This window comes from Dendropsophus ebraccatus, chromosome 8 (assembly GCF_027789765.1).
Source record: "Dendropsophus ebraccatus isolate aDenEbr1 chromosome 8, aDenEbr1.pat, whole genome shotgun sequence".
In the NCBI taxonomy this organism is placed as follows: Eukaryota; Metazoa; Chordata; class Amphibia; order Anura; family Hylidae; genus Dendropsophus; species Dendropsophus ebraccatus.
Window position 1 is genome coordinate 72806978 of NC_091461.1, and position 61406 is coordinate 72868383.

General features: G+C 43.2%; 1 protein-coding gene across 4 annotated transcripts; it reads right to left on the reverse strand.

Annotated features, from left to right (window-relative positions):
• Positions 1-4626: 4626 nt before the first annotated feature.
• WAPL (WAPL cohesin release factor) lies at positions 4627-60741 on the reverse strand. Of its 4 annotated transcripts, none has more exons than XM_069980641.1 (20): positions 60486-60741; positions 48600-49126; positions 44197-45243; positions 44041-44100; positions 42295-42404; positions 35071-35166; positions 26686-26835; positions 25977-26113; positions 24413-24524; positions 22343-22567; positions 20477-20588; positions 18997-19094; positions 18073-18149; positions 17785-17960; positions 17311-17426; positions 14144-14296; positions 9268-9475; positions 8162-8250; positions 7844-7939; positions 4627-6717 (listed from the first exon to the last, which is right to left on the reverse strand). In XM_069980641.1, exons 2-20 carry the CDS (start codon positions 49102-49104, stop codon positions 6652-6654), a joined length of 3633 nt encoding a protein of 1210 aa, XP_069836742.1. In that variant the 5' UTR covers positions 49105-49126; positions 60486-60741; the 3' UTR covers positions 4627-6651. The 4 variants fall into 4 exon arrangements, with proteins under 4 accessions (XP_069836742.1, XP_069836744.1, XP_069836743.1 ...); XM_069980643.1 differs by lacking the exon at positions 60486-60741 and adding an exon at positions 60238-60440; XM_069980642.1 differs by lacking the exon at positions 60486-60741 and adding an exon at positions 58936-59029.
• Between the last annotated feature and the right edge of the window lie 665 nt (positions 60742-61406).

The window sequence follows — 61406 nt, forward strand, 5'->3', positions numbered from 1 at the left end:
TGGTCGCCTAACAGAGGGTCAATACATAGATACAAGTAATGCAAAAATTATCTAAAATAAATCACAACAAAAAAAATTAAGTACTGAAAGTAGCAATTTTTATTTGAGTTAAAATTATTTACAAAAAACCCCAAAGACATACTTCATGAAACTGGTACAAACAATTTTATTTTCCTGCCGTTGGCTTTTGCTCCAAAGATCACAGCTGAGAAATACTGTATAAAATAAAAATAGGATTGGATTCAGAAAAGTACTCTACCATTCTAGTCTCCAATGGTTTGTATTTACAGAAATATATACATAGGAAGAAAAAAAAAAAAAAACAAAAACTTAAAATGTCTTTTGAAAATCGGTTTCCAGTACCCTTAAAGAAAAATCTTTGATGGGGAGTTTCAGCAAACCAATGTAATGTGATTAACAAAATGGCTCCCAGCTCAAACCTACTAGAAGACTACAGTAACGAGCCTCAGTTACCAACATGCCAGAGCACTTTCTAGGGATCACAGAACAACTGAGCAAATAATATGGTGACTTGCTTTGAGAAGGAAAGTTATGATATGCACAATAATTGCTTGCCCATAATTAAAACATAATATAGTGGGTTTCTACTAAAAACCCCACCTTTTAACAGGATGTGCCTGGTTTTGCAGCCTAGCACTGAAAAAGTTAACAAAAGTTGAGCTGCAATCCCACACACAACCTGACAAGTGCTGTATTGTTACTGTGAGACCCCTTTAATTTAAAGGGGGCTCTCTTCCCAATAAAAGTCCTGTCAAGTGAACACTAGAATGTGGAATAGAATTTGACTGGTCTGAATTAGGTGTTAATAAAGTCCTTACATATCACCTAAAAATAAATAAAAATCCTTTACCAACCATGCCCAGTGTTAAGACAATGCACCTCCAATGTGATGTTCAATAGCATAAACATTACATATAAATGAGATGAAAATGGTACAAAATGGTAATCTGTGTATTATGAATAAACTGACAGAAAAAAAGGATTACCTGGGAAAAAAGAAAAAAAAAAAAAAAAAGAAAAGAAAGGATTTTCATCTTAGGTGTCAGACATTGTGCCACATCTAATCAAATTAGATAAAGAAATGAACTTGGGGGGAAAAAAGGCTAATTTGGTGGTGAAAGAAATTCAGATGAGACACGCATTAAATTGCTCCCTCTGCTTAGTACAGCTGTAGGCATGGAAGTCAAGGAAGGTCGACTATGCAGGACACTAGTACAAATACAGGTAAGACTCCACAATTATCTGTAGAGCATGGTTCTTCACCCATATATTAGCATCCTACCAGATGAAAACACCCTTAGGCCAGAGTGAAGATGAACACGCAAGAAAATAGGCCACAAAATTCATGATATATAATGTGAACAGATGAACTACACACTTGTACACAGTCTTTTTAAAAGGAGCCGTCATTTTGCAAAGGTTGAAGGAGTTGTCCAAGTATCAGAAAGGGGGGGGGGGGGGGGGGGGAGAAGCTCCTTCTGGTAATGCAGCTTAGCCCAATTCACATGGTACCATGAAGACTATAGGAACGGCTCTTCTATGCGCACACAGAGGTACCAGTCAATATATAAGAGGTCCAGTATGTTTTCATTTACTTCACCCCAGGTGCCCACTTTACTTCATCCCAGGTGCCTTTTTATTGGTCAACTACTGACGTGAACCATACATCTTTACTTATGAGGCATAGAAGAACATCTCAGGCTAAAAAATAACAAGAGTTCTACTTCATAGCTGACCTACTGATAAAATTCTTGAGTAGAATCCATGCTTAAAGCCTGACAAAATCTACTGCCATTCAGCAGGTAATGCAAGTGAATGAGGATTTGTATTCCCAATTCACATACAAAAAAAAAGCACCCTGTGCTGGCCCATGGGCAATATGGTCAAGCACTAATGTCTGCTGGAGGTTTTGTGTGAACATAGCTTGAAGAAAACACTACAGGAAAACATTTGTGAAGTGTTGTGAGATGTTACCCCAATGAAATGATGCTAAAATAAAAAAACACCATACATTCCAGCCTTGTACTACGTTTAACAAAGTGTAAATGTTTTTTTTTTTCAAAGTGTTCCTTTAATCCAATACAGCCTTTTTTTCCTAAGGGTAAATGTACAACATATAACCGGTAACCCATGGCTCAATGCTTACAGTAAGAACATAACGTGAAGCAAGTCCTTGACCGTGTAAGAGCTGTAGCATCAAGCTTGATGACAAGTGACCTAGATCTAAGAAAAACAAAAAGCATCCCCATATACCAACTCACATGGGCATTGGGGACACCTAAGAACCATATATAAATGAAAGGTTTTTCCATGGAACTAATCCAGTTTTAGGCACACAAAGACATCCCGCACATAGTGAATTAAGCAAATGTTTTTTTTCATCATATTTAGGCTCTGTTTACACTTAAAGGGGTTGGCCACTTTATAGTAAAATTGATCAGTTTACAGTATTAGTAAGTGTACTCACTGTATATACTGACAGGAGCTCCCCGTGTACCTCATAGATCTAATATCAGACACCCCTCCTCCAGGTCGTGCTGCCCTGCTCTGTGGTGAGTCTGTCCATAGGATGACCGACACGGTGGAGAATGTGACCATGCCCCACCCCCCAGTGTCCACCACTGACCCTGTACAGTGGACACTGGGGGCAGGGCATGGTCACATACTCCTTCATGCCAGCCATCTTATAGACCGACTCACCACAGAGCAGGACATCACAGCCTGGAAGAGGAGTGTCTGATATTAGCTCTGAGGTACACAAGGAGCTGCTGTCAGTAAGGGCTGTGAGTACACTTACTAATACTCTACACTGTACAATTTTCCTATAATGTGGCCAACCCCTTTAAGTTCTGCAGTGATATTTTTGCTGTCAGTGGGAATTACTGACAATTTATAACCAAGCCAGGACAGCTATTCTAGCTCAGTTGTAAATAGAAGCCACTATGCTAATGTGAACTAAGTTTTATCTGCAGGCAAATTTAGGCAGGAAGGAACACACAAATAAATTGAAACTACTTCATTTATCATAATATTCTAAAGGTTAGAGGCTGTCTCCATGTTTTCCAGGCAGACCTCTGGGTGCATCCACCTTCTCCAGACAGCAGGATTGAAATAGTAAACATTCGGGTCTGTGGAAACGTGAAATTGACAAGTTTGCTCATCTCTAGCCGTAATACATGAAAGCTATTGTTTTACTGGTCTATATGTTACAGCTATATATAAATCGGTGGGGGATTTGGGCGCAGACACTTCCAATGGCCATTAAACGTGAGAAGTACTCACTGAACGCAGATTCTCCCTACTGCCTCCTCACTGCCGAACACAAGTTTTATACAAAGTCTTCAAGCACATCTCCTGCAGCAGGGAAAAACAGTGTTCAGCCGAGTGCTTCTCCCAGCTTGTTTCAGCACCAAGTCTTACCCAGACCTCTACAGATCAAATCCAATTCCATTTTTTTAAATGAGCATAAAAGGTGTTATCTGGGGTTTAAAAACAAACAAGAAAACAAGCTTAACGTGAAGCCATGGCTATAAGACTGCATTTCCCTAGATACACTCTGCTAAGTTTTGCACACGATCCTTATGTAAACAGGGCTCACAAGCGGAAATCGGCCAGCGCAGGATGTACCCAGGGAAATGCAACCTTCCAGCATCATCTGCAGCTGCATACCTTTTACACTGGGTTGGGTATGAGGACAGGTAGCCTTTAAAAGCCAGATATACTGAAATCTTGCTCATAGGTTCCAGTGATTAATGAGGGATGTTTTGGTTATCTCTACAATAGATTAGGCATTTTGCCTTTTTTAAGGAGATACGTAGTTACTTAGGTGTCTGGTATTCACTTCTGACGATTCTCTGAAAACTAACAAAATAGAAACATCATCCAAGTCAGGGATGGAAAACCTTCGGCCCTCCAGCTGTTGCAAAACTACAATTCCCATCATGCCTGGCCAGCCAAAGCTCCGACTGTCCAGCCATGATGGGAATTGTAGTTTTGCAACAGTTGCGAGGGCCGAAGGTTCCCCATCCCTGATCTAAGTGGTGAAAGTTGAGCTAATAAATGGCAACCATCTATGGCGAGCCTAATAAGCATGCAGATATTTTCTGCTTACTTCACTAGCAGAGACATAAACGTAACATTTTCTTATACGCTACACTAATGCCATCAGAAGTTAACTGTCCAGTTGGAAAACCTCAGTGAAGTTTGAGAATAGTTTTTGTCTACCACATTCAACCATAAAGAAATTGGTTCCCTTTAAAGGTTGTCAAAACCACCAATATCAAAACGTCCATAAACCTATACATGTAATTAAATAAATGTTTTCGAAACAGTGCTGAATGATTTAAGTGATTGTAACCCGCCTTCCTCATTTCACCCTTAGTAAATTTCCCACATTGTATGTAAATTAGACTTATCTAGGCATGTGGAGCAGTCCAGTACTTTCCCTCAGTGCCGGACATGAGCAGTACAGGAAACAACGTGCATAGATCGGAGGTAGATGTACTGCACATGTCCGATCCAGAGACATTAGGACTAAGGACTAAGGACTGGACAGCCCCTCTGTGATGCAGCATGAGAGGCATGATTACAGATAAATTTAACCAAGTTGATTTTCGGGACAGAGATGAGGAAGGCTGATACAATAACTTATATGTTTGAAAACATTACAGTATATGTATAGGTTTATGGATAGTTTGGGTGCTGCTTGGTTCCCTTTAAATTGTTCCAACTCTGCAAGCAAATTCATTAAGTAAGAGTCTGAAGATAAAGTCTTCCAAGTACTTTTACTTTAAGGAGAACCGACTACGCACCATCGGGACCTGCTCAGATTTCTAGTAAATAAAAATAAGGGAAACAATTCCAACACATATATAAAGCCACTCTTTGGAAAGTTAGACTTGCCTTCTTACATCCCTTAAAAGAATGAGAAACATACAACCTTCATTTACTCTTCTTCTTCTGTAAAGAGTACAATCATGGGCAAGAGTGCAATATTAGTTGATTCTAGAAATATTCTCAAAATCAATATATCTTATTAACATTTTCACATAAATATTGCTAAAAACTCAACTAATATGAATTTTATACACAAAACTCTAAAACTACCTACATTGCTCCTCTACCTTTACTGATTTTCTTTTTTTTTTCTTTTCTTCTTTTATAGAGAAAAGGCAGAGATGCAGTTTGGCTGTTAACTATATGGCTTAAGTAAGGTCTCTGTGTTACAGACAGTCCTTCTGTTAGGATCAGCTGTACACAGGCAGAGAAAGCAGAGTCTGGGATATATTCGCATTGTGTATACAGATCTATATCAGCAGAACATTTATCCAAGCTCAGAATGTCCAGCCTAACATATATGATCCTCACTCCTTAAGTAGGTTATCAAAGTGCTCCTCGCTTTGAGGTTGAAGGGACCTTTCCAAGCGGTGGCATGAAGTCCAACATTTAGGATTGAGTTTCATGTAAAGAGTGCCGCAGATTTCTCATGTGAAAAAAAAAAATAAATAAAAATAGACATGTAATTAAAAGGTGCAACAAAAAGTGTGCATTTCAGCGGAACGTTTAGGAGTCTGAAAATGCATCAAGGACCCATTAGCACAGCTGAAGGCATTTTTCCCTTGCCACGCAAAGCTTCGCGGGTTGTGGCCGATACAGAGAAACAAGGAAAAAACACTCCCTGAAAGTAAAGTAAGGGCACATGCCTTCTTATTTATATTAGTCCAAGATGACACCTGAGATGGACCACCTGAAAATAGAAAAATAGATCCCAGCTGAGTTCACTTTGTATAGTTGAGCTACTGGCTACCTAGCACTCTGGCACACTCCACTGAGCCAACCTTTGCTTTCTGTAACATTTGGTGCTGCACGGCTTCACAAATCTGATAATCCATAAATCTTAAATTAAGAATAAATGGGGTGAGTAGGAGGTCAAAGTGTATATACAGAAAATACATTTCTGGAACAAAGTGTTATGATCGGAAGCATCTAGTACAAAAGAGTAAGCAAAATAGCCAAAGAACAAAATCTGTTAACAGTATCCTAAAAAGTTTTACATAACTCTTAACATTTTGGAAGCATTGAAAAACTATTACAAAGCAAAAAAAAAAAAAAAAAACAGGAACAAAAGGAAAAGCAGCCATTTGTCCAGAAATAAAGAGCTCAAGCTTTGTTTGGACTCACACCAGTTGAGATGTCATTGTACCTGGCTGGCATGTAACGCAGTACTTCAACAGTAAAACAGCAGTTGCATGATCAGCAGCAAATCATTCTTTGCAAGTTTACACTTCTCTTAACTGGCCATAACCAAACTTATCCAGAGGAAATAAATAGAAAACCCCAATTTCATTCTGGACAGAACTAAAATACTGTGATGATTAAAACAGCCAGGTCTAATTCATCTAGAGAAACTCTGGTCCGTATGTTTCCAATCCAATGCGAGTCAGGCTGTAACCTGGTTGAAGTGGCAAAGTCAAGCTCAACTAGACGGCTAAAAGGGAGTCCTGTTTGCCTTTACAATTTTAAGTCGCACAGAAAATTGCGCTCAGTGCATCTTCATGGACTCTTATACATGACTTGTTCCTTTTGTATAAGAAGTTTATCCAGCATTAATAAGTCTGTCGATGTAGATACCTAGCAGTGTTCCAAATACTCAATGACTCTGGAAATTGACTTCTGCCCTGTTGTTCCCACTGCGCACTAGAAAACACAAAAAGGAAAAAAAAAAAAGTTCTTAAATTCATGGTCAGAAATTACCACCACCACTAGTCTAAGGTATATGCCAAACCTAAACTAGCTGTAAACCTCAGACTATCATTGAGCCGTGCAGACAGATAGCAGTCACATATGGGCCTTTACTATTCTTCAGATTTACAAAAGAGGAAAGAGGGTTTTTTCCCCCTCCATAAACTCTAAGAATCTGCACAGACACTCTGTGGGCCATTGTAAACAGCAATTTCTGGATAGGGATGGGGAAAAAGATAACAAACATCTGTGGGTCCATCAACAGGCTGTTCAGCACTGCCTGCTCTTATTATTTTCTACTTCCTATGACATTCTGCCCAAAGCTCAGCCATTCACAGGGCATATCAGGCTGCAAAAGGTATGTAAATACTTTGGACATTTCTGTATAAGACAATACCAAATGTTTTATTTCTGTATTTCTTTTACAGAAAGAGAGGTCATTTAAATTAGGTGAATTTAGTTATATTTGTTTTGTTTACTATACGATCCCTTGAGCACTTCTGCAATTCACTGGGTACAAACCCACACACCGTATACGCAGCAGATACGCAACAAATACGCAACAAATACGCAGCAGATTTGATGGTGAAGATTTGATGCTGTGTTCAGTTATTTAGATCTAATCTGCTGCGTATTTGCTGCGTATCGCAGCAGTAAATACGCTGCGTATACGGTGTGTGGGTTTATACCCTAACACAAGTATTAAAGTGAACTGTGCGAGCAGTGATTTACTAGTTCAGCCTGTCTATAAGCAGGCTGTAATAGTTAATCTGTTGTGGCAGCCACAGAGGTCTTTGGAAGACCTTGGGCTGTGATGAAACCTTATCAGCTCCCATGACTGCATAGCGAGGAAGCCAAGAGCTAAACCTCCAACAGCTGTGGCTTCTAACAGTAGCAAAGCATCTAGAGGGTTAAACTGGCAATTAAGCGAGCTCTGTACCGGTGTGTTTAATTTCAACAGATAAACAATCATCCCGTTGATCTGATCAATTGGAAGACTTATAATAATAATAATAATAATAATAATAATAATAAATTTATTTGTATAGCGCCAACAGATTCCGCAGCGCTTGTTACTTACTGTAAGATTCATGAAACTGAGAAACTTCTTTAGCATTTCAGTCATTATTGAAAAGTCTCCATCAGGTAAATGACTCCGTACAGTAGTCACGTTGATCTGAAAGACATTAAGTATGTGTCAAAATGCTGAGCTGAAAATATTTGGGAATAAACTTCCATTTATATTAATATGAAAGCTGTGTGAAGTAATAAAGCATGACCTAAGCCTCTGGTTGCCCTTGCTGGATGATATTCTTTAAAGGGCTAAGTGTATATACAGGCAACAGCAGTATAACATTTCTAATGAACATTATTATTAAATCAAGAATTACACACTAACCGGACTTTCCTGACAGAGGCAACCCAAAAGCAAAGCTGTGTATGAGGCAACAATGCAGTCTTCCATGTGCTTGCCAGCATGCTGGAGGGCTGAAAAGAAAACAAAAAAACATTAACCCCCAAGTGACCATGAAAATTTACATTTTTTTTTCTATTCCTTCTTTTCCACCATTTTTCTTCCTCGCATTCTGAGGTTTACAACGCCTATTTCTTCATCTATAGTCAAGTGAGGGCTTGTTTTTTGCAGGACAAATTGTACTTTGTAATGAAACTCTTATTTTTAATCAAAAAATATCCTAAAAAACCATAAGAAATAATTACTTTCCGTTTTGCATTGATCTGTGATCTTGGAGCTCTGCTATTACAGTCTGCCTGTGGATTCTACATAGAAGCACAGGGGAGTTCAAACGGTAGTAATTACTGCATTTAAACGGTTTTGGTGTGTTTACACAGACAGACTTTCCATTGCAATTTTTGAAGCCAAAGCCATAAAAAGGTCATAAAAAAGACAGATTGTTCCTCTTTTCAAATCTATTCCTGGCTTTGTTTTTGCCAATTATAACCAAAAATCTGTACACGTGAACACACCATTAGACTGCCCAGATGGGACTGAAGTATGATCCTGGCAGCTTCAGGCAAGGGTTGGCTCTAATTAATATACAGCCAATATCCAACTTATATGAAGTGGGCTCAGCTCCTCTGACCACCCAGCCATCAAAATATGAGTGGTTACTAAAGGGTTAAGCAAGCTCATATAAAGTGTTCGACTCATTCAAGACTTTCTCTTAATTCTCCAGTATTTAGTACTTAATCCACAAGACAAGAAACGGTTGTTTAATCCCTACACATCCCTGATCTGGCTTGTCTCATTCTTGCAACACTGACATATACCATACAAACTACTATTAATGTGCTTTATGAAACAGCTGCATGTATTTTAGCCGGATGGGCTGCTTCCGCCAGTGATATCAATAGGAAAACAGACTAAAAAAGGACAGACAAAATAAAAAGGATACGCTGTTTTTTATTAGATTCATTATTTAATATATTCTGATAATTTATGTCTTACATCACTTACATGTCCCTCATAACCATAGAAGAAATTACCTTTATTAAGGTCAAGTTCTTCATCCTCTTCTTCCTTCTTTGGAGGTTCCTCTGAGTTGGGGCTCTTTTCCGCTGAGACCCACTGTATCTCTCCTCCAGTTTCCTGCCACTCGCCACTCTTGTCATGCTGCGCTGTAGGGACTTCTTTGATCAGCTCATCCGTTTGACTTTCGGCTAACAGGGCAGCTTTCTCCCGCTCCAAGAAAAGCTTAAGGGAATAAATGTATTTACTTTAGTTCAGATTTTCAAAGTCTTGTCACACCTGCTGTAAAGCATTCAACGCTGACCCCTCTAGATCTCTATTTCAAGTATATATAAAAGAAATTATTGTTCACATACTTTAATAGTGTCATTGTGCTGAATATACTGAGTACTGGAACCGAAATGTCAGACTTTGTCTTGCTCTTAAAAAAAACCAACATGTTTTTGGATGCAAAACACTGGCTAATTAATATAAGTTTATAGCAGTGAGTGCTCCATGATACTAAGCTTAGAAATAAACAGCATGGGCCCTCTTAGACTCATACAATCCACATATGGGTATAGTTCCGGCCCATTTTGATGAACCATAGTGCAAGAAATGAGTTGCAGCTAATTGTAGACACCTAAACTTCTCCACAGTATAACCAACTCAATCCCCTGTACCTCATAGAGATACTTCAACAAAGCAGACACATATATACACCTCTGGTGGGATTGGGTGTGTGCGCAGATGAAGGGGGGGGGGGGGGCTGTTGCAACCTACCAGGATCATATTGACTCACTCCCAGCCTAACTACTGTTACTGTATAAAATTGTGACTACCATTTTTCATCATTTGTCACCATATACAGTAAGCTGCTCTAGAGGTAGCAGTAGGCTGCAAGCATGTAACAGCTATCCCAGTTATGGACACAGACTTAAAGGGGAAGTCAGGGAAAGTTTTTTTTGTCCCATAAATATGGCCATATGTGGCTGTGCAATGAAAAAATTAAAATAATAAACTTGCAGCGCCCAAAGCCTTTATTATCACGACAGGACACTGGAGTGAGGTTTCCCAGAAACTTCTTAAACATTTTTTTTTAACAAAACTACAAATATAATGGAACAAATCAGGAAACTTTTACTTTAACATGAATAGTGGAGAGTTACTTTAAAGGACACAATTTTAACAGAATTGGATAAGGGGAAAAAAAAAGAATCAGCAGTTTTTTTCCCTTATCGTGGTTTCTCCTAGTTTAATTGCAGACTTGGGACTAGAACAGTCCTTCCTCAAATCACGCATGCGCGAAACGCGTCGTCTAGCCACCGCACTGCCAGTAGTGCACTACAGCTTTTTAATCAGGATGAAATAAAGCATGAAGTTTTAGCAGCATTTAGTTTTCTTTTGGAAGTGCTGGATCCATTCACTTTTTTCCTTGGAAGCTCTGAGTCCACGGGCTGGCTAGCCAGGATCCGTGCACCCCCTCCTCATTCAATTAAAGGTCCGGGACTAGGACAGGTGAGCTGACATCCACTTTTATATCTCTGTATGCTCTATAAATGAGACATGGAATTCATCATTCATTCTGGCCAAATCCAGTCTCCAAAATCCAAATGGCACTCCTTCCCTTCGGAGGCTTGCCCTGCACCCACATGGTGCTTTATGTCCATATGTGGGGTATTTATGGACTCAGGGGAAATTGCTCTACACATTGCGTGTTTTTTTTCTCTTTTAACCCCTTGTGAAAATGAAAAATTTAAAGGCTAAACCAACATTATAGTGTCAAAAATGTAATATTTCATTTTCACGCCACATTGTACCACATTTGTGCCAGTCACCAGTAGGGTCCATATGCTCACTACAACCCTTGTTACATTCCCTGAGGGGTGTAGTTTCCATAATGGGGTCCCTTGTGGGGAGTTTCAACTGTCTTGGCAACACAGATGCATTTTAAATGCAACAAGGCCCTCAAAATGCATTCCAGCCAAATGCAGCCTATAAAAACCAAATGGTGCTCCTTCCCTTTGGAGGCTTACCCTGCACCCACATGGCGCTTTATGTCCACGTGTGGTATTTTTGTATACAGGGGAAATTGCTCTACACATTGTGTTTTTTTTTTTTATCTTTTAACCGTTTTTTTATCTGTGAAAATGTAAAAAAAATTTAAGACAAGATCAATGATTTAGTGTAAAAATTAAACATTTTTTACACTAAATTTTGGTCTAGCCTCGATTTTTTCTATTTCCACAAGGGGTTAAAAAAGAAAATGAGTGCAAAATATGTAGAGCAATTTGCCCTGAGTACGAAAATACCCCACATGTGGACAAAATGTGCTATATGGGCACAGGGCAAGCTACTAAAGGGACGGAGCGCCATTTAGAGGCTGGAATGGAGGATGGAGGCCATGTCGCAATTACAAAGCTCCTGTGCTGCCAGGATGGTAGAAACCCCCCACAAGTGACCCCATTCTGGAAACTACACGCCATAAGGAATCTAACAAGGGGTGCAGTGAGCATATGGACCCCACTGGTGACTGGCACATATGTAGAACATTTTTTTCATTTTCACGGCACAAATGTGCGCGTCACCAGGGGGCCATATCCCTGCTGCCCTCCTTGTTAGATTCCTTATGGGGTGTAGTTTCCAGAATGGGGTCACTTGTGGGGGTTTCTACTGTCCTGGCCGCACAGAGGCTTTGTAATTGCATCATGGCAAACCTCTAATGGGAATGGCGGCCATACATAATTAGCTGGAGAAAAGGGACAATTTTAATTTATTTGGGGGTATTAGGCCAATTATTAGTTTATAATGTTGAAAATGACAGGTGTCCATCAAATTCAACCAGTGTTCATCCAGAGGAAGGCAAAAAACCCTTGTGAGGCAGACGACAGTAGCCTCATCACAGGGAAAATATTCCTTCCCGACTCCAAAATCAAAATAATCCCTGAATCAACGTGACCCCTGAAATAGGAATAGGGGACAGAATTTAGAAAATGTAGAACCCCAATAACGTGTGGTGCGCCTTGAAGAGATCCTGTATGCAGAGGTCGGGGTGATCAGGACAGGTGGCAAACAGGAAAATGGTGTCCTTCATGATCCCCCTGTTACCCCACACTCTGCACTTCTTCTGGGGTCTCCAGAATTTCCAGTGTGTGGGACGTCACCTGGAAAATGTTGCCCTGGTACTTCATATCCAAAAGCGCTGGGTCCGCTCCATGGCTACTAAATATTAGGGATCTGTTACTGCTTCTGATATTTTCGGATTGTGCTGCAAGCTACAGTAGCTCGGGCAGCGAGGGACCGGAAGGGGGGTGCTGGTATAAAAGTTATCCCCGTACAGGTCGTAACCTTTATCCAGCAGTGGGAAGATCAGTTCCCAACCGACCTTCTCACTTTCTCCGAGGATGGGGGGCGGCATCTGGGGGCTGGATTCGGGTGTCCCTTTCTTCGTACACTCTAAGGGTACGTGCATACTGCGGAATGGTGAAGGATAACCCTTCACGCATACCGCAGCTGGCACCCACCGGCGGACTGATGCGGGCGTGCGCGTCTCCGATCGTGTCACACACCATTCTATGCACGGGTGGATTGTGCCCTCTGTCCAAAAAAGGAATGTGTTCATTCTTTGGATGGACGAGGGAATCCGCCCATGCATAGAATGGAGCCTATGACACAGGTGGAGACACGTGCGTCTGCATGTGGGTGCCAGCTGCAGAATGCACAAAGGGTTTTCCTTCGCCACTCCGCAGTGTGCACATACCCTGGGGTACTCTCATAGAGTTTGTAGAATTTCACACTATACCGTCATCTCTTATTGGGACGGTACTGGCGGAAAAGACGTGTCTGGGGGGCAGCACACGCTACGCTACCCCCAGACTCATCACTGGATGACGGTGAGGATGAATGGAGGAAAAAAGGATCCCCCATTCATCCTCACTGGCTGTTTCTGTGTCGGAGGCAATAATAACATATGCCTCCTACACCGAAAACACCCTGGGGGCCACCTTTATACGGGGATTAGTATATGGGGTATGTAAATGTGTAATGTAGTGTAAAACTTTATTTCGTGTATAGTAATGTAGTGTTTTTTACGTTTTTTTTTTTGACAGTAAGAAAAAGATATACCTACGCCAAGAAAGGAGTTGCTGATAAATGCCGCACTTATGTGTGGCACTTATCAGCAGACAGTGGCTGTAGGATATAGGGGGGAAAAAAAGCCCCTACGCCAAAAAGGAGGAGTTGCTGATCAGCGGCGCACTTATGTGCGATGCTGATCAGCACTCAGTGGCGTTAGGGCACATAAAAAGGAAAAAAAAAAAAGAATTTTGGGGAAAAAAACTTTTTTTTACCTAAAGCCACTGATCAGTGTATAATATACACTGATCAGCCGCTAGGGGGCAGTAGAGCGAAGCTGCCAAAGATTTCCGAAGTTAGACGACGCAGACTCGACGGAACTCGAAGTCAGACGATGCAGAGAAGAGGACGCCGTGGGACCGCCGATCTTCGCTCAGGATGCCGGGATCAGGTGAGTATAGTGCACCAATAGTGCAACCACCCCCTGTGCCGACGAGCAGAGATTTCCTGCTATACATTATAGCTGGTCATCTTCCCAGATCGCTGTGTGTGTACACAGAGCAATCGGGGAAACATCGGGCGTAAATGTATGCCCATTTGTGTTAAAGCCCACCCTGCGGTGGCGTACATTTACGCCCAATGTCTTTAAGGGGTTAAGTACCGGCCAGGATGATCCGGGCAGAGACTGGCCGTTCCGTGACGCGGCCACGTCACGGAACGGCCAGTCTGATAGAGTGTGTACATAGCCTTAAAACAAAAAAAGCCAACTTAGGGGACATAATAGCTGCTCTGTCCCTTACAAACGCCATTCAAAAGTGGAGTTTATAAAGATGATCTTACCTGCACCAATGCTTGGACTGCGCCAATTTGATTAGTTTCCACAATTGATTCTTCTCCTTCCCCACTATCATATGATTGTATCGTTTGCATGTTTACCAAGCAGTGTCGGTTTCTGGCGCTGTATTCAACTAAATTGATCAACAAACCCAGTCCCTGAAAGAAAGAAACAAAGTCAAAATTTTAATTAACTAAAATATAAGTTTAACTTGAGCTCCGGACATCAGAACACTACAAGATGAAAAGTAGTATCTGTCATTGAAATACTGTTTCTTTTATACATTTATATATTTTAGCATGAAATACAGTATATGGTTATCCTCCCACACAGTATTTTTACTTAGTATTTTGCAACCAAAACCAGGAGGGGACTGAAAAGCCAGAAAGGCTATGTTCACACACAATTGAAATTGAGTGAATGACTGCCATTTAATGACAAATAATTGCTGTTATTTTAAAACTGATGTTGTGTTTGAAATAATGGCTGTTATTTGTCATTAGTAGAGATGAGCGAACCTCGAGCAAGCTCGAGTCAGTCCGAACCCGATCATTCTGCATTTGATTAGCGGTGGCTGCTGGAGTTGGATAAAGCCCTAAGGCTATGTAGAAAACAAGGATATAGTCTGGGCTGTATCCATATTTTCCAGACAACCTTAGAGCTTTATTCAACTTCAGCAGCCACCGCTAATTAAATGGCGAACGATCGGGTTGGGATGGACTCGAGCATGCTCGAGGTTCGCTCATCTCTAGTCATTAGCTTTCTGGAATCAAGGGTGCTTTATAAATAAATATTGCTGATGCCAGTATCCTGTGGCTCCTGTCCCGGACACGGGTCTGGGTCTAAGCGGGGACATGGGCGTGACGTATGAGGCCTGCACAGCCAGTCATTGGCTGGGGCGGGATACCGCTACTGTTGCTGACTGGCTGAGCGGCCTAGAAAGTCACGTCCCAGGTTCCCTCTAACCAGGAAGTTGCTAGGAACTACCAAAAATCACCCCAGCATGGAATTCTGATTTAAACTTTAGGATTTTTATTTTTCTCTTACACACAATTTTTTATATAGTTTAATGCAGTTCTAAAGTTTAAACCCTTCAATTCTGCCCGCTCCGATATGTAATGTTTATTTAATATTTTTATTTGTATGATGGGAAAGGGGGCAGTATAAATCTTTATTTAGGAATTTTATTAGGGTTTTTTTTAACCCTTTGAGGACCAGGCCCAAAATGACCCAGTGGACCGCGCAAATTTTGATCTTAGTGTTTCCGTTTTTCCCTCCTCCCCTTCTAAGAGCTCCAGCACTTTCAGTTTTTTATCTACAGGCCATGTAAGGGCTTATTTGTTACAGGAATAGTTGTACTTTGTAATGGCGTCATTCATTTTACCATAACATGTATGATGGAATCCCAAATATATTATTTATGAAGATATAAATTGGTGAAATCGCAAAAAAGAATGCAATATGGTAACGTTTAGGGGTTTCCTGTGTCTACGTAATGCACTATATGGTAACAGCGACATGATACAATTATTCTATAGGTCAGTCTGAACACAACCATATGCAGGTTACACAGATTCTCTAATGTTATATATTTTTTTTAAATGAAATCCTTTTTTTTGGCAATTAATTATAAATAAAATGGGACTATTGTGACGCTTATAACGTTTTTATTTTTTCACCTACGGGGCTGTATGGGGTGTCATTTTTTCCGCCATGATCTCTAGTTTTTATTAATACCATATTTGTGAAGATCGGACGTTTTGATCACTTTTTATTGATTTTTTTATATATATATATATATATATATATATATATATATAATGTAACATAAAATCGGTAATCTGCGCACTTTTTTCCCTCTTTTCGTGTACGCCGTTTACCATTCGCAATGACGCTTGTTATATTTTAATAGATCGGACAATTACGCACGCTACAGTATATTATATGTTTATCTATTTATTTATTTTTATATGTTTTATTTATATAATGGGAAAGGGGGGTGATTTAGACTTTTATTGGGGGAGGGGTTTTGGGGTAGTGTGTTAGTGTTTTTAACTTTTTTTTTTTTTACACATTTGAAGTCCCTTTGGGGGACTTGTACATACATTAGTCTGATTTCTACACTGATGAATGCTATGCCATAGGCATAGCATTGATCAGTGTTATCGGCGATCTGCTCATTGAGCCTGCCTGTGCAGGCTTAGAGTAGCAGATCGCCGATCGGTACCGCACGGAGGCAGGTGAGAGACCTCCTGCAGTCTGTTTTACCGATCGGGACCCCCGCAGTCACACTGCGGGGGTCCCGATCGGTAAGTGACAGGGGACTCCCACTGTCACTAACACTTAAACGCCGCGGTCGTTTAAGGGGTTAATGACACGCGGCAGCGCGATCGCTGCAGCGTGTCATTACCGGTGAGGTCCCGGCTGCTCACTGCAGCCAGCCCCCACCTGCTATGAAGCGCGCTCCGCTCCGGAGCACGCTTCATAGCGGGAGAAACACCCAGGGCGTACAGTTACGCCCTAGGTCGTCTGGGGACAGACTTCCATGGCGTAACTATACGCCCTGGGTCGTCTAAGGGTTAAATATATTTTTTTAAGTTTTTAAAAAAAAACAAAAAAAACTTTTGTACCACATTTTGCATTGCATATATAAGTGCCTTAGGGTATGCTCTGATTGCATATACTGATGAATGCTATGCCATAGCATTTCATTCATCAGTATTATCTGCGGTCTGTACAGAGTCCACCTCAGAGCAGACTTTGAACAGACTGAGGAGCCGAAAGGATGGAGGTAAGTGGCTTACCTACACCCGTTGGTACAACTGATCAAGACTCCTGCAGCTCTGCTGCAGGGTTCCCAACCAGTCAATGACAGGTCCTTGTCCGTATCAGCCAACTTCTTTCTATGCAGACAGTAACCGGATAAATCTGTACAGACCTTATTTGTCAATTTTAGCAAAATTTGTTACTTTTTATTCCCTTTGGTAAAGCAACATCTAGTGCTGCATTCAGATCTACTCCCAGATGTTACTACGGAAAATGCAGAACCATGTAATCACATGTTGTACATAATGTTCCAGAGGATTCAAAATAGTAAACAGTCATCTATTTATCCATAATTTCACAGCAGCATTATTTTTGTTCAGATAACAATGTGCAAAAAATAACTTACCAAAACTCTAATATCAAATCTCTGTTCTTGAGGTAGGTACTTTGGAACTTGAAGAACACAGTTCATTGCAGTGCTTATCAGATTGTCCTGCTCACCAGTCTTTGTACTGCCCCATTCTGCAGAATACAAAATATATTAATTCTTTTAAAATGACATTTACACATTTTTCATGCTGCATATACAAGTCAACAGGCTTAAGTGTGGAGATTTACTGAGACTGGCATTCTCCAATGCCGATCTCTATGCTTGCTAGTGTGAATCTGAGCTGCTTGTGCACAAAGTAAATTGTAATAAATGCAGTGTGCGCAGAGGTAACCCCCCCCCCCCCCTCCATGCAAAGCTGTGCATCTTCCCATCAACTAGCCTGGATGGCTCAGACTTTTTTCACAAACAAGGATTTGCAACTTTTAGTAGTGTGTGACTGTAAATCGATGCCCTAACAAACATTAGATAGTTCATCAACTAAATATTTACCATTGTCATTTGTTAAATTGAGCAGAACACCAATGATGGCTCTCATACAGTCCTCTACAGCTTTGCCAACGTGGCTGCCTGCACTGTGGTGTACAAGTGGCTTATTATGAGGAATGCAGATGCTTTCTTCAGCTCTGTTATATCGCTGAATGAACTCCTCACAGTGTCTAAGAGCTCTGTTCAAAAACACAAAAAAAGTCTTAATGCACAAACTAAATTCCAACCACACAAGTCTCCACATACTTCAACAGCGCACATGTGAAATACCAACAGCATGGGTTCACTTACTTTGCTGAAGACACAATGAGCTGGGAATCTTTGTAGGCAATTAAGTAGCTCTGATTTTCGGGATTGTGTACGGTGACCTGAAAACATGTATAGTTACATTCCTCAGTATACTTCAAATGACTCAAGGGTGTGTACCATAAAGAAAATTCAAATTTAGCCCAGAAGGGCAAGAAAAGAAAAGTGTTAGTTAATACAATTTGTAACCATTTTGCCCCCCACCCCGGTGGAATTCTCTGCCTCCTTTTTTATTTAACAAAAAAAAAAAAAATTCCTTCACACCAACAAAGGTGCAGCCAGTGTACACAACGTCCCAAATAATTAAGCATAAGGATCAGGCTCTTAAAGTGATACTGTCAGCCCCTTAGTCTCACTTCATCTGTGCACAGTGTCACCTAGATGGGGCTTCATTGCAGTTGGCCCCTTCTCCCAGCTGGGTGCCCGCCTAGGTGCAACTGTCCACTGATGAAATAAAGCGACTTCAGAGTAGAAAGAAAACACAGACAAGTGTTATACAGATTATATATATATATATATATATATATATATATATATATATATATATATATATATATATATATATATATATATATATATATATATATATCAAATGTGCAGATTCTAAGCTTGTGGATGGTGCAGAGAACCGCACATAAAGTGTTACCATCACCTAAATTTTGGTTAGGTGATAAGGAATGGTGGGAAAAAAATGGAATTTTACAAATGTATTAGTAGTTTGACCCCTTTCTCCCACCGTACTGTTGATAGCTTGGTTGTTTGTGTCTCAGCACCTGCACCCTGACAGACCAAAACTTCTGACAGGTCAATAGGATATCTGATGTTTTATGAAACATTTTAAACTCAGAAATGTTCAAAGTTCGCAAAATATAAAAAAAAAAAAAAAGGCAGCAAGATCACATTACTTACACTCTCCAGGACCCTTAAACATCTTTCAGCCCCCCACAAAAATGCAACCAATTTTTCCTCATCTTCATCATTGTCAAGATGATTCGCACATTCTTTCACTGTATAAAAGAAAATTGCAGTGTTCTAGTCATATTTACTGTTACATACGTGATTCCATACACAACAGGGATATAGGAAATATCAAATTATATTATATATATTAGTTTCTTTATAACCACTTTATACTCTACTATAAAAAGATGCAGTGTTACAGAAAATAAACTGTTTTAAGAGCAGGACAAGCTGCGAAAAGTACACCGTGCAGCTCCCCTATGGCAACACATCAGTATGGTAATGCACTCCACCTATATTTCCAAGGTTATTCTAAATGCAGAGTGGAGCTGGCTCTGAGCGACCTTCACTTTACGGTTAAAGGGAATCTGTCAGGTCCCTACCAGGTAGAGCTGCAGACAGGTGTGGCACTTCAGCTTCTGAGGAAAAATGCAGTTTTATAACTTTGCAAATGGCCATCAGCAAAGACAAAATCACCACTTATTTTATCTCCCTACCATCTATCCCTTTAAGGCTTACGCCCCCTGAGAGGGCAGTGTATTTAGTGTAGAGCTACATGCTTCACTCCCCGGTGGTTGCTTGATCCAACTCATTTCAGGAGACAGACTCAAATCATCTCTCTATGGAGCCCGACTCCTGTAATTAGTTGGTTTGGGTGGGTGGTCAGCTGTGTAGTGAAGCTCACCCACCTGGATTTCACTTAACATTGAAGGGCTAAGATCTGGTGCAATCTAAATTTTGGAAATGTCTGAAAGAGCTGAACTCTCTCCGGTGGCTCCATAGAAATAAAAAGAGAAGTTTGTCATGTGCCATACCCGGGGGCTGTATTCATTACAAACGAGCCGGGGACCGACCTAGAGATCGGCAGAGAGTACGGAGGTCAGACACCCTGCGATCTGTTACTTGTCCCCTATCCTGTGGACAACCTTTTTAATTGCAAATCACATCTGAACTGTAGACAAGAGTCAAGTTGTCTGTGGAAGTGGCCCTGTTTTTCTTACACTGAATAACCCCTTTAATATAGGCTGCTGCATAGTCAGGGCTGTGTAAGGGACAGGACTGCAAGTAGCATTACAAGGTTTACCATGACAAAGCCAATCACTTGGAAATGGTGTGCAGAAACAGCTGAAGCTGGAAGATTTTATAGTCTTGGATCAATTCCATGCCATCTAAATTCCTTGTGCATGAGCCCTATTAATTAAAATAGAGCTTTTGCACAGAACTCCTCCAGGACTGACATTGGAAAATGATACCAAAAGACAAAACTACTTAAGAGCACCTTTTTTCCCCCCTTTTCTTTATTTTATATCTCTATCTATATCCAAATGCACCTATCAAAAATATAATCTGATTAGTAGGGCACATGCAATAAATACTGTGCATCTTTAGCAAATATGGATACAACTGTACTATTTTTTATTAAACATACCTTTATCTACAATATGGTCCAGTCCGCCCAAAAGTCTAAGCTCCTCTTTAAACCAGTCTCCTGCACGTTTGGAAGTCAGAGATAACAAAGTCTCCATAGCTAAATGGCCAGTCTGAAAAGCAAACATTATATTGACACAAATTAGTTGCTGGATCACAGCAAACAGATAAAAACGCTGAAAAACGTATAAAAAAGGCAGGAATGCTAAACAGACACTCATGGTGCACACAAAATTATGGTGCAATTACACTGAAGATATTTTGGTGCTCCTTCCAGACACAGTACCAAAGCCTTAAAAAGAGGATGTCCAGGAAAAAATGACTTTGCCCCTATCCACAGTATAGGGGAAAAGTAGCTGGTCACGGGGGTCCGATTTCTGTACTCCTCGCCGATCTCCGTATTGGGCGCGGCCGGCTCTCTTATGAATAGAGCTGCAGGTCCAGTAAGTAATCCGCATCATTATTCATTCCTATGAAGTGACGGAAAGAGCAAAGTACACCAGAAGAGCAATGTGCTCGGCTTTTTTCCGTCGTGTCCTGGACCTGCGGCTATATTCATAAGAGCCGTCGGGGCCCAATACGGAGTTCGGCGAGGGGTACCGAGGATGGAACCCTGCGACCTCCTACGGATAGGGGAAAAGTCCTTATTTCCTGGACAACCTCTTTAAGGCTATATACTCGATCAGCCATTAAATTAAAATGTCCTGAAGCTTATACCGTTCTCTTGTGACAAAGGAACCTATGTACAGACATATGAAAAGCATCTTTACCGGGTCCCACCCCTAAGGGCCTTATTACACGGAGTGATAAACTTCCAAATCAGACTGATTCGGCAGCTCCATGTAATAAAAACATTGATCAGCTGATGAAACTATCACGGCTGATCGCTGTAGTTTATTACAGCTTAAAAATCTGCCGACCAGCACACATCGCTGTGTGTAATAGCAATGCACGGCTGACGACTGAGAAAAAAATAAAATTTTATACATACCTCTGCATGCTCCCAGTGTTCTCCTAGCTTCTGCCTGCAGCCGCCACTGGAACTTTAGAGCCAGTCTCTGAAGCGACAAGTAGCTCAGCCAAACACTGGCCGAGACAGGACCGCTGCATTGGCTGTGAAGTTCCAGTGGCGGCTGAGGACTGCAGGCAAAAAGAATACCACCAGGGATCGTGAAGAGGTATGTATAACCTTTATTATTCATAACTTTTAAAGCAAGGGCTACAAGGACATTGCCGCAGGATTATAGAGCCGTGTAAAAAGTCCGGCGGGATCAGGTGAGTATAGGGGGCTGTAACGGGGGTCGGGAGCCTGTCACCCCGGCACGGGGGTGACAGGTCTCCTTTAGAGTAAGTGACATTACTGATCGGACTGAGTAATACAGCCTAAGACCTGCTGTTATTCCAAGACAAAGCCAGGGAAGTGTGCAGCAGACTGTCAGGGACATTTTTCTAGTTTAGAGAAGAGTGACTTTGTCTAAAGATCAAGTTTGCATGTTTTCCAGGGAGTCCTTGGGCTGCATCCACCTTCTCCAGGCAGCAGACGTGAATTTTCGGCAAGTTTAAGTGTTAGCAACTAAGTGCTGGCAACTGTAGCCATTTGAAATTATATAAAGCACATCTATTTTTACTTACTAGTGGTGTTTAATTCTTTTTCGAAGGGATTAAAGCTAACTTTTGACTCAAATGTGGAAATATATTAATTGTTTGTGCCATCAACATATCTACATGTAACCATAGCTTTATATGTACTACTTAAAGGGGTATTGCAGCTAAAAAGAGAGAGACAGCAACCAGGTATTTAAAACGTTTGCATAGAGGGCTCAGTCTTAACTGCTGCTCCATATAAGAGTTCAACCGTAATTCTTACCGTAATATTTTCCAAGTCTAAATGCTTATTGTGGACGGTTTCACAAAGCTTCCTGATTTTCTCTTTAATTTTGTTCATATCTTTCTCGTTCATATGCCAGGATGTGGAATCTTGCTCCATTTCTAGAAGTCTGATCATAAGGTCTAGACTTGCTCGGTCAAGGTCCATGTTTAAGCGGTCTCTGCTCAGTATGTACATGAGCGCAGCAGTACAAAGTGCTAGATTCTACCAAGAGAGGACAATGCAAAGTCACACTTCTGTCTGGGTACTACAGACAATAATGCATTAACCTGTATCCCTTAAAGGGAACATATGTGTAATGTGTAAACAAGTTGACAGATGAGTAAAAAAAAAATACACTTGTTTTCACGAAAACCGAGAGTAAATTCTGTATATCAAATTGGGCATTAAGGGTTATATATACCTGGTGGGCCCTACACAGATTGTGAATATGGCAATGCGATGCTATGTTTGTCTAAGTATCCAGATATGTTGCATTATAACATTATTGGTTATATAAATTTTGTTACACATCCAATATAATGGCTCAAATCCATTGTTGTTACTCTGTACCTAGAATGTTGGGATTTACTTTCTATGGGATTGTCCGGCACAGCATAATATAACAGTGCTTATACGAGCTGTTTAGGAAAGCCTTTAAGACTTCTGATATACAGAATGACCAAGGTTCCATAGACTTCAATTATAATTCTGTAGACTGCATGCTATAGCAGTTTAGAGCAAAAAAATGAAGAGGCAGAACACACACAATCTGGGGGGAAGGGGGAGGTCTTAACAACTAGACTCCCACCAACGCAAACTTACGACATAAGTTTCTTTAAAACATAGTTCGATTTTAACACAAAACCTCTCTTTAAACCAGGGGTGGGGAACCTCTTTCCTGTTGAGGGCCATTGAGACAATCAAAAAATTATTTAAGGGCCATACAATACACAACCGCTACACTCAATGTTATACTGTACATGGCAGAGACAGTGTGGGTTTGCAGCACCCGAGTAAAGACAAAGTATTGTGCCCCTAATGCCCCTACTATTGTAGTTAACCCTCTGTGATGCCCCTGGTATCAGATTTTAACTGCAAGTGAAGCCCCTGTAAGTCGTAGGTAACTCCCATGCCCCTGGTAGTTGTAGTTAACTTCCAAAAAGGTACCTGGTATCTGATGTTAACCTCTCGTAGCCATTGCCATCACCCCAGTGACGTTCCTGATAGCCATAGTTAACCCCAGTGCTGTCCCTGGCAGCCTAGTTAACCCTCAGTGACGCATCTGGTAGTCCTAGTTAACCCTCAGTGATGCATCTGGAAGTATAGTTAACCCCCAATGATGTCCCTGGTCCTCTTCTCTCTTTTGCAGTCTGTGCCGGTCTTCTCCTGCAGGCTGCGTGCAATGAAATTATGTCATTGTGCAGGAGAAAAAAAAAAAAAAAAAAAAAAGACTATGTGGGAGAATTATCAAACATGGGGTAAAGAGAAACTGGCTCAGTTGCCCCTAGCAACCAATCAGATTCCACCTTTCATTCCTCAGACTCTTTGAAAAGGTGAAATCTGATTGGTTGCTAGGGGCAACTGAACCAGTTTCACTTTACACCATGTTTAATACATCTCCCCCAACGTGCAACGCTCTGGTAGGGTAGAAGCCAGCAAGCTCAGCATCCTCCTGTGTCTGTCGGCTACCACATTCAGAGTATATTGTTTGAGGTGCCGCATTAGAAAATCTCGGGGACCGGATATGGCCTGGCTGGAGGTTCCGCATCCCTGATTTAAATAGTAATTTTAAAAAGTAATTTTCTGATGACACATTCCATTTAACTGTACAGAATGTACAAACCAATAAACAGGTTATATTTACAAATATATAAAAATAGTTAAAGTAAAAGCTATGTGCAAAGGTAAAACAGATACTAATGTTAACAGTGAAATAGTCAGCAGTGCTAGCCAAGGGCTCAGCCTAAATCAGTGCTATGGCAACAATCAGGCCTGTAACTCTCTGTAGACACACAGGCAGTGCCGTCATGCCATTTTCAATTAATGAAAATAATGCTGAAGATATACCGGGTGATGCTGACTATCATCCAGTGTTTTAAAGACCATGGCTACCATTCCATGTGCTCGCAGGTGCATTCGGAAACTTGGCATTGCACACTTTGTTGCCAAGCTGATAACACTGTGGGGGAAAAACACAGGTATTTAGACGAAAACTACTAAGTAATGTAAATATGCAGGGACAAAATACAAACTAGGAAAAATACACAAAGCATGTCTGATGTAATGTTTTAAAAGCAAAAACTTACTACAACATGTTCTTTATTTATATATAAATTTAAAGCACCTGAGAGTAAACTCAATTATAATGCCAGGGGCCTACATTAAAAATAGGAAGTCTTATGGTGCGTTTACACAGGCAGATTTATCTGATAGATTTTGGAAGCCAAAGCCAGGAATAGATTTGAAAAGAGGAGAAATCTGCCTGTGTAAACACACCATAAGGGTCCTAATTCCACGGGCCGATGGGAGCCCGATCAATAATGTAAACGAGCGCCGATCTGCTAGATCGGAGCTCGTTTACTGGGCCTATTACACAGCCCGATAATCGTTTAGCGAGGGCTGCACGGAAATGATTACCGATGTCGTTGCAGCCCTTGCTTAAACAGCATACTTTACCTAACCATGTTGCAGGTCTTCTCCTGCGCTCCTTCCTCCCGCGCAGCAGCAGCTTCGGTGCTGCCTGTCTGAGTTGACAGACCGCTCAGCCAATCACTGGCTGTGAAGGTCCTGGCCAGTGATTGGCTGAACGGTCTGTCAGCTCAGAAAGGCCGCACCGAAGCAGCTGCTGCTGCGCGCGGGACCGGGAGGAAGAAGGAGCGCAGGAAAAGACCTGCAACTTGCTTAGGTAAAGCATGGTGCTTGCAAAATAGTCGGTCGCCCGCTGCGCATCACTATTCCACGCAGCGATGCGTGGTCGGTGCCCGATTTTAGGTTTGAACCTAAATAAACGATCAGCCGACAATCATCATCGTTGTCTCTATTCCACGGAGCGAAAATCGTCCGAATTGGGTCAATCGCTCTGTGGAATAGGACCCTGACACAGCTTTTCCCTAGGCCCTAGAACACTGACAATCTGTAAGCCTGGAGGAATCATGTTCATCTACAGAAATCAATGGATGTTATCAATTTCAGAGAATGCCATGTAATGCATAATTTCCATGGCAAAATTCAGCAAAAAAAATAAAAAATAGCAATAGCTTCTTACTCAAAAAAGGTCCTAGAAAGCAGTGGAAAGATAAGCTGTCACATCCCATATCTCCTGCAAAACAGAGTGTGAACCTGGTGTAAACTGCCCCCAGCAACCAATCACAGCTCAGCTTTTATTTTACCACAGCTGAATGCTGAGCTGTGATTGGTTGCTGTAGGCAGTTTACACCAGTTTCTGTTTTTAACAGTTTGATAACTCAGGGCCAGTATATAGTATGTAGAGACCTGAACATCAAACCTATATGAGCTTGTTGGCAATTCCATTCGGCACTCTCATCTAACAGCTTCCCTTCTGCTTTCTACACAATTATGGAGGGAAATTTGCTTATTCAACCAAAACGACCTTCTGTACACGTCATCTCACCTAAGGCATCTTGTGTTTATGGGCTGATTACTCTTTAATCCACTCAGCAAGTACTCAATATCATCTGTAAACTCCTGATTTTCACCAAACTCTACCACATCATTGAAGTGCTTCACGTGTTGAACAACTGTGTATAACTGAAAGGCACAATGTAGATTTTCATTTAGTACATTGTCAGCACTGAAGGCATCATATGTAAAAAAATGGTATGCGGTTCACTTATTAGTAAACTAACAGACTAATATGAATATATTAATCCTATGAAAAATGCCACTTTCTGCCAAATCCCAGAGACTGAGCAAACAGACTGATATAAAACAGTTTCTGACTATTGACCAGCTGTGTAGAATGTTGATTTTGTCTGGCTCGCTTCTATTACAGCAGTGATTGTTAGATTTTACTTTATTGGTATATTAAATCTGCTTGTACCACTATAAGCTCTGCCTCAAAAAGGTCACACAACATGCAGATAGGACTTTTCTTGGCACGCACCAAATTAAATATTTTGAGCAAATCTAGAGCTCATTTATGGATTTAAATTTGGGGTATTTGGGACGGACTAAAAGACACGTGCGATAAACTATTATACTATTGGACAGGATAATTACAAAGCGTTTTTTTTAACTATTAAAAAAATTAAAAGGTTGTAACTGAAAAAGTATGGGAATAATCAGATAGTGAACTGAGTAATTAGGAAATAAACACTCACTTCTTTGTGCTCCTTCCTGCATTTCAGAGCAGTTACTATGTCTTGATACGGCTGTGTCGGAATAGTCACAGTTTTGATGACTTTCGGTGGAGGAGCTGGTGCTTTGAAAACACCATCATCTTTAGGAGCTGAAGTTTCTGATGGCTTTGTCTGTAAAGAAGAAATCATAATTTACAAAATCATATTACGAAAAAAAAAAAAAAAAGTCCGGCTGCTGGCTGAATCTTCAAGACTTGCCTTCTCCAGAAGGATTGAGTCTAGATTCATACATTCCGTGTTTGCTCCATGAACCACGGACAGTGGATCCCTGTTCTGGATTGTTTTCCAGCACGGTATGATGTATCAGTATCATGCCAGCAGCGGGGAAACAGTTTAAAATTTTGTAGCACTGTAATGAAGCAGCCGACCGGTTCTGTCACTACAGTGCCGCGGAGATTCAAACAGTTACCCCACTGCCGGCATGATACTGATACATCATACCATGCGGGGAAACAATCCAACACAGGGATTCACCATCCGTGCTTCACTGAGCGAACACGAAATGTGTGAATCCTATTGGAGAAGGTGGGTCCTGAAAATTAGCCGGACTAAAGGAGATGTGCCGGATCACAAACAGTGAGAAAGCATAGACTTTCGGTGATATCACGGTCAAGTGTGTACTACATATACTTTAGGTAGGCACAATCGCTTGTACTAGTTATTTCTGCCAAAAAAAAAAAAAAAAAAAAAATTAAAAGACAGTTACCCTTTAAAGTGGCCCTGTCACTGCAATTAACTTCACTTCCTTCGACAACCACGGAAGTTTACTTGGCATGAAATATATATATATATTTTTTTCCTGTTTTCAGTTTTCTAAACCAGGGTTGCATCTTATAAAGTGAGATTATATATATGTGGCACACCTTACACCAGACAACATTTGCTAGCATACACTGAATGTACTTTCATCAGATGGCATGTGGATTTTAGCTCCATGAAAAAATCTGTATTAAATCAGTATAGTAATTGCATCAGATATCTCAGTCCTAAGACCCGCTGTCATTGCTAGTTATAACCAAATGAAGCACAATTCACTCTTTGGGCCAACCCAGTGATGAAACTTATTTTCTGCATTCTATCTATCGAGCAAATGAGTCTGGTCTTGTGCCTGATCAGGGAGTGAAACATGCTACCATGCACCTCACCCACTTATAAGTCACAGGGTGTCAGGGTGGAAGTTTGAATGACATGTCATAGTTTAAATAACAGTGACAGTACCACTGTCTAAATGTGTTATAGCAGACTATACTGCTCCAGGTGTACAGTTTCTCTGCTAAGGAGTCAGTGGCTGCAATGGCATGGATACTACAAGCGGAAATTCACCTAACGTCACCACTATGAATGAAACCTCAGCACACTGGAAAAGGCACAAGGTGTAGTAGAAAATTAGTCTTTAGAACATAAGTTCTCTCACATATCCCTAGTTCCGAGGACCTTAAAGGGGTTGGCCACTTTATAGTAAAATAGGTCAGTACAAAGAATTAGTAAGTGCACTCACTGTCAACTGACAGCAGCTTCCTGTGTACCTCATAGACCTAAAATCAGACTCCCCTTATCCAGGCTGGGCTGCCCTGCTGTTTTGTTTCTGTCCATAAAATGGCTGACATGGAGCATGTGACCAGGCTCTGTCCCCTGTGTCCTCCATAGACACATACAGGCTCAGTGGTGGACACTGGGGGCGGGGCCTGGTCACATGCTTCTCCATGTCAGCAATCTTATGGACCAAAACACCACAGAGCAGGGCAGCCCAGCCTGGAGGAGGGGAGTCTGATATTAGCTCTATGAGGTACACAGGGAGCTTCTATCAGTATATACAGTGAGTACACTTACTAATACTGTACACTGAGCAATTTTACTATAAAGTGGCCAACCCCTTTAAAGTTCATTAGGCGCCCAGGATTTTTAGGTTTAGTATCCTATATAAAATATTTTAGAATTTGTTGAACTAAACTTACAGTCTATTACCTTTAACAATAGGAAAATTGAAAAGACATTGAAGTAATGGTCAAAAAGCAGAAAATGTCTGCCTGCATATCTGCATTCTTTGTAACTAATCAAAAAGGTTGGATAAGGGAATCGCTTCACTAGTCAAGAAGAGAAGCCAAGTGTCCTGCGCTCAATTCTGATAAGCTGCCAAGTTGTTTTAGACTTGCAAGCCTCTTTCACTAAGGGGTGCTGAATGGAAAAAGAGGATTTTTTACTCACCGTAAAATCTCTTTCTCGTAGTCTTCATTGGGGGACACAGATACCATGGGTATAGGCTGCTGCCACTAGGAGGCGCTGACACTAAGAGAAACAAAGGAAGTGACTCCTCCTGAGCAGGATATACCCGCCCACAGGCACTGAGCTAAACCAGTTTGTACAAGAGCAGTAGGAGAAGTCAAGAACAGGTAAAGTAGGAATAACACCCAAAACGGAGAAAACTACCATACCGAGGAAAAACCCCAAAAGAAAATGGGTGGGTGCTGTGTCCCCCAATGAAGACTACGAGAAAGAGATTTTACGGTGAGTAAAAAATCCTCTTTTCTCGTGCGTCTTATTGGGGGACACAGATACCATGGGACGTCCAAAAGCAGTCCATGGGGTGGGAAAGATAACCGCTAGACAAGAGCGCTTGGTGAGAAGGCACAGAATAGCATCAACACAACCATCAACTAGGAATAGAGCAAGGGATGATGCTGAATGCATCAGAGAAAACCCCTACAGGTCCGCAGCAAAGGAAAAAATGTCTAGTCCCTGGAGCAACGTGCTGCACGGCAGACAGAGTGGGTTGTGTCCGTCCTGGAAGCCAGCAACATGATGTAACATCGAGTCCAACAGAACTAGTAGGCTAGATGTGGGGAAAAAAAGCAGACGCCCAGCCAAGTGGGTGACCACAGGCGGCAGGGACTTACTCTGAGGTAGAACAGAATAAAAGGCAAATACAACCATGACGGGAGAGACTGGAAAATGTTTCATGGCACATAGAGGTCTAAGGCGTCAAATAAAGGAGAGAGAGGACTGAGCGTCTCTCATAGAAGGTGCCACATGAGATGCAGGAGAAGCTGCGTCCTTGACTATGGAGCTGGGAAGAATGGCCAGGCTGAAAGCTCCATGGGCCTAGGAGTACAGTCTTCACTGAGAAGACAAAACTTGAGCACAAGAGAAGCCATGGCCTATGACATGAGTTATCCCATCTGAGAAACACATGTTAATAAGAAGAATCAAGCTGTCCAAGCATAATGCAGTCCAGGGAAGGAAGGAAAAACAAGATCAGAATCTTGAGTAAGTTGTCCTGGAAGGAGTACAGTAGTACCTGGTACCCCGCAGTGCCCGGCAGAAAAGAGGAGCAGAGGAAAGCCGGTAAGCCGGGGAAAAAACAACTCCATGGGCTGTTAGAGCCTTAGAAAGGAGGTTGATCATATAAAACACTCCGCTCCAAGGAAGCCTAGAGGTACTCGAGAGCCTGGAGTCCCAGAAGAAAACTGTCAAGGGAGGTCAAGGTAAGGCTGATGGGCATGGGAGTTGTCACAGGACAATGGGCACAACAGGTAATACATAGACTAGAGTCCATATGTAAACTAGATCCAGAAACCAACGCCTCAAAGGGTGAGCAGAGACGTTGCTTGGTAAGAGCAGAACAGCAAATGTAAGTCCTGCCAGAATGGGCTAGTGAACAACCCTGTTTCCAAGGAGAGGAAACCCTTAAGGGATTAAGTTCTCAAGGAATCCACATGGGAGACAACATAAGGGAGGGGGATGGCCAGTCAACAACAAGACCAAGGACAAGGAATTCAAGCAGGAGTGCTCATAGAGGCCAGTGAGGGTCATAAACCCACACCTGCCTGTCGGAAGAAGCCATTACGGAATAGCAGTCCTCAGGAGGATACTTATACTAAATATTCCATCCTCCTGGAGGAGGGAAGGGCTGCTTGAAGATTTTCTGACTGAGTGGTAAAAAACCAAACCCAGGATGGGGGGGTCATGCACAACAGTGCATTAAGCCAGGGAGAAGGAGTAATGGTGTAAGCGGGAGCACTGCAAAACCCTGAACTGAGAGCAATGCTTCATAGTCCATATGGCCAAGCAAGGACACCTGGAGAAGCTAGACCACGAAGAGACCATACACCTATGCTTAGGACGGTAGAGAAACAGTGCAGGCAGTAAACAGGAAATCCTCACCCTGTGAGACTGCAGCTGCCTAAGAGAGAAGACTAAATACTTGCCATGTTGGCCATAGGCAGATGCAGAAGGAGAAGTCCTAAAGTAGCACTGTGATAGACATGTAGGCAATTGATGTCCTACATACACCAGGGGTAGAAGAAACCCTTTACTGTTTTACCTGAGGAGCAGAGAGGGCTCACTTCATCCAGATCAAAGAGGGGACGGCCTAAGCAATTCAAGCCATACTACTGGGGAACAGCCAGCGAGACAAATGCCAGAACATGGTAGTTATGCCCAGACAAAGGACAGAAGAACTACCCTGACAGTACCAGGATGAAATAGTGACCGGATCTGTATGCTGCCGGCCACTCAGAGGACCAGAGTATGAGAGTCCAACAGTCCAGGGGCAGGTAAAGCGAGGGGTTCTGTACCTCGTGTAGTGGGACACGTAGCAGGATGCTTGGGCTTTAGAAAGGATACAGCCCAAGAGGAATACAACAAGGTTACGCTGCCTGAGAGCAGGTAATGAGACTTGTTAGTGGAAACATATAGAAGACAACATGGTGTAGTAACAAGTTACCCCATGATGATCCCCTGAAGTGACAGGCACAGATCATGGAAGTCCTACGAGGATGAAAGGTAATATACAGGGTAACACGAGCAGAGTAGCTGCAAGCAGTAAGTAACAGAAGACCAGCATTCAAGAGATACAAATACCTGGACTGGAAACAGGTAACGTGCCTGGTCAGACCTGTAAACAGAAGCCTACAGTGTGTTCCCTGGGAGCAGGGAAGAGATCAGGACTGTGTCCCTATGTAAATGAGGACTGGATACGAGAACTGCCCAGCATCACCAGGATAGTGAGCAAACCTGAAGGTGGTGTATTACATCGTGTAACAGAATACCACAATCTGTGCACACCGAACTACAGGTAATGTAGTTGGAGCCATATCATGCAGCAGAGGGGAGAGGTCTGAATAACCTTGTACCACCACCTGGGAGGGGGTAACATGTCCAGTTCTATGTCTGTGACATCATGTAGTAAAGGAATCTATGTCATGAAGATGAGAGGCAGGTCTGAAGCACCGCCCGCTAATGGGTGATGTGAGTGACAGGACTGGAAGCTCTGAGTAACACCGGAACAACGACTGGCAATGGGTGATGAGTCTGGTCCCATAACCTGTCTAACAAACCATGTAGCAGATGGTTCTGTTGTGAGAGCACAGGAACACAGCATAGTAATAGGTAATGTGTCTGGTTCCATGTCCTGCTTGCAACATCATTTAGCAAAGGATTCTGCCTCAAGAACACAGTAGTCCCCTTAGGAACGGTAATGTGTCTGGTCTCATGTCCTGCTTGTGAAACCATGTAGCAGAGGGTTCTGCTCAGAGATAGTTTGTCAACGAGTAACGTGTCTGGTTCCGTGTACTTACCATGATACTGTGTAGCAGAGGGTTCTGCTCAGAGCACAGATACACTGTCTGGAAACAGGTAACGTGTCTGGTTCTGTGTACTTACCATGACACTGTGTAGCAGAGGGTTCTGCTCAGAGCACAGATACACTGTCTGGAAACAGGTAACGTGTCTGGTTCTGTGTACTTACCATGACACTGTGTAGCAGAGGGTTCTGCTCAGAGCACAGATACACTGTTTGGAAACAGGTAACGTGTCTGGTTCTGTGTACTTACCATGACACTGTGTAGCAGAGGGTTCTGCTCAGAGCACAGATACACTGTCTGGAAACAGGTAACGTGTCTGGTTCTGTGTACTTACCATGACACTGTGTAGCAGAGGGTTCTGCTCAGAGCACAGATACACTGTCTGGAAACAGGTAACGTGTCTGGTTCTGTGTACTTACCATGACACTGTGTAGCAGAGGGTTCTGCTCAGAACACAGATACACTGTTTGGAAACAGGTAACATGTCTGGTTCCGTGTCTTACTTGTGACACTGTGTAGCAGAGGGTTCTGCTCAGAGCACAGATACACCGCCTGGATAGCGGGTAACGTGTCTGATTCCATGTACTTCTCGTGACACCATGTAGCAGAGGGTTCTCAGAGCACAGATACGCCACCTGATAGCGGGTAATGTGTCTGGTTCTATGAACATCTCGTGACACCATGTAGCAGAGGGTTCTCAGAGTACAGATACACCGCCTGGATAGCGGGTAACGTGTCTGGTTCCATGTACTTCTCGTGACACCATGTAGCAGAGGGTTCTGCTCAGAGCACAGATACACCGCCTGGATAGCGGGTAACGTGTCTGGTTCCATGAACTTCTCGTGACACCATGTAGCAGAGGATCTCACTGAGGGCACAGAAACACTGTATGGTGATGGGGAATATGTCTGTGCGTATGTGGTTGGAGGGGAACCAGAGTGTCTGTATATAAGTATTAATGTAATCTTATATGTATAAAATCTGACACAGAGGTGTCAACCAGCACCAAAAATGCTGGATCTGCAGACCAAGGGTTGCTGGAACATTATATGGAACATTGGCCATAATAAAACATGATGCAAGCCATTCTCATATATGTAATGGTGTAATAACCACTTCCACCAGTAGGTGGCAGAAGAGATGCATCAAGTGTCCCAAGCTGCTGGAATAGAAGGGCAGTGTGTGTGGTAGCTCCATCAGGAGACCGCACACACACACACACACATACACACATACACATACACATGGCAGGGGGAGGGGGAAGCAGCATCCCTCAGTGCAGGCTCTGGAGAGAGCCAAAAGGGGGAATGCCACGGTCCGCGCTGCACCCGAAAAGGGGCGGGGCCTACCGGGAGGGGGCGGAGCATCTTACTGTGAAGGCTCCACCGAGAGCCACAGGTAAGATTAAGGTGGGATGCTGCGGCCCACCCGACTCCCGAAGGGGGCGGGGCCTGCCGGGAGGGGGCGGAGCATTCCAGTGCAGGCTCCACAGTTAAGAAAAAAGGCGCAATTCTCCGGGCCGCGCGGCACCCGGAAGGGGCGGGGCTTACCTGAGAAGGCGGGGCATCCCCAGAGCAGGCTCCAGTGAGAGCCAAACATAATGAGAAGTAATGAAGAGGGCCGCGCAGCGCCCGAAAAGGGGCGGGGCATATCAGGAGGGGGCGGAGGTAGCCCTGTGTGTACTCTGGAGAGCCACAATATAGGGAAAAAAGGGCAGGATGCCGCGGCACCCGGTAAGGGGCGGGGCTTAGGGAAAAGGGGCGGAGCATCCTTTAGTATGGTCTCTAGAGCCACATGAAAAGGAAAAGTGCGGGAAGCTGCGGCCTGCGCAGCACCCAGTCAGGGGAGGAACATCCCTCACAGTGGCACCCAGAAAGAGAGACACTAATAAAAATAAAATGGTGGAGAGGGCTGGCCTGCTACCGACTGAGGGGAGAGGAGTATCTGCCTGGGGAGGGCTGCAAGTGACTGGAGAGGGAGAGCTGCCTATGTGGAGTAAAATGGCGGCCTGGGAGGGAGGGCAGGGGGAATATACTCACCTATATAGGAGCACATACTCACCATTGTCGTCTTCAGCCGGTGGGTGCCTCACCTTAACGCGCCAAGCTTTGGGGGGCGAGGCGGGAAGGGGCTGTGCAGATACAGAGTCCGCAGAAAGGCGACCAGATAGTCAGACTGATCTGGGGCCCTGGTGTCACGTTGCCGGCCGGTGGCGACCGAGGGGTCACAGCCCATTTACATTTATGGTCTGTTCCCTGGTCGCATAGTGGGGGGGATCAGGGTGAGTTTTAGATAACCCACCGTGCCCAAGAATCCATAGGACCTAGAAGGAAAAAGAAAAACCAACTAACTAAACATAAAGGAAGAAACTGGTCTGGAGAACCCAGACCTGTGTCTGCCTCCTACTGACACTAAGCTAAACTGGTTTAGCTCAGTGCCTGTGGGCGGGTATATCCTGCTCAGGAGGAGTCACTTCCTTTGTTTCTCTTAGTGTCAGCGCCTCCTAGTGGCAGCAGCCTATACCCATGGTATCTGTGTCCCCCAATAAGACGCACGAGAAAGAGCAAGGCTGTGTGACGAAACATGTTGTGAGATCAAATGCTAGGAGGGCATTTTGCACATAGACATGGCAATCTGATGATTTTTGGATAAATGCCTGGGTAACAGAAAGCGCAGGCGGCCTGGCAACATCATCTTCTATGACGACTAGTAACAAAAATATTCCCCATATATTGCACATGTTCCTAAAAATGCTTTAACTTACTGGTATAGACTGAGCTTTGGACGCAGGTAAGGAAGGAATTTCCTCTGCTTCAGGTTGGTTCCAGTGTCTTGCATTATAGACTGCTTTTGTAGGAGACTAGAAAGACAATATTTAAGCAATGGAATATACGTACGTTAGATGTGTAGCAGCATCCACAACCTTGGAAAAACATGTCTGCTGCAGATTTTTATTTTTTTATACACAATAGTTATTCACATGAATGAAATAGGTTTCTGTAGCACAAATTTCCTGTTATTCGTAAAAATGCCAAAAAGTTCCTGCGCTTCTATGAAGATGGAAAGGCTTCTTGAAAGCAGTTTTCTGTCAGCCTTTTCTCACACGCAATTGTTAATAATCCACACATTGTATTAGATACAAGAAGAGTTTTGAGTGGTGTCAGATTGTGTAGTGTGGCTCTTTTCCAGCAGATTAGCTCTACAACTTTGTCATTTTACACGTGACTTTATGGCTTGTTCACTTGTTGCCAAAATAACTAATTGACACCAAAGCCTCATCTGCAAGGCTCCTAAGCAGTTTTATCACTACAGAATATAAGTGACCCAATTGGAGCGCTCTAATGAAGAAAGCAAGCCGTACATTTATATACAAAGCAGCCCTATACACAAAGGCACCTTAAAGTGACTCTGTTCCCACAATCTGCCCACCCCAAACCACTTGTACCTTTGGATAGCGGCTTTTAATCAAAGGTCTGTCCTGAGATCTGTTCGGCAGGTGATGCAGTTATTATCCTAAAAAAACAACTTTAAAACTTGCAGCCCTGTGTCAAACTGGTGTGGCCTAGAGTGACTATGCATTAGGCTGGCACAACCTCTCTGTCCCTCCTCCCCGCTCTCTTAATCATTAGGAATGACACTGGCAGGTATTTTCCTATTCATCCGCGGTGTGAGCCCGGCACATGGGCTGGATCATTAAGGCACCTGTGCAGTTTTCACTGCAGAGGAATAGGAAAAATCCTGCCAGGGGCATCCCTAATGAAGAGTGTAGGGAGGAGGGGAGGAGGGACGGAAGGGTGGTGCAAGGTAAGGGCACAGATACTCCAAGCCACAGCAGTTTGGAACAGGGCTGCAAGTTTAAAAGTTGTTTTTTAGGACAAAAACTGCATCACCTGCCGAACAGACCCCAGAACAGATCTTGGATTAAATGCAGCTATCCGAAGGTACAAGTGGTTTTGGGGAAAACAGACTGTGGGTACAGAGTAGCTTTAAGGGGAATATGTCACTAGGTTTATGACACCATAAACCTATTGACAATAGTCTCAAGAAACATTGAAAAGCCTTGGATACAGACATTGTCTGAGTCAGCTATTTAGTTGGCTTTTTCCCTAGTGCATTAAGATAATGTCCAAAGATGAAGGTGTCTTTTGTAATAATGTGATAAAGTTCATGAGTGAATTCGCTATCAGGCTAACAAGCCTTTCAACGATCATGTGGACAGGACAGGTTGACTTTTTACTGGTCCAATCCTACTGCCTTCCTGGAAGATAAGTGGCACATTCATTTCTGGTGATATAACAGGCTATTGAGGGCTGGCACTGCTAGTTGACCAATAAGATGATTTTGTACACAGCTGTGCATGTCTAGGGCTTCAATTTTAAATTAAATTAATCTTAAATTAAATTTTAGAGGATAAAAAAAAATTCTATTCTCACCTTCCTGGCTTCCACGCCCCTGTCATTCACAGAAAATTAGCACAAGGAACTGACTGCTGTGGGCACAGAGCCACTTGTGCCAACATAGAGGCAATGAAGTACTAAACAGTGGGAACAGCAGTGGCCAGGAAAAAAAAAAAAATCTTTCTAGTCTACAAATGGGTTTTAACAGGATTTATTAAAAAAAATAATGTACAATATAATAAAAAAAATAATAATAATATACACACATACATACACACAGAGGGGTCCAAAAAAATGTATTCACTGTTTAAAAGTCCATAACTTGCAAACTAATTGACAGAGTTGTCTCATATTTGGTGAAAGTGTAGCTTAACCCCTTCACGTCAGCAATCTGTATATATACGTTCCTATTGCACATGCCCCGTGCAGTAGGAATGTACATATACGTTCCTGACTGACAGGGGCTTTGTGATGAGAGTGGGGGGAGATGAAATAAGTAAAATCAGACCCCAGACCAGCCCCCCTAGTGCCCCAGTCACTAACCCCCCCCCCCCTCCCGCGGCGGCCATCGGATCCAAGACGGCCGCCGCTATCACTGTGAACAGACTAATGTCTGTTCACAGTGATCAAAAAAGAAAAATTAATGAAAACCCCATGCTCTCCGCCACCGGAGGTAGCGGAGAGCATGGGGCAGTCATCGGGACCCCCCCCCCCCTGTGGGGTCCCGTTACAAGCGATCAGTGGTATATACGATATACCGCTGATCGCTTGTGCCATGTGCTCCAGGCACTTTTTATCCCCTGTCACCATGAATGATTGGTGACAGGGGATAAAAAGTGATGTCCCCCCACCCCCCCCGTCACCCCTGTCCCCCAGTCACCCCCCCTACCCCTTATACATTACCTGATCCTGGAGCTCCTTCCTCTTCGGTGTCCTGGCTGGTTATGAAGTGCACATGCGCTCCACAACCAGCCAGCTCTGAAAATTTTAAGTGACAGAGACCAGAAATATCACAGTAATCATAGTAATACAGTGAAAATGAATGTATAAAGTACAAAAAGTGACAAACATACATAAAAATAAAAAACACACTTTTTATTATAGTAATAATTGCAGTTTACTCCCAAATTACCCCTACCCCCCCCAGATTACCGGTAACCACCCCAGGTTGTCGGTAATCATGCCAGATTGCACCTAAACACCGCACGTTGCCCATAACCACCCCAGGTTGTCCGTAATCACGTCAGGTTGCCCGTAACCACCGCACGTTGCCCATAACCACCGCACGTTGCCAGTGACCCCCTCCAGATTGTCCGTAATCACCCCAGATTGCCTGTAACCACCCCAAATTACATGTACCCACCCCAGATTACCTATAAGCACTTCAGTCTATCCGTAACAATTCTAGATTGTCTGTAACCCCCCCAGGTTGCCCGTAACCACCGCAGGTTGGGCATAACCACCCCAGGTTGCCCGTAATCATGCCAGATTACATGTAACCCCCCAGATTGCAAGCAATCACCGCAGGTTGCCTCTGACCGCCGCACGTCGCCTATGACCACCCCAAATTGCCAGTGACCCCCTCCAGATTACAGATACACACCTCAGATTACCTATTAGCACTTCAGTTTATCCGTAACCACAGCAGGTTGCCTGTAACCACCCCACGTTGCCTCTAACCACAGCAGGTTGCCTGTAACCATACCAGATTGTCCGTATTCAACCCATGTTGCCCGTAACCACCCCAGCCTGCCCGTAACCACCCCACATTACCTGTAATCTAATTTTTTTATTTTATTTTAGTAACTGTGCTATTCTAATAACTATTACTAGCTGCGGTTTTGCTCTAGCAAATTGGCGCTCCTTCCCTTCTGAGCCCTGCTGTGTGCCCATACAGTGGTTTATGCCCACATATGGGGTACCGTTGTACTCAGGAGAACCTGCGTTACAGATTTTGGGGTACATTTTTTCTCCTGTTCCTTGTGAAATTTAGAAATTTAAAACTAAACCAACATATTTTTGGAAAAATTCAAGTTTTTCATTTTTACTGGCCAATTTTGAATACTTTCCTCTAATACCTGTGGGGCCAAAATGCTCATCCTACCCCAAGATGAATTCTTTGAGGGGTGTACTTTCCAAAATGGGGTGACTTATGGCGAGATTTTACTCCGCTGGCACTACAGGGGCACTGCAAACACCTGGCGCTCAGAAACTTTTTCAGCAAAATCTGCATTGAAAAAGCTAATTGGCGCTCCTTTCCTTCTGAGCCCTGCTGTGTGCCCATGCAGTGGTTTATACCCACATATGAGGTACCTTTTTACTCAGGAGAACCTGCAGTACAAATTTTGTGGTACTTTTTTTCTCTTGTTCCTCGTGAAATTGAGAAATTTTAAACTAAACGAACATATTTTTGGAAAAATTCAAGTTTTTCAATTTTACTGTCTAATTTTGAATACTTTCCTCTAATACCTGTGGGGTCAAAATGCTCATCCTACCCCAAGATGAATTCTTTGAGGGGTGTACTTTCCAAAATGGGTTGACTTATGGGGGTTTTTCTCTCTGCTGACACTACAGGGGCTCTGCAAATGCACCTGGCGATCGGAAACCTCTTCAGCAAAATCTGCAATGGAAAAGCTAATTGGCGCTCCCTTCCTTCTGAGCCCCACTGTGTGCCCATACAGTGGTTTACGCCCACATATGGGGTACCGTAGTACTCAAGAGAACCTGCGTTACAAATTTTGGGGTGCTTTTTCTCTCATGTTCCTTTTGAAAATGAGAAACTTTAATCTAAACGTATATATTATTGGAAATTTTTTTTTCATTTTTTTACGGCCTAATGGTGAATACTTTCCTGCAGCCCCTGTAGGGTTAAAATGCTCATTATACCCCTAGATTAATGCTTTAAGGTGTCTAGTTTCCAAAATGGGGTTACTTATGGGGGTTTCCAGTATACAAACCTCCTAAATCAACTTAAAGCGTAACTGTCATGTTTTTTTTTTATTGCAGAAATCAGTAAAAGCGATTTTAAGAAACTCTGTAATAGGTTTCATCAGCCAAAAAAGCCTCCTTCTGTACTCAAGAAGCAATCTGCCAGCCTCCCCCCCCTGACTTCTTATCTGTGCATTATCAGGCAAACACGTCTTCATTACAGAGAAGCCAGTGAAGACGGGTTCTGCTCTCTCCATTGTAAGCCTATGAAGGGGGGAGGGGCTGAGGGAGATGAGGGAGCAGGAAGAGGTGACATGAAGGTCAGCTGTTTGTAGACTCTCTGGGCACCTAAAACGCTAAATTCAGGTGTCAGAAAGGTCAGTGCTTATCTATGAACTTACTGAGAGAACATTGCAGGGTGTTGTGCTTTGCAGGACTGCTCCGTGCTCAGTCACTCCTAACAGCCCCTCCCCTCTCCATAGCCACATAATAGACACAGAAATCCTGCTGCTTCTGATGTGAGGGGGAGGCTGGGAGATTGCTTTTTCACTACAGAAGGAAACTCTTTTAGTACATAAAACCTATTACAGAGTTTCTTAAAATCGCCTGTACTGTTGATATTTAATGTTTTCAGAAAAATGACCCTGAAATGACAGTAACGCTTTAAGGGTATAAACCCACACGCGGTATAAGCAGCTTATTTACTGCTGCGATACGCAGCAAATACGCAGCAAACACGCAGCAGATTATATCTAAATAACTGAACACAGCATCAAATCTGTACCAACAAATCTGCTGCGTATTTGCTGCGTATTTGTTGCGTATCTGCTGTGTATACGGTGTGTGGGTTTGTACCCTAAAATAAGAACTGCTCCCTAAAAAAAAAATCAGTTTTGGAAACTTTCACAAAAATGTGGTAATTTGCTGATAAATTTCTAAGCCCCGTAACACCCTAAAAAAGTAAAATATGTAAAAAAGTAAAAAACTAATTTATGTGATACGACTTTCTTTTTTTAGAAGCAGAGAATGTCAAAGTTCATAAAATGCAAATTTTTAAAATTTTTCATGATATTTTGATGTTTTTCCACAAAAAACACACAAAGTAGTGACCAAATTTTGCCACTAATATAAAGTGCCATATGTGACGAAAAAACAATCTCAGAATCGCTAGCATACGTTAAAGCATCACTGAGCTATAAGCGCATAAAGTGAGACAGGTCCGATTTTGAAAAATGAGCCTGGTCTTTTAGGTGCAAATAGGCTTGGTCTTGAAGGGGTTAAAGTCCAACTTAAAGATATCACTGTAGGTTTTCGAAATGGTCACCATTCACATCCACACACAAACGATGCCGCCAAACTGCAGCACGAACTACTGACTGCAAAGTGTTCAGTTTGATATTTGCACATGAATGTACGATGGAATCTCGAAGTTCATCCAACGTGCTTGGCTTTTGTCGATAAACGATGTCCTTTAGTGTTCCCCACAGGTAAAAGTCCAGAGGAGTTAAGTCTGGGGAATGTGGTGGATACTCCACAGCACCTCTACAGCATATCCATCTTCCTGGTAGATTTTCGTCGAGATACGCCCTAACACGATGTTGGTAGTGGGCTGGGGCACCATCTTGTTGAAAGTAAAATCTTCCGTCTCCATACAGGTCTCAGATGGCAGGTAAAATGGATGTCTGAAGCTTATGAAGGTACACCTCACCGGTAACTGTGCCGTCAAAGAAAAATGGCACAATCAAGCCCCGGTACGACAACCCACACCACACATTTACTCCTGGCAAATTCACGGCTTTGTCGACACGGACGTTCGGATTTTCGGAGGCCCAGTAGCTGCAATTGTGGCGATTTACTGTACTATTGAGTTTAAACTGTGCTTCAGAGCACACAATCTCTCCAAACATCATCGTTGCGCACCATGTTGTTAAACCACTCGCAGTACTCCATTCTACGATCTGGGTTGTCCTCATTCATTGCGTGTAGCAATCGTGGGATGTAGCACTTCCACTTTGCAGTCTTCAAAATTCGCCGAACACTTGAGCGACTCACTCCAGTTTCACGGACACACTGTCTCAAAGACTTCTGTGGTGAGCGAGTGAATTGTTGTAACCCACGACGGGAGTTAGCTGGACTTGTTACTGTTACAGGTCGGCCAGATCGTTGTTTGTGTACATCTGTAACACAGCCTTCGGCTTCAAATTTGTTTCGAATGCGACTAAATCATTAAACGTGTCTGTGGCTCTGTTTGATACTCATTTCGCCATTGCCGTTGAACCTCAATGTTTTCGTACTTAAAATACCACTTCAAAACGGACTTCCTTTCATCGAATGTAAGCCTTGCACCAGCCAGTAACTAGGTGCAACTACGACACAGACTATCAACACTACAACACAGACTATCCGGCGAATGTCATCTGACAAAACAATACAACGCTTGTGTGGTGTGACTGCCGGAACTACAAACTAGTACACTACCAAATATGAGACAACTCCGTCAATTAGTTTAAAAGTTATGGACTTTTAAACAGTGGATACATTTTTTTGGACCACTCTGTCTGTGTGTGTGTGTGTATATATATATATATTATATATATATATATATATACACATACATATATACACACACACACACACACACACATATACATACAAATATTTACCCGTTTTGGTCCACTGAATATTTTCCTGGCATTATCCTTGTTTTTATCTCCTTGTCTGCTAGCAGGTTTCTTAAAGACTTCAGGTACAGCATATGGATCTTCGATAGAGTCTACATGATAATTACATAAAAAGATAAACTCATAATACGGTCAGAACAGGATACTTGACAACGATTCTTTCCCCAGATGGGTGTGCAGTAGCAGCTGACACTGGAAGAGGGGGTTGTCGTATATATGTCCCAAGCTGGAGTATGCATGGGATGTACCCATAACAACCCCATCTGCCAGAGTCCGCATGACAATTAGAAAAGAGAAAGGTCTTGACAGGTACTCATTAATGGAGAAATACTGGGGGGGGGGGGGGGGGTGATTACAGAAATAGTGACTTCAATGTGTCTTAGTTTTTTTTTTTTTTTCCTTAACGGATACTCTCGGAAAAACCACATCAAAGCCATCTGATTGTATATCAGGGATTGCGTCACATTTACACCTCCACTTATACTCTTATTTACAGTCAGAAATTTCAGAAAAGTAGCCAACTGGAGTTACCCCATTGTCGGATTTACCTTTTAAATAAATTATAATTTTTCTTCTTAAATGAATTTGTCACTTAAAAATCCAATGCCCAAGAACTGCTGCAAAGTAGATTGTAATTCTTCACCTATACCTAGGCAGATTAAATAGAGATGAGCAGACCTCGAGCACGCAGGGCTTAGGGCTTCATCCAACTTCTGCAGCCACCGGTAATCAAAAGCCACACGCATTTAGGTTTGCTCATCTCTAGTATTAAAAGTTTTCCAGGTTTTGATGGCCACTCTAATCAGCTAAATGACTCCAATCAATCTAATAGCCTATACTTGGGGTCCATTTACACAGAAAGATTATCTGAGAGATTATCTGCCAAAGATTTGAAGCCAAAGCCAGGAATGGATTTGAAAAGAGGAAAAATCTCAGGCTTTCCTTTATGACCTGATCTTTGTTTATTGTCTGTTTCTGGCTTTGGCTTCAAATCTTTGGCAGATAATGTCAGATAATCTTTCTGTGTAAATGGACCCTTAACATACACTACATGAAAAAAAAAACAAAAAAACAGGAGTGAAGCACTTTCTTATTCAGCAGAATTATGCCTTTCTTCCAGGTTTGTGATGAACATTGGGGGTGGTTACCTAATACAGTGTTATTGGGGCATTACACGGATGCCATCAATAAGAGGTCTGGCCTAATGACAAGATCTCAATAAACTGACAAATAGATGAAACCTGTCAACAGAATCAGTGACATTCGGACAATAGAACACTCGAAATCTCCTGGAAACAAGAACTGGTTTGCTTCCATCATGTCTGGCCTTTTGTTAGTCAAGGTAATAAGCACATTTAAGTATCAAATGTGCCCTACGAACAACTAGGTTAGGTATGGTCTGATGAACTTATGCCCACAAACATATCCATCCTAATTTTGCCCCCTTGCATTTTCAATGGAATCCAAATAGCTTAAAAGCAGTCATTGCTTTTATAGGGTGTACTGTCTAGAGAAGTTTCTGAATATTTGGAGAAATCTACAATGTAATACGTATAATTTACATTGTTACTAGAGAATTTACATCCATACTTTAAAACTAACTAAACAAAACATGTAATGGTAGGTTACATGTCCCGCTCACCATTTAAGAGAAGGAAATTAAGAGACAGCACGAATAGCTGGAGCCCACCACCTGTTTATGTGTATACCTATGTATACATCACTTACCTTTGTTTTTGCTTGGGAGTGGACTACTACTGCTGCTGGTTTGAGTGGTGAGTGGCTTCTCTGTAAAATGTGGTGCAAAACGTGCATTTTTTCTTAATAAATTTACACAATAAATTTTGCATCAACATCTCATAAATTATTCCCAAAAATACTTACCGATACTGTTTGCAGACTGCATACTCTGCATATTTGTACTGAGTCCTAGGCTGGCCATACAGGACTCTGACGCCATCGCTGCACTCTTGGCTTTCTTTTTTGATTTTCTTTCTTTTTGCTGCCATTCATCTAGATCCTCATCATCACTTTCACTCAGGTCATCAAATCCAAAATATTTTATTCTATAACTTGACTGTCCAAGAGGTTTAGACCCTGCATCACCACCACCTCCATCATCTTGGTCATCAAACCCAAAAAACTCCAATTTGGCATCCTTTTTTGATTTTGTATTACCAGGGCGAAACCTTGTTGTAGTTTTTGCTGTTGCGAGATCAGCTTTTTTCCTAAGACGCCCTGCCTCCCCTAAATCTGTAGAAGGGCTTGCAGTAAGCTCATCCATACTCCGTTCCATGCTGTCCTGTATGGTAACATTACATACAGACAAACATGAAGGGTGGAGAACTGTGTAATCTCTAGTCCGACCAGTAGGTCTAGTACCACTGCTCTTACTCACAGAATTGGTCTTGTCTGTGTTATAACTGGAACCATCTAAGAGTTTATCGAAGTTTGAAGAACCCTGTGAAGATTTTGTTTTGTTGGACCTACAGTATGTTCTACAATTACTAAGTTTTACACCACCTTGGAGAACATCTTCACCTATTTGTTCCTCAGGGTTGATTGGTTCTTCTTCTTTAATTTGGATGATGTCATCTTCAACCTTAGGACTACTTGGACCCAAAGTTAACTCAAGGTCTGGAGTTTCTGAATTATCTTCAGTCAGATCCTCCCAGTCAAACAGTCCAAATCTCTGTGTCTCTTTAGCCTGTTCTCTTTGTACAGGAGAATCCAATTTCTTGATGGGTTCGAAATCCCAGTCATCTGTGTCAGTGGTAAAACTGGAGAGGAGTGAATCCACAGGTTTTTTGTTACTATTACAAGATTTTGTGGGAACCCCAAAAGCTAAAGTATCAAAGAATTTGCTGTCGTAGTCACTCTTCTTTTGAACAGTGCAACTATTTTTGTCTTCCATGAAACTCTGTGCATTACCTTGTGAGACAAAAAAAAAAAAAACATATGTAAGACTTACACATAAATGCCTAAACTGGAAAAAAAATCATATGAACTGCACCTTAGACAGTTATGGCAACAAACACTTGCTGAGGCATTATGAGTCACCCTAGTTATAGGCAATCCTATGTCCTGTGATACTTCTTGCTCATGTCCAAAACACGGCATGAGGATTATAATTACTAAATAGAATTCGCTACATGAAACATCCCAATAATAAGCTTACATGGTCGTGAAGGTAATAGCGGATAGTTATTATGTGTTGAAAATAGTAGCATTGTTCTGTATCTAGAACTAAAACAGTACTCAACTGTTAAAGTGAACCTGTCACCCCCCCCGTGCCGGAGTGACAGGCTCCCGACCTCCCGCTACAGCCCCCTATACTCACCTGATCCCGCTTCTAGATCGGGTCGGGTCACAGAGATCTCAGCCGATGCAGCCCGGAGCGCGCGCTGAGAGATGAGTTCAACGCTCATAGAGAATGACGGAGAGTCCAGCGCTCCGTCATTCTCTATGAGCGTTGGATCTCCGTGACCCGACCGGATCCAGAAGCGGGACCCGGTGGGATCAGGTGAGTATAGGGGGCTGTAGCGGTGGGTCGGGAGCCTGTCACCACGGCACGGGGGGGGGTGACAGGTTCCCTTTAAATTCCTGTCTCTAAAAGATTTTTGCTTCCAAAGATCTAAAGTCTACTCGTCAGTCATCTATCTCCCTGAATCCACAAGAGAACCTTTAAGGAGTACCTGTCATTAAAAAAAAATTCTGACACGTCATCAGGCTAAGCACAGTCGTCTTCTGGCTCTGTCACGTGATCAGTCAGACTTCATTATAAGATTATGAGACAAAGGGCCGGGAGAGGACCGCGCTTAGCATGGTTTTTCCCTGGCTCATCTCCCAATTGGTACAGGTCTGAACACTCAGACCTGGACCGATCAAAACTTTTGACAAAGTCCTCTCCCACTGGTACCTAAATCAATTTATTGTCCAAAAATGTAAAGGGGGAACTCAGGATAAGAAAAACTTGTTTTCTATTAAAAGCACATTAAGTGTTATATAGATGTGTCTATACAATGTATTACCGTATCTGTACGGTTCTGCCATTCTGGTAGCTGATAAAAATCCAGGAAGTGAAAAGAAAAGGGCCTCTGTGCCAATTCACATTGTCTCCTGTTCCCTCTGCTCTCCCCTCTTAGGAGACAAATTTTCCATGCCTCTGCCTCACATTGTGTGTGTTTGCTGAGATCAAGCTGATGATGCAGACAGGGGGCAGGGCGTAATCTCACAGGAGGTTTGGCTGGATCCCCCAATCCCCTGAGTAATTCACCATCTCTGACCAGCCAAAAGCAGGTGCAGCACTAATTTTACTAATTGCGATGGGTGGGGGGACTGTGATGATCAGCAGAGGGAAAGCATTGCATTCTGGGCACTGCTCAACCAGGAAGGACAAACACAGAACAAAAAAAAAAAAAAATGGACTTTTGGTAGTTTCAAAACTGGGATAACCTCTACCTGGAGTTCCCCTTTAATAAAAACTACCCAGATAGGTGCTGGAGATGTGGCATATTCCCAGGTTCCTATATACATATGGCAAAGCAAAGGCACTCTAATAGAGATGAGCGAACCTCGAGCATGCTCGAGTCCATCCGAACCCGAACTTTCGGCATTTGATTAGTGGTGGCTGCTGAAGTTGGATAAAGCCCTAAGGCTATGTGGAAAACATGGATAAAGTCATTGGCTGTATCCATGTTTTCCAGACAACCTTAGAGCTTTATCCAAGTTCAGCAGCCACCGCTAATCAAATGCCAAACAATCGGGTTCGGATGGACTCGAACCCGAACCCGGTTCGCTCATCTCTACACTCTAACCTTCTAGAAGACCATCTCCTCTCACATTAGCATTTCCAAACAAATCAGTCCCCTGCACCCCAGAGGTTTGTCTCCTACAACATCCCCCCACAACTTAACAGCTCATACATACTTCTCCTGGCAGTGGTCAGGCTGCTTACAGCAACCTCTGGAATGTTAGAAACTCCCCTTTTTGAACAGCATTAGCTCCAAACGGCAGATCAGCTTTACCGTTTAGAGGAGCTGGCTTACTGGGAGGCCTTCTTACAGATATGAGCTCTGTGGGACAGATTTTGGAACATCCAATCACACTCATAATTGTGCCTTACCCTGTATCTGTGTTGTCAACCGGATATTCAATTTTGACATTCTCAGTTCTAGTTTAGCATATTCCCCAGTCAATGTTCTAAGACTCCTTGTTAAAGTGAAACACTGAGGCCTTTTTCACACGATCCGTGCCGCGGTCCTCCTCCGGATCACGGCATGGATCCCCTAGCTGGAGACACCCCCTTCCCGCAGAGATGACAGGGGCGCATGATTTGCGCTCCTCTCATCGCATCTACTACTCACCTATTACCCCGGTCAGACCGGCTACACACGCTCACCGAAAGTGGCCTGGACTACGCTGCTGGTTGGAAAGGGTGAAAAGGTGAGCAGTAGATGCGATGACAGGAGCACACATCATGCTCTCCTGTCCGCTCAGCTGCCAGGTAATAGCTTGGTACCCAAAATTGTCTTTTTCGGGACGTGTGAATGCAGTCTGACTTGAAGGGACACCACTTTGCCTAACTGGTGTGAGAGAGTGTCTTATTTTCAGGGGATGTTTAATTTTTTTATGAAGAAGAATCAACACTTGAATTGAGAACATTTATTATATACTGTATAGTAGTTGTCATCACAAACCAGCATAACCAGACAAAACCAACCACCTCCGCCCTACCTGCCCCCTCCCCCTTTGTGGTGTGGTGGCCGTGGTCTTACTTTTTGGGGATGTCTTATTTTAAGCTATCCTGTAAATCCTGCACTATACCTTATTTTCAGGGAAACAGGGTAGTTGTTATTTGAGTATAAGACCACAAGTATATATTGTACTGCCCAATCGCTATACACTATATAGCCTATATTAAACCCAGAATTCTAAAGTGCCAGGGCATCTTGTGTATTGCTACCTTTTCGCTGTGATATTGTGGTCCTGTGTGAGGAGTTATTTTATTTCACTGTGTATTTTACTTGTGTATGTGATCTAATTATTGGTAAATAAAGCATTATATTTGAGTATATTTGGTTGTTGCCTCTTTGGAGGATATTTTTGGGCCATGGCAGGCCTATGGTCAGTATAGGAGTTTACAGGTTTATTCAGACTAACCTATAGAATAAAAATAACTTGTCAGCTTTACCGTAAAGTGCATTACGGAAACCCTAAAAAAAAATAATATATATATATATATACACACACACACACACAATTCCGCAAAAGATATTGTTTAATACCTGTGGTTGTTTTCTTAGGTGAGCTTAGATGTTTATTATCTTCTGGGATTTTGTTTGCATGTTTTTCTTTCAATCCATGTAATGTACTGTCAAACGAAACATATTTATATGACACCGAGGATTCTAAAGGATGATCTGTTCTGCTATTTGCATCTAACACAGGGGTGACATTCTCTGATCCTGTTGCACCAAGACGTTCTGAGGATTGTTGAGAGACACTCTTAGGCTGCGAGATGTTTTTAGATGAAACTGGCTTTGACTCTTCATCACTATCAAACCCGAAAGGATCCTCTGCAGTGTCATCATCGTCATCAACTTTGGTTCGCTTTGGGAGATCTGCAACATCTGGTTTATGATTCGGTCTCTTCTGTCCTACTTTGGCCACAAATGTGGTCTCTCCCCATTTTGTACTGAGAGTGGTTCGTTTATTGGAGAATACTTCATCAAACTTAGAGCTTCCATTTCCACCCTTGCGGCTATACGTTTTCCCAAATCTGGATGTCATGTTGAAGCCTGTTTCATATTCTCTGTGACAAAAGAAACAAAATTATATTAAAAACTTAATAAAACTACTTACTAACGTTTATGTAAAGCTGTATACTGTCAGCCATGTGATGTCAAGCATTTAAGCACATTTTCTAATGTTTATTACCAAAACCTTCCAAATCCCCAAGTGTGTCTACAGGATTTGTCACGAATAGATGCTGCACTTGGACCCATGATGACATTCTCTAGGTCACTAGCCTATGTTTACCAATCAGTGTAAAACAAACTGGTATAATTTGCTCATAAGATCTGCTATGTTCTCCGCTGTCAAGGCCATATAACACTGATTTATTAGAGTTTTGCTTGTTTCACTCTTCAGTGCCCACAACTACCAGAGCAGCCTCCGAACAAAACAGTAACAACTTGACTTGACTTTATTTTTTGCTTTTGCAAAGTATCACTTTGGTATTGACAATCGTCAATACAACGCCGTTGTTTAAAAAAAACAAAATGAAAAAAAAAACAACATGGCGCCCATACACTAAATTTCAGCAGTGAGTGCACATAGCCTTTCAGTGTTTTCAACCCACTTCAGATTTTGGTTGAAAAATACTAAGGCAAAAATACTGAGTGTGAACATAGCCTTATAGTGACACTGTCATTAAAAATTATTTTAGTACAGGCAATTTTAAGAAACTTTGTAATTGGGTTTATTAGTAGAGATGAGCAAACCGGGTTCGGGTTAGAGTCGATCCGAACCCGATCGTTTGGTATTTGATTAGCTGGGGCTGCTGAAGTTGGATAAAGCTCTAAGGTTGTCTGGAAAACATGGATACAGCCAATGACTACATCCATGTTTTCCCACATAGCCTTAGGGCTTTATCCAACTTCAGCAGCCACCGCTAATCAAATGCCGAAAGTTCAGGTTTGGATGGACTCGAGCATGCTCGAGGTTCGCTCATCTCTATTAGCCGAAAAATGAATTTTTATTATGAAAAAGCTGTTTGAAGCTCTCCCCCCTGTCTTTATTGTTCTCTATGGAGAGGGGAGAGATGAGGCACCAAAACAGGACAACAAAGAGTTAATTTACAGCTACATCAGCACTGACAGCGGCTCCCTGTGGTGTAATCCTTTGCTCTCTGCTCCCGACTAATCTCCCTTCTCCCTCCCCTCTCTAAAGCACAGACAGGATCCGACTGATGTAAAACAGTCGATATTTCCTGATTCTGAGCAGTGGATGACAGAAAGGAGAGAAGGGGGGACCTGGGAAAAGTCTTAAATGCAGATAATGGCATATTTGCCTAATAAACCCACTTACAAAGTTTCTTAAAATAGACTATTGATTTCTGCAAAAAATATTTTAACGACAGTGATCAGTAATTTAAGTCTATGGGGCCAACCAGGTCTCAAACAGAGTGGAGAGAGGAGAACCCAGGACCATACTTTTCTCCCTGCTCATCTGTTGGGTTTGAAAACTTGTTTTTTTTGTGAGTGACAAGTACACTTTAAGGATAAGGCTGGGCTGCAACGATTTGTGGTAAAACAGCTTGCCAGTGCTGGCACCAGCTGCAAATTGTGAGACCAGCCTAAATGTTACTGCTATAATACAAAGAAAAGACTGAATCTGGCCATTAGTAATCTGCTTAACTGAGCAGAACACTTACATGCACGTCAAAGCAAATGCGCAATATTCAACACATGATGAACAGTGTTTGATGGTAAAAATAAACAGGTGCCTTTAACAAATGCATTTTTCCAAATGTGAATTTATACTACAACAAAAAATTTCTAATGCCAAAGAAAGTGACATGTGGTTTCCACTGGAAGGGCCAGTTCACAATAAGGAGTCAGCCAGGAAAGTATTTCGGGCGGAAAGTGTTCTCACGGAATCCGTAAGGAAACTGTTCCGCCTGGAATCACCTCTAGCGGAATTCTGCACAAATTCCTTTTTCATTTAATCAAATTCATTCATTTTGTCCAATTCCAATCATAACCGGTGCTGAAAAATTTCAAGAGCAGAAACTCACAGCTCAATTCATTTCAATGCCAGCGGAATCACCCACAACTGACCTGTCAATTCTTCAGGTGGAAAGAGGATCAGACGTGGAAATTTGCATGTGGAAATTCCGCTGTGTGAACTGCAGAATGCAAATTCCATTGAATTCAATGGAATTTGGCTCTGCACTATATTTTTGGGCAGAATTTTCAGCGAGGAATCAGCGCTGAAATTAAGCGCTGATTTCTCAGTGTGAATTGGCCCTAAGGGAATGACAGTTATGTTAAACCACATGCAGTGTCCCCCGCAGCACTGACATACCAGTATACCCCACACCACTATTATTGGTCAAGTTCAAGATCCGCGCTGGAAAACCCGCAATCCCAATAGGTGGGTGATAGTACAGATGAAAGAGCATCCAAGTGGTGAAATTTCAAATCTTTATTGTGCAGTAGTATGTATGCTTGACTCCACAATAAAGATTTGAAGATTTTACCACATAGATGCTGTTGGATGCTCTTTCATCAGCAGAGAGCACTGGATCAGACTAAAAAGAAAACAACATTTCCTGCAGGACATTCGGAGGCTGATAAGTATGGGAAGACTTGAGATTTTTAAATAGAAGTAAATTACACATCTATATAACTTTTTGAAACCAGTTGACTTTAAAGGGGTTATCTAGCAAATATCTTTTTCTTCCAAGCCAAACACAATGCTTGCATTCTAACTAACCTTAACACCGAACCTTAGCAAAGATATGCTATAACTGCAGAGAGAGAGCGCGAGTGCAATCGCCAAGGAGAATAGAATGGCAACAGTTTAGTTTGATTCTCCACAGTTGGATGCTGCCTTAGGGCTGCAAGGAAATCATGGATACAGCCTAAGGCTGGGTTCACACTACGTATATTTCAGTCAGTATTGTGGTCCTCATATTGCAACCAAAACCAGGAGTGGATTGAAAACACAGAAAAGATCTGTTCAGACAATGTTGAAATTGAGTGGATGGTCGCCATTTAATGGCAAATATTTGCTGCTATTTTAAAACAACGGCTGTTGTATTGAAATAATGGCAGTTATTTACTGTTATATGGCGGCCATCCACTCAATTTAAACATTGTGTGAACAGAGCCTTTCTGTGTTTTTAATCCACTCCTGGTTTTGGTTGCAATATGAGGACCACAATACTGACTGAAATATACGTAGTGTGAACCCAGCCTAAGGTTGTATCCATGTTTTCAAGGACTCCCAAGGGCTGCCTCCAACTTTTGCAGCCACTGGGAGTCAAAAGGAGAGCGTTCGGATAATGTTACCAAACCCAAAATGAAAGATCAACACGAGTTAGTTTCTATACTTCCCTGGTCTCCACAGTCCCCAGATCTCTAAAGGGCCTTTTACATGGGTCACGCTACTGTGACCAATAATCACCCTGTGTAGAAGTGACAATGATCAGCCAAAGAATGGGCAAATGCCTGATCCTCAGCTGATCGGTTCTTTTAAATCTGCTTTAGGGTACAAACACACACACCATATACGCAGCAGATACGCAGCAGATTTGATGGTACAGATTTGATGCTGTGTTCAGTTATTTAGATCTAATCTGCTGCGTATTTGTTGCGTATTTGCTGCGTATCGCAGCAGTAAATACGCTGCGTATACGGTGTGTGTGTTTATACCCTTAGGGTACAAACCCACTTGACGTATTTGCTGCGTGAATCAGTCTTAAAAATAAGCAGGCAAAACGCAGGTTGGCTTTATACAATTGTTCTGTGTTAAAATACGCAATTGCGTATTTTTGAAGCGTGAAGCTTGTTGTTAGCAAAGCATCAGTTGTTAAAATACGCAATCGCGTATTTTTGAAGCGTGAAGCTACATGCGTTTTTCGCACAGGTTGTTAACAACTGATGCTTTGCTAACAACAAGCTTCACGCTTCAAAAATACGCAATTGCGTATTTTAACGCAGAACAATCGTATAAAGCTAAACTGCGTTTTGCCTGCTTATTTTTAAGACTGATTCACGCAGCAAATACGTCAAGTGGGTTTGTACCCTTAAAGTTTATTGTTGTCGCCTGCACATTCTGTAAGCAGGGTTAAATGTGGCTAATAATAAAAGGAAACTGACAGCACAGATATGTATGTATCTGTGCTGTCCGTTTCCAAATTACAAGCAGTGGTATACACTTACCATCCGTGCTGCTTATGAGTCGGCATTTTGGTCTCCAATCCTCAGGCCACTGCAGTACCTTCAGGCCTCACCTGCTCCGGAAATATTGACAGCCAGAGGAAGCGGTGTCTGAAGAAACAGCACTAAGTGGAGTACGTGTGGGTAAGGACTTGGACTTTGTGTACTGGTCATAGTTTCGAAAGCCTTGCAGTAGATGAACACAATTGTCCACATTTGTACCCTGTATCCATGTTTTTGTCTTCTGCATTACTACATCTTGGATGCTGTTGGACTATGGATAAGCTTGATGCCAGAGAGAAATGTCAAAAGTTTGAGTGTTCAGACCCTGACTAATCAACAGATTAGCTCTATGTCATTGAAAAAGATGTGCCCCATAAACATTGAGGTTGTTTTGTCACGACACAGATCTGGGAGTGTAACGTGCTGATCATGGTTTCCCCTGGCTCATTCTCATGATCGGTCAGGGTCTGACACCGACATGTAAAATATTTGGCAACAAGTGGTCTTTAAAAAAGTGAAAAATCAAAGTCACAATTCAAAACATTTTTTAAAAGATACTGCACTTTAATTAAAGATTTTATATGTTGCTGCCCTTGGAGAGAACATCCAAGCACAGCCTATTCTTACCTTTTCATGCTCTCCCAGTGTCCCTTGTGTCATCTTCGAGTCCACGGCTGAGTGATCCTTCCTCCACTTCAGAGATGGACTTGTCTTGCAGTGACAGCCCGCGATGCTGTCCCGTCTCAGCGAGCTGTCACTGCCAGACAAGTCCACCTCAAAAGGAGGAGGCAGGATCGGTCAGCCAAAGATAAAGTGGATGATACCGAGGGAGCAGGGAAAGTAAGAATAGGCTGTTATGCTCTTGTCAGAGGCAGCAACATGTTAAAGCTTTAATTTCAGAGGAATACCCCTTCTGCTACTTGTCTTAGGAGCCAATGTCTTCTCATATGTGTGCAATGTTAAAGGGGTTACCCAGTGCTACAAAAACATGGCCACTTTCTTTCAGAGACAACGCGACTCTTGTCTCCAGTTCAGGTGCGGTTTGCAATTAAGCTCTATTCACTTCAAAGGAACTGAGCAGTAAAACCCCGTCCAAGCTGGAGACAAGAATGGGGCTGTCTCTGGAAGAAAGTGGCCATGTTTTTGTAGCGCTGGATAACCCCTTTAACAGGGGACAATAAACCTTTAATGTTTCAGTCCTTTCGAAATAATCTTATGACATGTCACTGAGACAGAAGTACAATGTGCAACGTTTTGACCCCCAGACACAGCATGGAGTGACCTATTTAATCAATGGGTCCGTGCAAAAGCGGATGGTTACAGATAGACATCTGATTACTGTCTGTAGCTGTGGATCTGCAAATACGGACAGGATTACTGATGTGGGAGGGACCTAAGAAATACACTCGACATTTAAGGAGAAATCCGGCAAAAAATTTTATTGTTTTGATTTGCCCCTTAAAAGTTATACAAATCACCAATCTACCCTTATTATGGGAAATGCACATAAAGGGCTTTTTTCCCCTGCACTTATTACTGCATCAAGGCTTCACTTCCTGGATAAAATGGTGATGTCACAACCCGACTCCCAGAGCCGTGGGAGCGGTGGCTGCTGGAGAGGATGATAGCAGAGGGATGCTCAGTGTCCCTCCAGTGCCCTGTGCCCCTCAGTGTCCCCCTGCCATCATCCTCTCCAGCAGCCACAGCCCGCACAGCTCTGGGAGTCGGGTTGTGACATCACCATGTTATCCAGGAAGTGAAGCCTTGATGTAGTAAAAATTTTTGCTGGACTTCTTTAAAAACTCCAGCCAGCCCCAAGAAAAAGTCATGAAATTATGGAACTCATTGATCTGCCAGATGCAGAAACACACACACTAACACTCCTTGATTTGCTATCAGATGGTTGTCTGAGAAATGTTCTGCCACAATAAAAGCATTTGGACATGCAAATCATCAAGATCCACCGCTGGCAGCTCCCTCAGCAATTGCTGATCAGTGTCAACCCAGATTAGCTCAATAGGAGACAAGTTTGAGATGCTGCCGGCCACATATAGGCTATATAGACTAGTCAGAGTAGCACAAGCAACATGTGGCCTGAGGTTGTCTTATTCAAAACCAGCTACTGGGACACTCTGGAAAAATGGTCGCATTCCCGATTCCACAACCTAACTAACATAACACAGTTTTTAGTGTATCTGGAATAAAGACTTCATATTTCCAGAAGTATAAACTATGTGATGTTCAGTTATGAAGCCCTCTTTGTGGCATTGTTCACATGGTCTTCAGACTAATCTCTAGCCATCATTGCGTCCGACACAGAAGCGGAACTCAAGGGGACAGACTTCGATTGGGGTCTTGCTCTGCATCACAACAGCTTTTGAAAGAAGTAGCATGAGGTCAACTGAACACCCATAGCCGGACATCTAGCATTTGGTTACTGAGGAATTTCCCTTACAGTACAGAATGACTATGTGCCTGTCAATTTAAGGGTTTGCCTCTGTGCCCGTTGTTTCAGAGGAAGCAAGGAACAACTTTTAAAGGTCAGCAATCGCTTCCTCCGCATTTCCTGCCCACTGCCTGTGCTATTACACGCACAGATAGCATGGTGGGCGCCAGCGATAGGAGCTGCCTGAACCATCCATAGATCTCTGGTGCACAAATCGTGATATTTCAACGTTGAAAAACCAGGATCAACTGACAATGTGCATGACGGCTGATCCTGGCCTTTGCACATGCGCCATTACACTAAACAATTATCGGCCTGAATGGTCGGTTATCAGCCAAGTAAGGCCAATAATTGTTTAGTGTAATTCAGCCTTTAGTGTTGCAGAATGTATAATATAGTCTCGCCCGAATTAGCACTCACCCAACAGACAAGACAAACTACCAGCAACAAGCCAGAAAGTGCGAGGCAAAGGGATTAAATAGCTCTCTAGGCTTAACCCTGCATACATGTATGCATATCTGTATATCTGTACACATGGCTTCTGCAAGACACTTGTAAGACACTACCATTGTGTCCAAGCATGTCAAACTCTGGCCCGCAGTACCACTTTTTTTCCAAATGATTTTCTAAAGTTGGCCTGCCAACGTCGCAGTGGATTATAAAAGAGTGGTCTGGATGGCCAATCGCATCATCCATATTATAAATTTTAGGCCACAGGCAGTTTTATGCCTGCGGCCTACATGTCAGCGAGTCATGTCCCATCTCGGGCAGCTTGGCAACATCTTCACACACATCCTGCAGCAGGGGACTGTCAGCATGGAAGCCGGAAGAGGCAAATCCAGTCTCCCAGTGAGACACTAATGGGGCAGTAATGAACAACTATTGTGGGAGCTAGCTACTATGTGGGACAGTACTGGGAGCGCCACACAAAGATCTGGCAGTGCCAGGAACGGCATACGGACGCTTCGATAAATATCAAGTGTGACCCGCAACTTTGTCCAACTTTTTAATTTTGGTGTAATTTGAGCACCCCTGTGCTAGACTCAGATAAGCATTCATGTTTACATCCATAGAAAGACCAGCTGCCATCACCTCAAGCTGTGCTCAAGGATCAAACATGACTTGGCTGTGGCATTGGCCAGTCAGGCTGAGCCCAACTAAAAGAAAGCCCCTCCAACACTCCAATCTGGAGAACAGGGACCCCCCCCAGCTGCACGCTGGACCCCCACAATCTCTACACATATGGTGGCTAAGGCATAATTACCCCAGATGGATTAGCCCTTTAAAGGCATCCTAAGGAACAAACTCTCTAGACTGTTCCAATGGCAATGACCACAAGATGCTTTTCACAATTTTTCAAAGGGGTATTTCAGAGAAAAAAAAAATGTGTTTTTTTTTTTCATTTGACGTGTCACACCTGATTGTTGCAAGGAGACAGGTTTATAGACTTTCTACAGACTATATCCTGCATGGAGGAGAAAAACGGGGATAGAAGCTGTAAGCTGAATGATTCTCCCCTCCAACTTTTCACGTGTCAAAATGTACCAGGCTAAAATACACTTCCAACTTCAACAATACAACTTTACTTCCAAATGATTTTAGGTATATTCACATTGGGTCACAAGAAAAGAACATTTCCACTGCAGAGCCCACATGAACATGCAAATAACTTTGAAATATGAAATAAATGACCTTTGCTTCATGGTATTTTGTTTCATATTTATTGGTACCCTGGCACCAGTTCCATGGAAATACGACACGCCAATCGAGCCACATTATGCAAAAGCATCGCTAAACTGCTCCACCATAACAAAGATGCATGCCCTGCTGTAAAACAGTGCTCCACATTGCCAGTTCTCAAGCCCCCCCCCCCCCCCCCTCCCAAACAGGTCATGGTTTGAGGCTATCCCATACAAAGTACACAAGTGGTATGGTGATACCTGATGTACGGACTAGAATTATTTCATCTGTAAAAAAAAAAAAAAAAAAAAAAAAAGAAGACCTGTTGGGGGTATGGATTTTCAACCTGTAGCCTTCCAGCCAGGACTTTAGCTGTTCAGGCATGATAGGAATTGTAGTGTTACAACCGCTGGAGGGACAGAGGTCGGACATCACTGCTGTAGAGCATGTATTTCATACATATCAGCATGTTAGGTCTCATCTACATTTCATTTGTCTCTATTAACATATATGCCAAAAAAACCTCTTCCAATGTATGCACTAAACAGAGGCTTTGAAAACTACCTAAGGGAACATACCCAACCTTAAAGTGAAACAAAAAGCAGGTTACAAGACTTTAACCTGTTATGTTCATAAAGTTCACAGGATTCTAAGAATGAAAATGACATTTGTTTCTTCATCCTCAGCACCTTTGTCAGTAAATCTTCAGTTTAACTAACATGGTAATTTGATGCACTGGGGTGGGACTCCAGCACAGATGTGCCCACCTATTCAGGAATATAGAGGTGGCCCCCTGCAGTGACATCACTCTGATCCTCATTGCTACACAGTGCTGGATGGATATTCATGAGGAGGGGAGGATCCATGTACTGAGAGCACTAGGACCACCTCAGTGTACCAAACTAATGGTGCTGGGGAGAAAATACATCATCATCATCTTTATTCTCAGTGTCCATGGCCATATAGGTACATAAGAGCAGATTAGAGTCTTCTAACCCACTGTTAGTTTTCCTATAATACGCTGCAGATTTTATGTTACATATTAAATATCAAATAATTTGATGCTGTGGGTATCACTTATGTACTTACATGCCATAACAGTCTAGGGCGACATGCCACTGTTTAGTGCTCATCACAGGCACCAGTCTAGCACTCACTGGGTTGGTTTAGCCCCCTGAAGCTGATCATGGTCGGTACCAAGGTTTCACCACCCCTGCCCCTTTGCTACAACTGGATATTATTGGCCTATCCTGGGGAGTCTGGTTGACAAAACTGGAAATGTCCTCTAAGTTATGTTCTGTTTCTTAGTTGTGCCCTTTGTAAGGCTACGTTCACACACTCCTATGAGCAGTCACTATGGCATGTCACATCACTGGTATATATTAGAATATCTATATATACTGCCTATTCACTTTATTAGTGTGGATGTAGTCTACTCTGACCTTGTCTAGTCTATTTGACAGAAGCATACTTTGTTTTTGAGAAAGTGCCGTGTAATACAACACACATCAGATCACCTTTTTTTTAACAGTTTAACACACCTACCATGTAGCCCCCAAAACATAATGTGGAAGCTCTGTATAACCTCATAGCCGTCTCATAGTGGGTAACACGCATATCTGGGGGACAAGGGACCCCTGTACACCAGTGGTGGGCCCTGTGGTCAGACCCCATCAATAGAGAATACTAAACAGTGTGATGTCACCATCCAGGATGTGTCCCCTTTGTATAAGGGGCTGCACATAACAATCCTATACATTACCAGCAGCAGCGTAAATATTACACACAACTACAGGAAACAGCCATCATACTGAGGTAAACACCAACCATCCAGCCCATCCACCAGCCCAGCACTCTCCCCCCCATCCACCCGCCCAGCACTCTCTCCCCCATCCACCCGCCCAGCACTTCCCCCCCCATCCACCAACCCAGCACTCTCCCCCCTATCCACCAGCCCAGTACTCAACCCCCCATCCACCAGCCCAGCACTCAACCCCCCATCCACCAGCCCAGCACTCATCCCCCCCCCCATCCACCAGCCCAGCACTCACCCCCCCCCCCATCCACCAGCCCAGCACTCATCCCCCCCCCCATCCACCAGCCCAGCACTCATCCCCCCCCCATCCACCAGCCCAGCACTCATCCCCCCCCCATCCACCAGCCCAGCACTCATCCCCCCCCCATCCACCAGCCCAGCACTCATCCCCCCCCCCATCCACCAGCCCAGCACTCATCCCCCCCCCATCCACCAGCCCAGCACTCATCCCCCCCATCCACCAGCCCAGCACTCATCCCCCCCCCATCCACCAGCCCAGCACTCATCCCCCCCATCCACCAGCCCAGCACTCATCCCCCCCCATCCACCAGCCCAGCACTCATCCCCCCCCATCCACCAGCCCAGCACTCATCCCCCCCCCATCCACCAGCCCAGCACTCATCCCCCCCCATCCACCAGCCCAGCACTCATCCCCCCCCATCCACCAGCCCAGCACTCATCCCCCCCCCATCCACCAGCCCAGCACTCACCCCCCCCCCCATCCACCAGCCCAGCACTCACCCCCCCCCCCATCCACCAGCCCAGCACTCACCCCCCCCCCCCCCATCCACCAGCCCAGCACTAACCCCCCACCCCCCATCCACCAGCCCAGCACTAACCCCCCACCCCCCATCCACCAGCCCAGCACTCATCCCCCCCCCCATCCACCAGCCCAGCACTCCCCCCCCCCCCCCCCCGCCCCATCCACCAGCCCAGCACTCCCCGTCCCCGGCCTGTAAACCGCAAGCACAACGCAGCCCGGTGTGTCAGAGGCCAGGCCGCAGCGCGCGGAGAGCCGGCCCCGTCCGTACCGGCAGAGGACAGCAGCCGGCCCGGGAGCACGGCAATCCGGAGGGCCTTGAAGTTGATCCCAAGGCCGCTGGAAAGTTTCCTGCTCCCCCCGCAGGCCACAGGAAACTTCCCCAAAACTCGGCCATAGACAGGCCCCGGGCGGCAGGCCGCAGCTCCGGGATCGGAGACAGAGCGGCGGGGGAGCCGTGTGCCCTGGGCGTCATCCATGCGCTCCCCCCCACCTCTAACCCTCCCGGGGAGAACTCACACGCTCTAATCCCCTGGGCTCCACTCAGAGCTCGTCGTCTCCCTCTCCAGCAGCGGCCAGGTCTCCTCGGCGGCGCCTCCGCCTTCTCCTCTGCTCCCCGACAGACAGGCGAGGCCCGGCCCGGCCAAGAGAAGACAGATAAACCGAGAGGAAATATCCGGCTGTTATTATTTAAACAGGGCCCGGGAACATCCCTCCGCCATTTGCCCCCCTTCCGTCACTACGCTCACACAGCGCCCGTCCGACCAATCAGAGAGCCCCTTACTCAGCCATTAACCAGCAGAAAGCATTACGCATGCGCCGCCAAGGGCGGGTACCAACTGGTGACGCAGAGCAGTATACGAAACCAATAGGGTGATTCCGAATGCGGAAGTTGCATAGCATGCTGGGACTAGTAGTTTTCTGACAGTAGTTTTGTTATTTGCCGGTTATATTATTGTGTGCGGTAATTAAGTTCTTATTTATTTTTTTTATTAAGTGCAGTATGTATTATATCGTACAACGCTTCAAATCCACAGGTTGCCTACATCTGTAGTTCTCTAAATATGCTTTACGGCAGGGTTTTCCAGCCTGTGGCCCTACAGCTGTTGCAGAACTACAACCTGCATCATGCAGTTTGCCAGGACCTTATGGAAGTTGTTTTTCAACAGCTGAAGAGTCTGTGACTTTCATGGCATGATGGGAGTTGTAGTTTGGCAACAGCTGGACGACCTGTAATTGTCACAGCACGATGAGAGTTGTAGTTTTGTAATCTCATTTACAGAAACATGGGCACGTATCTGCACATGCTAAATAGTAGTAATTCTTCATATAAATGCCTTATCACAAACGTTGTCCAAAAACATCCCTTACCCTTCTTTAGCAGCTGGAGAAGGGACCGCTTAAAGGGGAACTCCAGGTAGAGGGGGGGGAATTAAACTT

Coding starts and splice junctions, on each gene's coding strand:
- WAPL (XM_069980641.1), bottom strand. CDS start 49,104: ATGACATCCAGATTTGGGAAAACGTATAGCCGCAAGGGTGGAAATGGA. Junction 35,167..42,294: donor TATTCAGTGGACCAAAACGG/GTAAATATTTGT, acceptor TTGTCTTTCTAG/TCTCCTACAAAAGCAGTCTA. Junction 22,568..24,412: donor ATGATAGTCAGCATCACCCG/GTATATCTTCAG, acceptor CTCTCTTGGTAG/AATCTAGCACTTTGTACTGC.